Genomic DNA, 72,089 nt, shown 5'->3' with positions numbered 1-72,089 from the left:
CATTCTTTTTATCTGTAAAATGAGATGATACTTGCTTTACATATCTTTCAGGATTATTGGGAATGTGAAATGCAGCAATGTAAATAGGGCTACTTGTGGACAGGAAGGTCCTGCTTAAATGTCACAATCTCAGCTCTTTTTGGATTGTTCTTCTATGGGCCATGATATGCTGCTTTTCCTTTTTTTTTTTTTTTAAGGATTCTCTTTACTTTCTATCGCCCAGGCTGGAGTGCAATGGTGTGATCTCGGCTCACCGCAACCTTTGCCTCCCGGGTTCAAGAGATTCTTCTGCCTCGGCTTCCTGAGTACCTAGGACTACAGGCGTGTGCCACCACACCCAGCTAATTTTTGTATTTTCACCATGTTAGCCAGGCTGGTCTTGAACTCCTGACCTCGTGATCTGCCTGCCTCGGCCTCCCAAAGTGCTAGGATTACAGGTGTGAGCCACCATGCTCGGCCTGTTTTTCTTTCTTATACAACACTTACCACATTATATTATGATTAATAATGCATGCTTTTCTTTTTTAGTCTTTGAGTTTCTGGCAGGTTGTGGGAGAGATGAAGTGTTTATTCCTCTAGTCATGTGACAGCTGACGCAGTACTTGGCACATGCTAGGTATTCAATAAACGCTTGTCGAAGATGTTCCATAACAAGTGGGATTTAAGTTGGATATTGAAATTCAGGTGGAGGAAAACCAAGCATAGTAGGTATTCATATTAGTCAGGAGAGGCTAATATATGTTTCAGGAACAAGAAACCCCAATATTTTGGTTTGTTTACCATCAATTAAAAATAATAATAAAGCTTTTTCTCCCTTTTGACAAAGTTCAATGCAGGTCTAGCTGACTCGCCAGGGCAGCTGTTCTATACATGTTGGCTCAGTTTGAATGTCAGGTTAGAGCTCATGCCACCCACTTATAGACATGTGCTTCCATTGTTGTGTGGCAGGGAGAAGTGTGCTGGAGAGTTGCTCAACTGCAATTCTGTAAAAGTGCCAGTAATTACTTTTACTCAGATTTAGTCTCTTTTATTTTTTACCTAAATCAAGTCAAATGGCTGAGTCTAATTGAAAGGTGGTGAGGACATACAATGTCTCATTTGCCTAAAAGGAGCAGAGAATCATGTATTAGTAAACAGCACAATGCTGGTCACAGTGTGGGTGTAGATTTCTACTGTCTAACAACAAATCTGTTGGCTTTACTTTATAATTATATGTCCTCGTATATAAATCAGACCACACCATTTCTCTACTAATGTTCTCAAACATTTTCCAAATGCACTAAAATATTTAATATTATCTCAATTTGACAGTTAACAAAGTTCAATCTGCTCTGGCTCTAGCCCCCTTTTTTTAACTTCGATTCTTGCCTTGTAAACTTCACTTGCTTTCTTCAAGTTCCGTGAACATTCCAAGTTTATTTCTACACAAAGCTTTTTCACTTTCAATTCTATAAGAAACATTCTAATCTCAATCTACACACAGTTAATCCTTCACATGTCTCAGGTTCCCATTCATGAAACACCTGGTTAGCCAAGCCATTCATAAAAGCGAAAAGCATCGCCCACACGCACCAGCCTCATTCCATCCCGTCACTTGAACTCATTCCCTTCACAGCATTTTTGCTAATATTTAATAGTATCCTATGCATTTATATGTTTGCTTATCTTTCTCATTCTTTCTCCTCTTTCTCCTCAGCATTTTAAGATATGAGCTCCACAAAGAAGCAGCTATACCTATTTTGTTCTGCTTTTGTCCTAGCACCTAGAACAGTACCTGGCATCTAATAATATTTAACCAGTATTTTTTTAAATGGAACAATTGTTTGCAATAACAAGAAGATATACTAGAGAATTTCAAAACTACAAAATATCAGGGTGCTTCACGGGGGTACAAACTCTTTCTGTCAAGGGCCAGGTAGTAAATAATTTTCAGCTTTGTGGGCCAGATGGTTTCTTCTGCAACTACTCAACTCTGCACCAATTCTGTCATTGTAACACAAAAGCACCCATAAACAATATGTCAACATAACGATGTAAATGTGTTAAAACAAATTTTATTTACAATAACAGGCAGCAGTGGGATTTGGCCTGGGGATGAAGCAAAGTGACCCCCTGCTGCAGAGCAAGGTGAGTGAGTCACTTACGCCCTTGACAACACATTCTTAGAAGTCATGCTAGTTGGAGGCAAGTTCTGTTTCTTCCACCAACATCTTCAAGCCTTAGAATCATTTCCTATCAAATGGGGCTAAAAATAGAATACACCATATCTCAGAATTAAGTGAGGCTGTGCAAAAGGTGCTTAATTCTGTGCCTGAAATATAGCAACAGACAATAAATCCATCTAAAAATAAATTCTTATGAAGAAGTTATTACAATAAATTCAATGACAAGAAATGATGGCAATGGAAATAAAAATGGAGAAGCAGATGTAATTAAGAGATTTGAGAAGTAAAATGGGCAGTTCCTGGTGACTAAAGCATGTATTAATGATAGTGATATCCTTGGACCATTAGTTGTTCAGCTTTGAATACCCTCCCCAATTTCTCTGCTTATTCTCTTTTTTCTGTGTTTCTTCCCCTCTCTTCTCTCCTTTTCATTCTTTAAGAACAAGCTCCAATTCACACTTTTGAGCTGCCTTTCAAGTTCCTCAAAAAAATTGATCATTTCATTAAACATTAGTTAAAGCTTGGGCTCTTTTTGTTTCTACTCTTTAGTATAGTTAGTTGCTCACACTTTTGTCTTTCTCAGTGCATTGTAACATCTCTGAGAGCAGGCATTACCTTGTTTTGTTGCTTATCTGTGTCTTTTGTCTTTTTTTGTCACTATATTCTACATCACACTTGTCATATGATGTATGCATATTTTATACATTATTATGGAATGATCAAATGAAGCAGAGATCGAATGATTTTTTGAAACACAGAAGTTCAACTTCCACTTGCTAGAGTCCGCCATCAATAAAATATCCACAGACCAACACTGGGTCATACACAATGGTTCCATAATTTGACCTGTGTTTTGTCCCTAACATCTACTTGCAAGGATGCAGCATCCTCGTGGCTGTTCACATGCCATTGCACTGGGATATGTCTCTCTTCACTCTCCGTTCCCCACCCAACAAAAACCCCATCTCCTGCCTTATGTGAGAATTGGAACCATAAAAATAAAACAAAGATGTCTTCTTATGTATGATAATTAATGGGAACAAAATGTCTTGGATGAAATATTACTGGCAAAACGAGGCATAACCAGATGTTGTGCAATGCAAGACCCAACATAAAGTAATGAAGAACTCCACTGAGTCAGACGTGTCTACTTGAAAAATGTTTATTTTGAAAATCAAATGAAAAAGTAAAAAATATATAGTTGCAAAGGCTGCTTTTCAGGAACGCAGTGGGTTCTTTCCCCAGTGCTCTAAAAAGTTTAGACATTGTAGCCAAAACGTTGTAAAATATGATTTTGTTTTCTGCCTTTTTTCCCCAGGGAGAAGGGAATTTTAAAGAAGAGATTGCATCAATAAAGATTCTTTTAGCATTATTTTTATCATTATAAAAATTACACATACTTGTTTTAGATTATTTGAAAACTTCAGAGCTGTAAAGATGAAAATAAAAATTGCTCATTATTTTAATTAGCAAAATTAACCATCCTTAACATTTTTATATGTCTTTTAGTTATTTTGTATGCCTATGTTTATAATGAAACAGTTTTGAATTTTTTAACATATTAAAATAATGGGATTTTTGTCTTTAATTCACGTTTCTTTTTAGCCATCCACCTCCAAAGCTGAACCATGAGTTTTACTGTCCTAGGGAAAAACAAGTTTGAGTCTGCTATGAAAAAAGTAATTAGCAGTTTCAATGGGGTCCATAAAACAAATTGTCTTAAAAACCTGACATTTGGTTTGGACTTGCCATGGATTCTAGAAAGTATAGTTCATAGGAAAGAAAGAGATTTTTCAAATTTCTCTAGGTACTAATTATTTATGATCTAGTCCTGGTAAAGTAGATCAAATGCTTCCCATATATTCCAGGAGAACTCAGGATATGAATTGGAGTCATGGTCAGATCATCTCTTCTGGGTCTACTGGCTATGAGAAGAAGGGAGAAGGAGATAGAACTAGAAAGCTAAAAACAAACATTCTAGTCATTCTCCACCCCTGCCTCAGGGCCAACCATAAGGTATTGGGAAAAGAGGGATTTGAAACATCTAAAGAGGTATGAAGGAACCACAGAATATTAGCCTAAGTAGCACACTTATCTTGAGTTATATGGGAAGGCTAAACAAGAGCAAGGATTTTTGTCTCAGAGAACATCTAACATAGCACGGAATATGAAGCGGTGGCAGTGGGCATTTAGGTAATGAAGCTGAATCAGATCCCATCATCCTTGACTTTGCCTTATATAATATTTATGGAATCGAGAAGTTTGATCTGTTCTTTTGAAAAGGTATAGAGGAGCTAGAGAGAGAAGGGGATAGATGAGCATCCATCCAGAGTAAGAACAAGATGATTGTCATGGCTGGTGAACTTATAACTGAAGCAATGGTTGGGACCACAAGCATTAATGATATGACCAGCAGGTTCCCCTGAAAAGCAAAAAACAGCAGTTGGACTTCATGGGGTTCCTTCTAGGAGACCAGTTATTCCACAGGATGGACCAGTGAAGGTCAGAAGGTCATGTGTACAAAGACATGAAGCCTCTCATCCTCCTACTTCTCCTTATTTACCAGCACTATCTTGGATAAGAGCACATATGGGAGTGAAAGAGCTTTCATGTCCAACAGACAACTGAGATACTGACTTCCTCCAAGTTTGAAGTAATTTATCTTTATTAATTTCCAGTGTGGTACTAGGCCTTAGGTAAGATACGGGGCTAATATCCAGAATCTACAAAGAACTTAAACAAATTTACAAGAAAAAATCAAACAACCCCATCAAAATGTGGGCGAAGAACATGAACAGACACTTCTCAAAAGAAGACATTTATGTAGCCAACAGACACATGAAAAAATGCTCATTATCACTGGCCATCAGAGAAATGCAAATCAAAACCACAATGAGATACCATCTCACACCAGTTAGAATGGCGATCATTAAAAAGTCAGGAAACAATAGGTACTGGAGAGGATGTGGAGAAGCAGGAACACTTTTACACTGTTGGTGGGACTGTAAACTAGTTCAACCATTGTGGAAGACAGTGTGGCGGTTCCTCAAGGATCTAGAACTAGAAATACCATTTGACCCAGCCATCCCATTACTGGGTATATACCCAAAGGATTATAAATCATGCTGCTATAAAGACACATGCACACATACGTTTATTGTGGCACTATTCACAATAGCAAAGACTTCGAAGCAACCCAAATGTCCATCAATGATAGACTGGATTCAGAAAATGTGGCACATATACACCATGGAATACTATGCAGCCATAAAAAAGGATGGGTTCATGTCCTTTGTAGGGACATGGATGAAGCTGGAAACCATCATTCTGAGCAAACTATCACAAGGACAGAAAACCAAACACCACATGTTCTCACTCATAGGTGGGAATTAAACAATGAGAACACTTGGACACAGGATAGGGAACATCACACACCGGGGCCTGTCGTGGGGTGGGGGGAGTGGGGAGGGATAGCATTAGGAGATATATCTAATGTAAATGACGAGTTAATGGGTACAGCACACAAACATGGCAGATGTATGCATATGTTATAAACCTGCACATTGTGCATATGTACCCTAGAACTTAAAGTATAATAATAAAAAAAACCATTAAGGAGGGAATGGAAAGAGGCTGATTAACGGGTTCAAAGTTATAGTTATTTAGGAGGAATAGGTGCTGATGTCCTTATTGCACAGTAGGGTGATTATAGTTAACAATAATGTATTGAATATTTCAAAACAGCTAGAAGAAAGGATTTTGAGTGTTTTCACTAAAAAAAGATAAATGTTGAGGTGATGGATATGCTAATTATACTGATTTGATCATTACATGCATATATTGAAACATCACATTGTACCCATAAATATGTAGAATTTTTGTGTCAGTTAAAATTTTTAATTAAATTTTTTTCAGAGAAAAAAAGTAATAGAAAAAAACCACCTGTGTTTGTATATTGCAAAGTGAATAAATTAATTATGCTATATGCATATGAAATATATATATGCATATAGCAGAATTATATATCTGTGCAATTTATAAAATCAAAGACATTGGATACTGATTTTTTCTGTATCACTATATCATCAGCATTTTCTATCTTGTAGTTACATATGGGCATCAAAATAGCATTTTAATAGCTTTATTATACTCAATAACATAATTATATTTTGATTTGCTAATTAAATGTCCTATACCCTAGGTTATATTTATGTTTTGTCATAATAAATAACGTTGTTACAAACATCCTAGTGTATAAATATTTTTCTAGTTTTTGATCTTTTTATTAGGAATAGAGTCCTATGAAGAGGGTAAGGATGACTCCTTGATAAGAGTATAAACAACTTAAATGGCTATTGAAATATGTCACCAAATTGTTTCCTAGAGAATGTTAAGGATGAGCATGGTGGCTCACGCCTGTAATCCCAACATTTTGGGAGGCCTAGGTGAGAGAACTGCTTGAGTCCACAAGTTCAAGGCTGGAGAGTGATTGACATTTTACACCCCAATGATAAAATATTACCAATATAATCTCCCAAATTAAAAATTATAAATGTCTTATTTTTCTACAGCTGGCACATAATAAGCTCTCTTGAATATTGGTTAAATTATTTTAAAAAGCAAGCAATCTCATCACTACTTTAGTTTGCATGACTTTATTATCAGCAAATTTACATATTTTTGTTCTTTATTGGCCATTATCTTTTTTCTTTTTCTTATGAACTCTGAAATTTTATTATTCTCTCTCATGTATTCAGCTGAGTCTCTTCCTTCTCAAGCTCATTTCCATTTATGAGTCAGGTAAAACTTTTCTTGTCATCTCTTTTCTTTTTTTCTTATCATCTTTTTTTCTTGTCATCTTTTTTTCTTGTCATCTCTTTTCTACAAGTTCAAAATCCTCTTGGACTGATTATGAATTTTCACATTATATTATTTTTCCTACATTATATTTTGGCTTCACTAGACAATCGGGCAATGTGCTGACTTTGGATTCAGAAAATCTTAGCTGAATCTTGGTTCTGGTGCTTTCCAGCTGTGTGACTAGGCAAAACACACATCGTCTTCATGGCTTGGTTGACCCACCTATAACATAGATAGTGGCAATGGTCCAAATTTTTGTGTTATACATTCAGAAAATATCTGCTGAGTGTATACCGTGGGTGAGGCTTTATTTCCAGTAACAGAGATAAATGGTCATTCACCTAACGCAGAGCGTGTATATAAAAAGGTTTGCATGTTGTAGGTACACAGATGATGCTTAGTAATTGCCAGATGTGCAGAACAAAATAGAGTTATTCATATAATCTTTTAGAAACCATATGTTTTACATATCACACACATCATAGCACTTATACACCATCGTAGCACTTCTGACCACGTTAACAAGATGTGTCATCTTCTTGTTTTTATAGTGACACAGATATGCTCTGCCGAAGCTCCAAACACTCTCTTACTGTAAGACTCCCCAATGTATGAGTCATTTGGCTTCTGAGTCCACTTTCAGGGAAGGAGAATAATTAACAGATCCAGATAAAGATCCAACCTCTGACCTTGACTTTATTAACTTTGTGTGCTGACTAATCACGCTGATTAAGAACAGAAATTCAACCCACTCAGCTGATGTGTCCCTGGAATGTCTATTTCCAGGCACCCTGATATCTATTTCCTAGAATCTCCCAGCCTCTGAGGAGAATAATTTGGAAATCCCAGTCAAGCTTAATGCATTTCTATTTAGGGATCTAATGCCTGGAAAAAAAATAATATCTTTATCATTTATTTAATACATAAGTGGTTCTTTTTCTTGTCTGGTCCGTCAAAGCTTGGAAAGTAAAGGTCATCCATTAATCACTTTGCCCTTCAGTGAAGTGCAGCCATCCAGTCTGTGAGGGTTGCAGTTTGATCAGCCAGGCATGCGGCCTGACTCAGTAAAAACTTGGAACTGAAGTCCTGTTAAGGGCATTGTAATTGGTCTTTGTTGCAGCTACAGATGTTGGGACAGAAGCAAAAAGAGACCACTTTTTCCTTAGATGCAGGGATCTAATTAAAGTAGGAATAGCCTTGAAGGGAGACATATAGGTTGATGACGGAAGTGACAAATCCCAGGATGAGACCCCTTTGGGGCTTCTCATTTAGTGCTGACATACCTGAGGTTCTAATAAACGGATCCTGTCTTACCTCAATCTTAATATATCCAAAAAAGAACTTTCTCAAACCCAAATTTTCTTGCTTCTGCTTGCCATCAACTACAGTATTCTCCAGGCTACAAACTGTGAAGGCTGTGTGGTCTCTGATGTACATTTCTCTTTGATATTCAGTAGTCAGCACATACCCAATCACAACACCGCTGCTTTCTCTGCACCCTCCTGATGGTGTCCAGCACAAGTACTTACTCAATTTTTGTTGAGATTATTTCTAGCAGCCTTGCTAACTGGTCCTTCAGGCCACAATCATTCCACATATGCTTCCTTTTATAAATAAATATCCTCAAATATCCTTGCCCTTCTACCATACTTTCACTTGAGAAATAAGACAGTATTTCTAACATTTACAGCATTATTGTTATTTGGCTCCCAAGGGCAAACAAAGTGTGGCACCAACTCTCCTATGTCTTATCTCCAACTATTCCTCAATATTTTCCTTTTCCTACAATCAGCTGTGTCCCCTCTCTCCCAGCCCCTCGCCAATTAGCATTTGAATATGTTCCTCCCACCGGAAGTTCAAATTCCTGTTTCCACATTAATTCAAAAGACACATTTAATTGACTCCTTCAGGCCATGTTAGGCATGTGAGATAGATCATTTATCCCTCACCTTGTTGTGGGAGGGTCACAGGTGTTATATCTGGAGCGCTAATGATGTGATAAATGCATGTACACAGCCCAAATCCCAACCCACAAGGCTTCAGTGCTCATTTCCCCAGCTGCTGGGATTAGTGACAGCTGAGAGTTCTCAGCCTTGTCTTTCTCCAGGACAGCCCTGGTTGAGGAGAACAACCTCATCCAAGGTCATGGGCGAAGCCCACATCCAATGACTAGTTGACATGGGTGTAAAATGTAAAATTTAGCCTCCTTTTCTCTCTTCATGACAACTCCGAGTGGCTACCTCAGCTTAAGAACATTATCCCAACTGCTCCTTTATTGTGACTTATAATTCATCTGTTTCCTCTGCCCAATCTAGCTTACTTCCTTCCCCATAGGTATTGATTTTGGTGGCAGTCCCTAATATAAACTCCACAGGTGCAAATATGTCTCTGAGTCTGTGTCTTGGGAACCCATTCTGCAGCATCTACTTTGATATAATTCCTACCTATTTTTGCAGTTTAAGTAGATTGTACTAGTCTTGAAATAAGAAAATCATAAAGGTAGTCAGGCTTTGGTAGTCAGGGGTGGGAGGGTAATAATAAATACTGCATAACACATATTTAATAAATTCATAATATCTGTCATTTGTGATACATAGGGTATAATAAGCACATCTCAATTAACTTACATTTCACTGGATATTGACAATTACAACTACTGTGTCTCTTAATTCCCTTACAGTTCATATACATAAACGCATGGCATACAGAATTTCTAGGTGCCCAATATTATATTGAAGCATTTTTTTCCTTATTTTAAATAAAATAAATGTTTTAATGATTTTGAAATAAGTTCAAATTTACAAAAGTTACAAAAACAGTATAAGGATTTCCCACATAATGTTTACTCAGATTCTCTTAATGTTAAAATTTTCCATGCCTTCTGTTGCTTTATTATTTCTTCTCTCTCTCTCTCTCTCTCTCTCTATACATACATATAAATAGATAATAGACTGAGAGGCAGAAGAAAGAGAGATAAAAGAGAGAGATGTTAGTTTTTTTTCTAAATAATTTTAGAAGATATTCTTATACAATTTTTTGTATCCCTAAACCATTCTGTGTACATTTTCAAAAAACAATTATAATCTATAGCTAACCGTGGAAAAATTATGAAAATCAAAAAATTAACATTGATAAAGTATGATCTAATCTATAAAATTTATGTACGTTTTTGTCAATTGCCCCATTAATGTCTTTTACATGGCAACTAAACTAATAAAAATATTTCTGGTCCAGAACCCATTCCAAGAACACATATTACATTTAATTGTCATGACTAAATATCCTTTAATTTGGAGCAGCTCTTTAGTCTTCCTTTGTCTTTCTTGACCTTGGCATCTTTGAAGAGTATGATTTTGTATTTCTTTTTCCAGAGTTTCCCTGAATTTGGGCTTGTTCGATGTTTTCTCATGATGAGTTAAACTTATAATATTTGGCAAGAATCTCATAGCAGTAATGTCATGCCCTTCTCAGTTTATCAAATCAAAAAGACACAAGAAATCTATTTGCTTCATTACTAGTGATGTTAACTTTGATTTCTTGGTTAAGGTGGTGTCTGCCTGGTTTCTTTACTGAAAAGTAACTATTTTTCTCTTTTTGGACAAGTAGTTAATTTGGAGTCCCTTACCAGAAACAATTTATTACTATGGAGGCTGCCAAATGGTAATGTTCTAACTCAATTATTTCTTTTACATGAATTGTTTGATTATTGTGTTGTAGGAAAGAGTTTTACCTTTTCCCCCATTAATTTTTTATTCACTTATTTATATCACCATAGGCTCATGAATTCTCATTTTATTCTTTGGGTTATATTTCTTTTAATATTACTATTAATTTTGATGGTTATATTACCTCATATTTCACAAGTGGAAGTCCCAACAAGCTCCAAGGGGACTCCAGAGTCCCTCTGACATGCCCCATCTTTTAAAAATATTTGTTTACTTTTAGTAATTCTTTTTTTCCTGAGACTGCAAGATATTTTAAGTACTATTCCTACTCCAGCTCTGAAATCAGCCATTTTTCAAAGGAGTTCTGGCTCCTTTTAGTGGATAATGGTATTTAGAAATCAAGATCTGGCTATCAGATGTTATTGGTATCCCATTGTTTCTTGTCTGTTTCAGCAGACAGAGCTAGTATGTATTGACAGAACTTATGTATTGTTTACATATACACACACAAGCCACACACATACATATCTATTTCTAATTTTATCTATTTATATATTAAAGCTATGAATTTACACTAATATCTGGATTATAACTCAGGACCGTAGTCCTCATTCTAGTCTTCCCCTTTCCGTATTTTGACTCCCACATTAGTTGTCTTGGGATGCCGTAACAAAATACCATGGACTGGTGGCTTAAACAACTGAAATTTACTTTTCACAGTTCTGGAGGCTGAGAAGTCCAAGATCAAAGTGCTGGCTACTTTGGTTTCTGCTGAGTGTTCTCTCCCTGGCTTGAAATGGCAGCCTATGGCAGGAAAAGAGAAAGAAAGATTTTTCTCTCTTCCTCTACAGCCACCATTCTTATTGGGTTAGGAACCCAAACTTATGACCTCAAAGAGGACTCACTTTCTCACTGGAGCGTGTTATCCATAGTAAATTTACTTATTTGCTCAATCATTGAATACAGATTAAGCAGTTTTAACATTGCCAACAGATACCACTATGACAACAAAACTACTAACTAGAGTTCAATATTTGTTATTTGTTTTTGTCTTTGGACTATGTTTATAATCAAACTAATTTGTTCAAGAATTTTTTGAATAAGCTTTTATCTCTTCTTTGAGTTAGGTTCTTTTGTTTTTATTTTGTTTCCTTGTCAGTGCAGTTAAATTTACTTGGTTTTGTTTGTATTCCCTTTTGCTCCATCCTTGTTGATTTCTTTTTCTAATTGAGAGTATGAAATAGGATGTCATTCTAAAAGTTGAAATTAAACTCAAAGAAATATCACTCCTCTTCTCACCCCTTCTTGTTCCCATTGCTCCAGCCTTGTTACCCCATACTTTTTGCCCCCACGTAACAATCCAATCTTATTTCTTTTTTATTTCTCCTTCTTCTTTTCCTTTTTTTCCTGTAGGATGGGAGATAACATAAGTGTTTTTTCTTATTTTCCCATTTTTCTTATCCAAAAGGTAGCATTTTATAGCTATATGTTTGCACTTTGTTTTTTGTCCATTTAACCATGTATCCTGGAAATCACTTGATATGGTTCACAGATATAGTCTTCATTATAGTTTTTGCACAATGGTACTTTATTGGGCAGACATTCCACTGTTTTTCAACAACTTACCTCTATCCTGGCATTTAGACCATTTCCATTATTTTCCAATTATATCAATGCTGAAATCCATTGTTTGAAATGTATGCTTTACAGTTAGATCTCTGATCCATTGGAGTCCATTCTTATGTTTGGTGTGAAGAACAGGGACCTAACTCTATCTTTTTTTTCAAATGTTTAAGCAGTTATTGTATCACTATTTATTTAAAAACAAAAACACAAAATTCTCTTTATTCCAGTTATTTGAAATTCCCTCTTCATCATAAAGTTCTCATATTTCTATTATATTTCACTGGTATGTTTATCAGTCAGTCCTGGTATCACAGCTTTAGTTATAGAAACTTTATAGTCTGTTTTAATTTCTGGAATGGCTATACCCCATTGCATTTTTTTTCCATCGTTTGTCTGGATATTCTGGTATGCTTCCATATAAACTTAAGTACCAAATTCTATGACTTCATAAGAAAGATTATTGGTATTTTTATTAAAGTTGCATTGCATTCGTAAGTTATGTCAGGGATAACTGAACATATATAATGGTGCATTATTCTATTTAGGAGCAAGAGCTGTCTTTCCATCAATTCAAGCATACTTTCAAAAATGTGTTATGGTTTATATTACATATGTGTTGTACATTTTTTTCTTGTTTATTTGGAAGAATTTTATCCTGTTTTTGTCATTTAATGATGTTTTCTCTATGATTATATCCCCTAAGTGGTTTTTGATTATATGACAGCTGTTAATTTCTGCATGTTAAATTTTATGTTCTACTAATCTACTGAATTATTTTATCATTTGAGCTATTTTTATTATTGATTAGGAACTCTAGCTATACTATTATGTCAAGTGCAAAAGAACATAATTTGACTTAGGCCTTTCTTTGTCATATTTAATGCTTTTTGGTTAGAATTTTCTTATGGTGTAAGAGGATCCCCACTCTTGATGTCTTATTATTTCCATCTTCTTATACCTTTCTTATTCCCTTTAGTTTTAATCATTCTATATCATTTAGTTTGGGTGTGCTCCTTGTATATATTGTATAATTATGTGCGTATAGTTAAGCAAAGTCCATTTATGATTATTAATATGACTGGCATGTTTAGTCTCAACTGCATAATATTTTATGTTGCAATTTCAATTTGTATTATATGAAATTTGCTCTATGTCATGTGTTTTCTTTGCTCTTTTTAAAAAATGTGTTTATATTTCGGAAGGTCTGTAGTTTTGTTCTTGTAGTCACATTTTCTGTTATATTTAAATTATATTTTTATTATTTTAAATTTCCTTAGTCCACTATTTCCTTACTTAAACTTTTATTGTCCAGTATCAGCTGTTCTTGGTGTCTTTAAGTTTTACCAAGGACTTTACACCAATCAATAAGTTTATTCTTATTTTCCCTTTTCTACCTTTTGTCTTTCCTTTTCTATAACACATAATATAGAACATATTTTTCCACCCTTATTCCCACTATTGTTTTAGACTTTCATCTACAGTTTTATGCATATTCACTGTTAACCATTTTTCTAAAGTTTCCCTGACTATCTTTTGGTTGAATGAAGTGCTTCCTCTAGTCCAGAACCAGGTTTTTTTTTTTTTTTCTACAAAGAGACAGATAGTAAATATTCTAGGCTTTGCGAGTCATATGTTGTAGCTATGGTGAAGCAAAAGCAGCCACAGGCAATACATAAACTCAGTAGAAGTGTGTTCCAATAAAATTTTGCTTACAAAACCATACCGACATAGTTTACTAACTGCTGCTCTAGTAGTTGCTTGAGAATGAACCAAGGACACAAAATCATCTGAGCTCTTGCATGTTTGAAAGCTATTTGTATGTAGTCTTGAAGAGTTAAATGCAGTTTGGCTAGATACAATGTTACTGTTTGATACTTTTTTTCCTGAAATTTTTTGAAATTGCTGCTGAAGGATGGCCATTCCAAGATGATATTTTCTGATCACCTGAATACCTTTATCTCCCTCCCTGGTAGTACACTCTGCTTTACCAGGACATTGTGGTGACATTTCACATAAATGGTGGACTTCATATTTCTGGCAGTGGTTTCAGGTCACTCTTACTTAGTCTTGCCAATAGTTTTCCTCTTCTCTCCTGTCTGCAGTCTTTCTCAGATAGTGTTTGTACTCTGCAAAAGCTTGTGGCAGCAACACAAGCAAGAGCCTGCTGAATTTGATGAGTGTTTTGTTTTTATTTTTAAGGTAATCTGAAGTTTGGCTCTTCACTAGTCTTCTAGTTATTCATTTCTCTAGAGAGTCCTTAGAGGCCTTTGTAGCACATGCACCATGTTTTATAATGACTAAAATATTGCATTGAACTACCTCATTTTATGGTATTGTAGTGTACGTCTTTATACTTATTCCTAATTTTTCAAGGATAAAAATGGTAAAAAAAAAAAAAAAAAAAATTAAGAATACATTCTGAATTCTCTTTCCAGAGGCTTCCCCCTTGTCTTGGGATCATGGATGAGTGAGGAAAGTTTTCCAAGATTCAAAATAGGATGTGACTTTGTGATTCTGTAACTAGTGGTAACAGTATCACTTCAGTGTAGGAGATGTCTAAGGGTAATGGCAGAATAGAGCATGAGGGAGGCAGTCCTGAAGATGCCAGGACTCCATCTGAGTGTTCCTGCACCCAAGTGCAGCATGGATGGCAATGGCATAAAAGAAGCAGATACACAGGACTTCAAAGGCTCACCTAGACTGACTATGAGTGATAGTATTTATATAAAATCAAGATGAGTTGGCCCTCTTTAAATACAAATAGTTCTATGCTTTAAAAAGACCTCAACCCTTAGCCATTTTAGAAATAGGGAGGTATAGAAAGTGCTAATAGTGAATGAAAATGAATTCCTCCAACCAAGAATGAGAAAGCAATAAATAAGATTTAAGTTTTAAAAATACTAAACTTAAGAAATTTTATTAACAAGAAATATCATGCAAGCAAAGTCAAATTTCGGGGTTTGGAAAGACTGCTTTACAAATGGGAAGATGGTATATCCTGAGTGGCCTGGAATAGTACACTTGACCTTTGAACAGCATAGTTTGAACTTCAGAGGTACATTTATATGTACACTTATATGCAGATATTTTGCCTTTGCCATCCCAGAGACAGCAAAGCAACCCCTCCCCTTGCTTCTCTTCCTTAGTCTTCTCAATGTGAAGACAATAAGGATGAAGACCTGTATGATGATCCACTTCCATTTAATAAATAGTAAATATATTTTCTCTTCCTTAAGCTTTTCTTATAACATTTTCTTTTTTTAGCTTAATTTATTGTAAGAATACAATAAATACATATAACATGAAATGGATGTTAAATGTTTATGTTATGGGTAAGGCTTCTGTTAAACAGTAGGATATTAACAGTTAAGTTTTGAGAGAGTTAAAATTTATATGCAGATATTTCCACTGCATGGAGGTTAGCGCACCTAACCCCCACATTGTGCAAAGATAAACTGTACTGGTTTTTACTTGCTGTTCCAGAGTAATTGTTGGTAGCATTCTTTTTTATTTTCATATTTCCACTATTTGGAAGATCAGGTATATGGTCACCTTATTCATAATTGAATGTTGCCATAAGATTTCAGTGTCCAAGTCTCTGGTTTTTGCAAATATACCTATATGATAGACCATTTGATAGTATGCCATACTCTACAAATGAAGCTTCCCCAATACATTAAAAGAAAACAACAAATAGTTGGAACATTGAGTCGTCTCATTGTGCACAGTGGTAGCAAAATGCTCCATACAATAGAACCTGTGCCATCTCATTAAATACCCTGTTCACATTGGGAGAAACAATTTAGTTGCAGCACAAGATTATCTGTCACATTAAATTATGTTGCTAATTTGTATTCTATTAGTTTTTTAGAGCTTCTTAGTACTTTATTTGTAAATTTATTTTGGTTTTATAGTTGCATAGAAGTTATATGCATAAAGAGTTTTATGCTTGTAGCTAATTAAGTAAAATTATAATAAAATGAGTCAACAGGAGTGTATGTCTCTGGCTGAACATGTCTTTTAAAAGGTTATATATTATTCGTTTAAGAAATTGAATTGAAATCTATATAACACAAAATTAACCATTTCAAAATGTACAATTTAATGGTGTGTAGGATAGTCACAACATTGTGCAACCATCACCACTATCTGATTTCAAAACCTTTTCATGTCACTCAAGGAAATGTCTTACCCATTAATCAGTTAGTCCTCATTCTTCTCTCCCCTTAGTTGCTGGCAACCATTAATCTGCTTTCTGTCTCTATGAATTTACTTATTCTGGATACATTATATAAATAAACTTATACAATACATGGTCTTTTGTGTCTGGCTTCTTTCAGTTAGCATAATGTTTCTGAGGCTCATCCACATTGTAGCACATATCAGCACTCCCCATTCCTTTTTATTGATGAATAATATTCTATTTTAAGGCTATACAGGCTGAGCATTCCTTATCCATAAATTCAAAATCCGAAATGCTCCAAAATCTGAAACTCTTTGAGTGCTGGCAGGAAAATGAAGATGACATTGTTAACATTACAGACAAAGTGCCCATAGAAGACATGGTGAAAATGTGTGACAGGATTATTGAAGGACTAGATAAGCATGCATTCATAACAGAAAAAGAAATTATGTCAGTTTATAAAATCAGACAGACTTCTAAGACAAAAATGATTGTTAACGAGGCAGATGACTCTGGAAGAAACATTTTAAAATGTCATCCAGCGGAATGTCTCCTTATCCCTAGAAGACCCACTTCCTGGGCCCCCAACTGCTTCTGATGTATCTTCTCACCTAAAACAAATATAGTACAGAGTAAATGTTTAATCAAAATGCATTATAGGTGGAGACTGAAAGTCTGCCCTTGTTGGTTGTTGCTATTGTTTAATAGCTGATACAGGTGTTCTAGTGGTACTACTTTGCTGCTTGGTTATCCTGAACACATTAATTTTTCACAGTATTAATGGTTTGACCTATTTTTTTACTATTAACTACTTATGAGTGAATAAGTAAAAGACAATCATTGCTTATTGGGAGCAACCAAATGAGTCAGAGATGATAGTGATGCCAAACAACTACAGATTATCTTCATGGGGGTTTGCTTTCTAATGGTGCAATGCACACAAATTCTCTTCAATGCAAAGAATTATTAAAAAATATGTAAGGCAGGCAAGTCCCAAAATTTGGGCTTAGCCCAGGAGGGTTTTTGGCTTCACCCAGGAAAGAGTTCAAGGACAAGCTGGTGGTGTGATTTTTATTAAAATGACAGTGAATAGCAGCAGCAGAGATACTGTTCCTTGCAGAGCAGGGCTAACCCATAGGCTGTGTGTCCACAGTAGCAACTTAGAGACAGTTTGTAATCGTATTTCATATTTAATTTTAATTATATGCAAACTAAGGGGCAGGTTATTTAGAATTTTATTTTAAAAAGGTGGTATTTTTGCATTGTTGTCCTGGAAAGGGGTGGTAATATTTGGGTATTGCCATGACAGTAGTAAATTCACATGGCATTGGTGGCCATGTCTTATGGAGAGGTGCTTTGCAGCTACCCTGTTTTAGTTAGTCTTTAATCTGGTCTGTAGTTGAAATCTCCACCTCTAGAGTTGAGTCCTGCCTCCCACCTCAAAAATGTACAAAATTTTCTTCAGGGTATGTGTAAAAGACATACAGGAAACAAAAAATTTCATGTTTAAACTTGTGTCTCATCCCCAAGATATCTCATTATGTATGTGCAAATACTCCAAATTTCAAAAAAAAAATCTGAAGTTGAAAATACTTCTCCTCCCAAGCATTTTGAATAATGAATACTCAACAGATATCCCATATTGTTTGTTCATGTATCCATTTATGAACATTTTGGTTGTTTCAAATTTTTTGGTTATATTCTAATCAGTTCTGCTATGAACATTCACGTAGAAATATTTGATTTACTCTCTTTGTAAAAGAAAGTCTATGATATAATTTGACACAGATTGAAATGTTTGAGAACTATCATATTTGTCATTAATGTGAATGATTAATTTTGTTCTTAGCATGAAAGTAAAATATAATGCTCAGATTCATCTATTAATCTATTCATCTTCTCTTAGAAAGAGACAATATTTTGCACTTACGAATCTTAGGTTGCTGTGGAAAAAATAGAATACTTTAAACACTCTGACCATGGGACCATTCTTTCATGTTTAATATATATCCTTTTCTCCCTTTAGTCAGTTTTCTAAAGCCTGTTAAGCTTGTTTGAAACTTTTCAAATATCGTTTCCAGGTGAAGGATACAGACAATGTTCAAATTAAGGATGGTGCTCCTTTCTTTTCCATGGAAAACAGAGTATATGTCAAGGAAATAGAGCATATTTTTTCTGACTTTTGTCTACTTGACCCATCAAGACATTTTCTGAGATCTCTTTGATGTTCAAAAAGTTTTAAAAGATTACATACTCTAGAAGGCCTTTTTCGCACTTCAGAGAAGCATTGAAGTTTTAATTTGGTTGCGAACAGCATCACCTTTACCTTCTTCTATTGGGATTCCCTCTGACTACACAGGCTTGTATGAAAATTTCAGTGCTAAGGACCAATAATTCTTTATGAATTTTGACATTATGATGCATCCTTAAGCTTAAACGAAATTAACCATGTAAAGAATTAAGGCAATCAATAAAACACAGCAAAATTGGTATTTAAACAAGTGGAAAAAAATGTTAAGATTTCCGGCCTCAGTGGCTTTGTCTGGTAATCAGTCATTATAAATAATGTAACAGTTGTTCAATCTCCCTGGCTCATGTTAACACAAGATTAGAGTTATCAAATCACACTATGATTAATAAAACTATGAAAGCATTATAAAAACACAGCTCTCTGTAGTCAAGTAGAGATGAGGGAGGCAATATATTTTCCCTTATTTCTTCTTTTTTGGTTGTCCCAAGAGGAACTTTAAGAACATAATTTGCATGTAGCAAGTGTTTCATAAATACATTTCTAATTGAAATGTTTTTACTGTATTCCATCTCTCTCTATTCATGTGTGATTTAAATTTCACGATATAAACTAGAATACAAATACTGAGAGTATATGAAGAAAAAAATTCTATAAGTAGAATGAAGATTTTGAAAATCTCCCCACCCTTTCCCGTTTGAAATGTTCTACTCTTACTATATCTATTGAAAGAAGAGGGTGGAAGAGAATTAACTTGGTAGTTATTCATTCTGAGTTCTAACTTATGGCCTGTATTTTACAAGCTGCTTGACAAAGCATTTCTCCTCCTGTGTCTCCATTACATCTTCTACCAAATGGGAGAAATAACGCGTAATTCACGGGGCCATTGTGCGGCTTAAGTGTTATCCTATCGCCAAAATTACTGAGCACATCATATGATGTAACATTAGTCTTAATAAATATTGTTTGCTTTTTATTTTCTGACCACTTGCATTGGGGTAGGGATGAGGGAATATCAAATAATTTCTCTTCATTCTCCTGTTCTTCAAATACTAAAAACTAAAGCCCAGGGAAAAATGTAAATGTAAATGTTTACATCCTACGGGAAAATATTTTAAGAGTGCTAAATTCTGCTCACAGAAAATTCTGCCCATGGAAACTTACTTCTCTGGTACAATTCCTCATATTGTAGTTGTGGATCTTCATCTCCTCTCATTCACTCTAAAATTAAGTGAGTATTGAGTAATTCAAATTTTTTTTTGATAGTTTGCCAAGTGACTCATCAATTTTAAATAATGAGACTCAGAAAATATGATTAAGTATAGAGTTTATTTGAGCACAAAGCTTGAGGATGACCACTAGGAAAACAGCAACTCCAAATGTATGGGGTCAGTGTTCCAAAGTGAAGGTTTCTTTTATACAGGCAGAGAAAGAGAAATTTTAGCAGGATTACAACATTTTCCTATATGAGACCAGTGTATAGGTTACAGAGATCTGATTGGTTACTGAATGCAACATTCCAAGGAAGATATTATTACTCTGTGAGGAGGAGGAGTGGTCTGAGAGGGTCTTACCTCTGTCCCCATTTGGTCTTCCTAATTATTTATAGGGAGAAAAAATGGCAGAAGTTGCATCTGCATGCAACATAGCTCAGACAGCATAGCCACATTCCTCTTACGGCTCAGAATAATTTAAAGTTCCAATAGCTTTGATTCTGAATTATTTAATTCTATACCCATAACCAGGATCAGCAATTAAACTTATGTAGTTTATTGACATGTACCTTAGGATGAATAAAGAAGTTTTTTAGCTGTCTAGACCCTGCTGAAATAAGAGTAGGCAAGATTGTTTCATTTTACACCATTCTGAAATTGTATTATACTTTCTTGTGAAGCTAGCTTTCTGTCATCATAAAGTATATATATATGATTATCATATTTTCATAAGGAAAAGGAAACACAATTTTCTCTCTAAGCTTCATAGTTCTTAGTTGGGACAGACCCCTGCAACAAAAGAAATTAACAAAAGAAAAACAAACAGACATTTAATAACATGTATACCTCATGTATACATGGGAATATCTACAGAAAAATGAGAAAAGCTGGCTTTGAATAAGCTTAAATGTCAACATTTGATGAAACAAAGACAGATTAGGCAGGTTGGTTATAGAGCTATCCAGAGAAAGTAGAGTAAACAAGAATAAGATTTATTATACAGATTTAAATTGATGCCTTCTCCATTCTTAGTAGTTTGTAGTGATGTAGAATATCCTTCTTTTCCTGAAAGAGAGAGAAAGAGAGAGAGAGAGAGAAGCTTACAAATGGAGATTATTCCTTTATAAACATAAATTTTCCTTATAAAAAAAAGGTACATTTTACTCTGTTTTCAGAGCTTCTTCCATGGCTGGTGTTTCTCAATCAGCTCAAAATAATCCTTATGCTTACAAAGCATATGTTGGAATAGGACATTCTGGTCTTTCACAGTAACCATCACCAAAACCGTAATACAGTAGGCACCCCCTTATGTTTGGGGTATATGTTTCACGACCTGGGTGGATGTCAAAACCACGGATAGTAGCTAACCCTATATGCATAATGTTTGCTTCTGTCCATATGTACCTATGATAAAGTTTAACTTATATATTAGATACAGTAAGATTAACAACAAAAATAATAAAACAAAACAATTATAACACTATACTATAATAGGAGTTTTGTAAATGTGGTCTCTCTTACTCTCCCTCAAAATATATTATTGTACTGTACCCACTCATCTCTTTGTGATGATGTGGGATGATAAAATCCCTACATAATGAGATGAAATGATGTGAATGAAGTAGGTATTGTGACGTAACATTGGGTTTGTATTGACCTTGAATGCAGGCCCTGTGATATTGTGACAGTCGATCTGATAACTGAGATGGCTACTGAGTAACTAAGACTGGTAGTGTATACAGCAGGGGTGTGCTGGTCAAAGGGATGATCCTTGTCTTGCTGGGGGTAGAGCTGTGCAGCATGAGATTTTATCATGCTACTCAGACAACACGCAATCAAAAATTTATAAGTTGTTTATTTCTGAAAATTTCCATTGGATATTTTCTGACTGTGGTTAACTATATGTAACTGAAACCACAGAGAGCAAAACTGTGAATAAGAGGAGACAACCATAGTACAAACTACTTGTTGAACGTTTTATCCTCAGGTATTTGATTTTGTGTATTCGTCAAGAATAGACCCCACTCCCAAGGGTGGATGATCATTTTCTAAGCTCACCAAAGATGATACAGAAATTAGGAAGTAAATTTTCAATTTCTATGAGGCTAAATCTGTGATGTAAACTGAACGCTGAGATGGGGTATCACTTTCTTCTCACTATGTAAGTATGCTACACAATATGCTGAATTTTACTTGGAAGATTTTTTTGGAGGATATGGAATCAGAACATTTTGAGTATTCTAAGACAAGTCTTCTCTGGCCACAGGGATAATAGTCTCTGGGTCTGGGATGTAGGGCACCTTTCCTCTGGATGGTGCTTTACATGGTCTTTGACCACTTTGGATTCTTTTGGATTCTCTGTCTATTCTCTGTTTCCTTCTACATTGAGTACAATATATTAGATTATTAGGTATCTACCTAATAAATTACAGTTTACTTTCTCGAGGTAACAACACAGATAGAATGGAGATATGCATCTATCCAAACTAATCATATATTTAGAGTTTCCTGATTTATACTCAGGTATACATAATAAAATATAATGTGTATAAATATTATCAATTCAGCTTTCATAAAGCAAACATATTTTAAGTGCTCTTCAATACTGAAGAGAGAAACATTTTCCTTGTCTCAGTTATTTCCCTTTAACACAACTAAAACTGCTCAATTGAGTTGTATACACATAAAAGACATCATGTCTTGTAACTCAATATCCCCACATGTAAATTTTAAAACCGTGTATTATGTGCATTTTAGATGGTAACATTCTTTAGAGAAAATTAGATATCTGGGAAAAAATATATAAAGTGAAGTATTAATTCCTCTGTTATAAATTCAGCTTCTGTTTAAAACAAAAGTTTATGCTCACTCTATTTCAGACTTCTTTAGGAATTAGGCCTTTTACACAGCTCTAGGTCCCTTCGTTTCCAGGTTAAACTTTAAATACATAAATATAAATTAAATCTTCCTCTCTTAAAAACTCTCTGTCACTTTGAGCACTTAGTTATGCAAATATTTTTGAGTGACCGCTATGCAAACTCACTGTTAGCGAGATTAAAAAATAAATAAGTAATAATTTCTATCACTACCATGCTTTTAATTTATTTCTTTTTTTTTATACTTTAAGTTTTAGGGTACATGTGCATAATGTGCAGGTTAGTTACATATGTATACGTGTGCCATGTTGGTGTGCTGCACCCATTAACTCGTCATTTAACATTGGGGTATACCTCCTAATGCTATCCCTCCCCCCTCCCCCAACCCCACAACAGGCCCCAGTATGTGATGTTCCCCTTCCTGTGTCCATGTGTTCTCATTGTTCAATCCCCACCTATGAGTGAGAACATGCAGTGTTTGGTTTTTTGTCCTTGCAATAGTTTGCTGAGAATGATGGTTTCCAGCTTCATCCATGTCCCTACAAAGGACATGAACTCATCATTTTTTATGGCTGCATAGTATTCCATGGGTATATGTGCCACATTTTCTTAATCCAGTCTATCGTTGTTGGACATTTGGCTTGGTTCCAAGTCTTTGCTATTGTGAATAGTGCCACAATAAACATACGTGTGCATATGTCTTTATATCCGCATGATATATAATCCTTTGGGTATATACTCCGTAATGGGGTGGCTGGGTCAAATGGTATTTCTAGTTCTAGATCCCTGAGGAATCACCACACTGACTTCCACAATTGTTGAACTAGTTTACAGTCCCACCAACAATGTAAAAGTGTTCCTATTTCTCCACATCCTCTCCAGCACCTGTTGTTTCCTGACTTTTTAATGATCACCATTCTAACTGGTATGAGATGGTATCTCATTGTGGTTTTGATTTGCATTTCTCTGATGGCCAGTGATGATGAGCATTTTTTCATGTGTCTTTTGGCTGCATAAATGTCTTCTTTTGAGAAGTGTCTGTTCATATCCTTCATCCACTTTTTGATGGGGTTGTTTTTTTCTTGTAAATTTGTTTGAGTTCATTGTAGATTCTGGATATCAGCCCTTTGTCAGATGAGTAGATTGCAAAAATTTTCTCCCATTCTGTAGGTTGCCTGTTCACTCTGATGGTAGTTTCTTTTGCTGTGCAGAAGCTCTTTAGTTTAATTAGATCCCATTTGTCAATTTTGGCTTTTGTTGTCATTGCTTTTAGTGTTTTAGACATGAAGTCCTTGCCCACGCCTATGTCCTGAATGGTATTGCCAAGGTTTTCTTCTAGGGTTTTTATGGTTGTAGGTCTAACATTTAAGTCTTTAATCCATCTTGAATTAATTTTTGTATAAGGTGTGAGGAAGGGATCCAGTTTCACCTTTCTACATATGGCTAGCCAGTTTTCCCAGCACCATTCATTAAATAGGGAATCGTTTCCCCATTTCATGTTTTTGTCAGGTTTGTCAAAGACCAAATGGTTGTAGATACGTGGCATTATTTCTGAGGGCTCTGTTCTGTTTCATAGATCTATATCTCTGTTTTGGTACCAGTACCATGCTGTTTTGGTTATTGTAGCCTTGTAGTATAGTTTGAAGTTAGGTAGTGTGATGCCTCCAGCTTTGTTCTTTTGGCTTTTGACTTGGCAATGTGGGCTCTTTTTTCGTTCCATATGAACTTTAAAGTAGTTTTTCCAATTCCGTGAGGAAAGTCATTGGTAGCTTGATGGGGATGGCATTGAATCTATAAATTACCCTGGGCAATATGACCATTTTCACGATATTGATTCTTCCTATCCATGGGCATGGAATGTTCTTCCATTTGTTTTGTGTCCTCTTTTGTTTCGTTGAACAGTGGTTTGTAGTTCTCCTTGAAGAGGTCCTTCACATCCCTTGTAAGTTGGATTCCTAGGTATTTTATTCTCTTTGAAGCAATTGTGAATGGGAGTTCACTCATGATTTGGCTCTCTGTCTGTTACTGGTGTATAAGAATGCTTGTGATTTTTGCACATTGATTTTGTATCCTGAGACTTTGCTGAGGTTGCCTATCAGCTTAAGGAGATTTTGGGCTGAGACAATGGGGTTTTCTAGATATACAATCATGTCATCTGCAAACAGGGACAATTTGGCTTCCTCTGTTCCTAATTGAATACCCTTTATTTCTTTCTCCTGCCTGATTGCCCTGGCCAGAACTTCCAACATTATGTTGAATAGGAGTGGTGAGAGAGGGCATCCCTGTCTTCTGCCAGTTTTCAAAGGGAATGCTTCCAGTTTTTGCCCATTCAGTATGGTATTGGCTGTGGGTTTGTAATAGATAGCTCTTATTGTTTTGAAATATGTCCCATCAATACCTAATTTGTTGAGAGTTTTTAGCATGAAGTGTTGTTGAATTTTGTCAAAGGCCTTTCCTGCATCTATTGAGATAATCATATGGTTTTTGTCATTGGTTCTGTTTATATGCTGGATTACGTTTATTGATTTGCGTATGTTGAACCAGCCTTGCATCCCAGGAATGAAGCCCACTTGATCATGGTGGATAAGCTTTTTGATGTGTTGCTGGATTTGATTTGCCAGTATTTTATTGAGGATTTTTGCATCGATGTTCATCAGGCATATTGGTCTAAAATTCTCTCTTTTTGTTGTGTCTCCACCAGGCTTTGGTATCAGGATGATGCTGGCCTCATAAATTTATTATTTCTAATCAAATATTTGTTTGTTCTCATCTCGGATCCTAAAAGGCAGAGACTGGATTATTAAATCTTTACTTTTTCTTTTTACTTTCTCTCTCTTGTTTCCTCTTTTGTGCGTTTTTCATTTCTTGCCCTCTCTTTTTATTTTTTTTGCTCTCTCTTCATTCTCTTTTCCCTCGTTCTCTCTACTTTTTCCTCTTGCTTTACCTAATAAAAATTGTTTAAGATTAAGCAGCAAAAGAAAAGAATGTGACAGATGAGTAGAGTTCAGGAATACAAATTGTACAAATATAGATCAATGGCAGAAAGGAATATGACTACTAGCATGAATTTGTAGGACTTGCTAACATGCTGAAGCTTATTTTCTCTCCACACCTGCACCCAGATACTCTGTCTTCCAAACTGCTACTAGGAATAAGCCCCCGTTTGCTCCCAAGGCTAATCTCTTCACTTATCCACTAAACCCCATCTCTTTTCTCCGAATTTATTGCTTCCATTGTTTACTCCTTTTTCTTCATCATCTATCATCATTTTCTCTGCAATGCATCTATTCCATTATTTAAAAAATAAAACCGATCTTTTGCACTGGAATCTCATCCAGCTATTTCTCCAGTATTTGCTCTAAACTCTCAATTTGCTTTCACCCTGTATCTAATTTGTCAGCAAATTGTTATTTTTGTCATAATGATATATTTGAAATTTTACTACTTATCCCTTATTCCACCTCTATCACACTACAATCAGCTATCCTGTTAAAATTTCCTGTCAAGTTAAAAATCAGATTTTACCTGGACTATTGGAATAGCCTGCTACCAAATCTCCTACTTCCTTATTATCTATTATCAACAGAGTAGAAAACATTATGCTTTGAAACTCAAATCAAACCATGTCCCTGTTCTGAAGAAAACCCATATGGCTCTCTAACCCATGCAGAATAAAAACCAATCCTTGCAGCATCCAAGGTGACTCTGCCTACTGCTCCTTTCTTCTTCTGCTTCTTCCCATCTTGCTCAACAAACCTTATAACACTCTTTCAGCTGTTCTTCAAACACTCCAGATGCACTTCTCCACCAGGGTGTTTGTACTTGTTTTTCCCTGTCATATCTTCCTGGCTCTCTCTCTCTCACTTCCACAAGGCCTTTGCTCCAAGATCACCCCCATCTGAAATTGCAAACCCATAGACCAACCTGTCATCTGAACTTCTTGATTTTTCTCAATTGCTCCTCTTATTATTAGCATCACTATTTGACATGGTATATATTTAACCTAGCTTTTTCCTCTTTTTTCTCCTACTAGAGTGTAAGATCTGTGAAAACTGGTATTTTTGTCTGTTGGTTTATTTTTGTTGTTGTTGTTTCATGGTTTAGTTTCTTCTGTAATCATTGCCCTCCAGAGTTCAAAACATTTGGTAAGCACTCAATAAATATTTTTTGAATAAAAATTATTTTAAATATTATTTTTAAATGTTATTGTTTTATTTGGGGAGAGAAGATCCCCAAAGGGAAAAAAAACTCATCGTGGTTATACAGTAACAGAAAGTTGACTTTATTTTTTTAGTTGAGCTGATAATGTTTAAACACAGCAGGCTAGACAACTCAGAGATGTGCATTCTCTAATGAACCTCTTTAGTCTGAAATACATCCTACATGATATTTTGCATTTTAAGTTATTTTATACAAGATTGTTTTAAGTTTTATTTTCTTACTCTGTAAGAGGAGGAACTCTACCCTTTGATTCTTCTCTGTTTTTCTTGCCTAATAGAGTGCTGCAGCCATGGTAGATTCTTATTAAATGTGTGCTGAGTAACAAATGACTTGATTAATATAAAATGCCTAATACTTTCCCCTGATTCTTGACAAGCCATATCACCTAACTGGTTTAATTTATGAAATCTTTGAGACCCATACCTGATGGAAATTGGATGCTAATAGCTAAAAGAATGACAGATGCATAACAATTTGAAATACATACAAAATCTTTCTTCATCACTGCTTACAACCAACTCTCTACTCCATTAAGATTTAGGTTTGACTGAAATTTCTAGTGTGGCATTTGAGAGAGAATGTCCAATGTTCACTATACTCAATTCTCAATAATAATTGAGACAATACTCAATAATTGAAACTACACTCAATGATTTCAACCATATAATCTTTGATAGTTTCTCCTATGCTCCCTGGATCTTCCACTGTGTGTAAAAGAGAGATTGAAACCCTAAGGATCTTGTGAAACACATTAATTTATAACTAAAACTAAAAAAAAAAAAAAAACTCAGTTTCAAATATAAACTAGTGCCAAATACAAACGGACAAATGTAAGCTTGTGAATAGATAGCAGAATGTAGAGAGAAAATAATTTACTTCCAAATCTAAGAGAAAAATACACAAAGGAAATTGTTTATCTTTGTGAAACATAAAATTCCCAGGATCACATTAATTCCTCAATACTTGCCAGTCTCATCACTGAGCCTTCATTTGCCATAAAGTGTGTGAAAATAGCATTATCCTGATTGTGTTTGTGTTTAGTCTTATGAATAGAAACTGTGCGTTTACATATAATAAAAGGCTGATACAACTAATTTCTTAAGCCCCCAAAAATATATTTACATTAGGGTTTTATATCTCTGCCTGCTTCTTAAAGATTATTAAAATAATGACTCTGATAAAATCTAAAGCAAGATTCTGTTTGGAAATGAAATTCTATCACAAATGTTGTATTATAATAATTAGATTACTGTTACAGTTTTGTTTTACTGAGTATATGCTTCCATTTAACATAATGTTACAGATAGAAAATTCACAAGAAAAAAGTCTAAAGGTAAATGATGTAATTGTGAAAGCAGAATTAATTTTATAATACAGCTAAAACAAAATTTAATAGTGATTGAAAAGATAAAAATGGAAACATGGTAAAGCTAATAAAAGGTAGCATGCATAGTTGTGTAGGTAATTTTCTTAGGTAGCATTAAAATGAAATGCAAAGCAAATGAAATAAAAAATCTATTCATGTGCCTTATGGAATCATAAATTCCAATGACATTACAATGAAAACAACATGATTTGCCCAGTCAAAGCCAATTATGTTAACGGAAAGAGAATGAGAGAGAAAGCTATGGACATCATAAACACTGTCAGTCCAAATCTTCATCTCTTTGCCAGTTAAGTCAAGTTAATCTACTCTTTTACGTAATTCTTCATAAAAGTGTTTGAGGCTAACTGTGAGTCTGAAACCATAAAATGATCCGTGATCAGACAGTCTTTTAGGGGTTTTTCTTTTATATTTTTATTTGTCTGTTAGTTTTTATTACCATGCACAGTTTTAGTATAGACACGCTATTGTATCTGACAATTACTAAGTTATTTTCTCCAACTTAGCCTCAACTATACTGATAGTAAATATGATTTAACCCTACCACTAGATTTATTACTTAATAAATATTCTAAAACCCATATTAAATGGGAATAATAATCATAGCATCAAGGGCATTGAGCTAGAAATTATGAGACCTACATTCTAATTGTATGTAGTTTAACAATAATAGGCTGTGTGACCTTGTTCAAGTAGCTTCAATTTTCTTGGCTATCGCAGAAATAATTTCAACCATATAATCTTCAAGAACACTACCAGTTGCAGCATCCCATGATGCTATATGTAAATAGTGTTTACAGTGATCAAAAATACTTCATGATTCACTTTGATCCTCAAAACTTCATTTATAGACAAAGAGTGGATTAAATGACTGTTTAAGGTAGAAGACACATGGTTAATATGGTTGGTTAAAAAAGAGATAACATTGTAGTCAGAAAATACCTATTGAATGTCTCCAGTGCCTGCCAAAGGGAATGCGGTGATGAACAAGGGAGATATGGTATTTTCATCACAGAGCTTTCAGTTTAGTGTTAAGATTATCTTTTCTCTAGAGCTGCCCTTTCCAGACAGCAAGATGCTAAGAGATGCCCACCAGTCTTCCATCACACAATCTCAAAAAGCTAACTTAAAATAAATAATAAATATAAATTGTAAAATGTTAAATTATCATAACAAAATATCTTAAACATCCTGTAAAGAAAGAAACCTATTTAACTTTAATTAGCCTAGAGTTTCACAAGCAGATTTAATTGTAAACTACCCACCTGCTCCCCTCCCTCTTCTCACCCAGTAACTGCTAACACCCAGTGAAGCTTTCCCACAGCACAGTTTTGGAAACACTGGTTTGAACTAAGGTCTTCAGTAGCTAAGGGTTGTTGACATAAAGAACACTAGGAGATCTCAGAGCTAGCTTTGAGTCAGTGTTGAGCAGAGCTAATGAGCTATTTTATGCATATGCTGTTCTTTCAGAAAGAAATATTGTGCAGAGAATCATTTTGAAATCCCTACCAAAACTAGAGTTCTCTCTCTCCTTCTTCTCTCCTTTCTATGCTATTCAAAGAGGAAAATAAACCTGAAGGAATATTTCTACCCAGGGAGTAAAAAGCGTTGTTTACTTTTCTGCAAAGCTCTCAGTCTCTGACAGAGAAACAGTAGTCTAATTAGACACATCTTTTCATTCATATGCTGTTCTTAAACTACATATCCTTTTCTCTCATAAATTTTCTTTAAAAAGCAAACATGCTATTTTTTGAAAAAAAGAAAAATTCTGTGGTTCTTTGACATGTCCACCATTGTTTTAAGTGGAAACATCTTTCAGTCCAGAAGGAAAACATTATTCCTAAACTGGCATAATGAAAAGAAAAAGAAAAAATAATGGCCAGAAGGTTGCAAATATGGTAATCCTGTACACACAAGCAATACAATTAAATACAATTAAAAAATAAATAACCCTTAACATCCCTTCATACTTAAATAACCATTGTTTACTGAAGGCTGTAGCAATTTAGTGACTAGAAACAAACTAAAATGTTGTTTGCATGTTTCTATTCACTAACGTGGGGCTGCCCTGTTTGTCTTGTAGTTCCTCATCTTACGACTGCTGAAAATAAAAATAATGAAGAAATTCAACGAAATAGACTGTTTTGGCAATGTTTCTTGGATTTCATAATACTTTCAGGTCCCTCCTGTTTGGATTGTGTGAGTGCACGTGTATGTTGATGGGAGTAGGTAATCAGAAGTAAAAAACAGAATTGTAGAGAAGTAAAAGTTAAAAAATATAAGCTGAAGTTTTAGGATATATCATGAATTAAGTATTAGTAGGCAGAATAAAAAGGAAAAATTAGACTCTGGTCTACGATTTGCTAGTATTCAGCTAATTAAATTCAGCCACTATTTTACCATGCAGAATCATATTTGCTTCACTTATAAATTGAATTAGTGGCAACATTGAAGTATAACTTGTCAAAAAGTTAAAAACATTACTCATGTAAATATATAATCAGATATCAATTTCATTTAACTCATTAATTGAATAAGGTAATCAGTAAAAGGTGAATTTGGAAACCGTACACATATCTAGATAAGCAGTAATGCCAAAATAAATTTGCTAATAGAAGCAAACTAATTAACATCCTATAGGGAAATAAAATGTATTATTTGAGGTAATCTTTAGGATGAAAATCAATTATATCTTTACTGGACAAAATTAATATGCATTATTGAGTAAAAGAATTATTTGCCTGTCAATTATAGTCTATACAACTTCTACCCCTACAGAGTTGGCGACATTCAATTTTTTCAACATTTTTATGCTTTCTAGCTGAAAAATGACAAGCTTGGAACTCGTGATCACTAAACTTTCAAAACCTGTAACTTAAAACATGCTATATGATCTTTGAAAAGAATGAGATAAAGAAAATGACATAATAGAAGTTTAGAACTGAAGGTGTAAAATATAGTATCAGGAATGTAACTATTTCCCTTAACATCACAATATCATTACTATTCACGATTGACATCGTATGCAAGATGTTGTATCTGAGTTCTCAGGAAGAGAAAGAACAAGAGAGAAAAAATGTTGCCTGAATCAAGAAAACAAAAAAAGTGGCCAGAAATTCTCATTGCACTTTTGGTCTCATCTTCCTAGTCATTACTGTATAACTTAGTCACGCATTGCTGCAAGGTGGCTGAAACTTGTTTCTTACAGGTATCCATTTCCTCTTTAAGAAAACTGGGATTACGCTAATGAGAAAAAGGTTGTAGTACCTATACCTTCAGCCACATAATCCAGAATTCAGATGAGAGAACATAATCTTCAAATATGAAAGATCATAGGATTATAGGGGAGGGAAACTCTTTTTACTCTCTGAGAGTTTGATAATGGAGTCTATGAAATAAACTGACAGTAGACAGATTAATAGGAAAAAAAGGTATACCCATTTATTACATACACAGGAGCCTCACATGAAAGAAAAGTGAGTATACGAAACTCAGTGAGATCTAGAAGCTTACATGTCCTCTTCATTAGGCAGAGTGGAAGGGAGAGATAGGCAATTTAGACTACAGTAAATGATTTTTGAGAAAGATGAATGAGCCCTCAAAAGAAGAGGTGACAGCCTGTAACAAATTCTGTCTAGGCATGATGTCACCTCCAGTTTCTTCTCCTCTTGAGTTAACCTTTCCTAACCATCTGAGTTGATGAGTTTCCTGGGGAGGGTTTTCCCGACAATTGTGCTCCTTTTGGGCAATCTGTCTTTAGGCAGATTAAGGAAGTTCAGAGAAAGTCCCTTCCTGCATTTGCTGTTCCCCAAGTGCCTTCAGTTTCCATTAGTCAGCATGCCCAAGCAGCATATTTTGTGTTGGCATTTCCTGTTCTCCTTTAGTAGAAATATTTTTCATGGTAATATTTGGAGATTCTATCATTCATTGATCAAAAAATTGGTAGGTTGTTAATGTCTTTTTAAAAATTTATTACTAACGGTTTTTTTCTTTTTAGATTTCTTATGGTTGCTGCCATGTGTAAGTCATGGGAGCTCCTGGAAAAGGAGGAGTATAGGAAAGACTTACTAGTCATTAAATTCCAGCAATTTTTTTTTTCTTTTTGAGACAAAGTCTCTCTCTTGTTGCCTAGGCTGGAGTGCAATGACTCGATCTCGGCTCACTGCAACCTCCGCCTCCTGGGTTCAAGCGATTCTCCTGCCTCAGCCTCCGGAGTAGCTGGGATTACAGGTACTTGCCATCACGCTTGGCTAATTTTTGTATTTTTAGTAGAGATGGGGTTTCACCATGTTGGCCAGGCTGGTCTCAAACTCCTGAACTCAGGTGATCTGCCCACCTCAGCCTCCCAAAGTGCTGGGATTACAGGCATGAGCCACCACACCCGGACAAATTCCAGCAATTTTGTGGGCATTTTATATACTTTGTCGTATTGTGTTTTTACAATAAACGTATAAAGTAAAAAGTAGAATAAAATATGAGACTCAGAAGATGGTATTATTTGCCTTTCAAAGTCTATCTGACTTTGTGACAGGATCCTTACACCATCCTTCCATATCAAATATTGGTGCTGATTGATTAAAAAAAAAAAAAGTAGAGAGGAAACTTGTGCTGATGTTCTTTACTTCCAAGAATAATGGTTGATATTTTGTCACTCTTCGGCATGTTAAGACCTTCATTGTGGACAATTTTACAAAAGGTGGAGAAGAGAAGTGTCAGGATAGGCACAACTAGCTAAAGTACTGATTAGAAACAAGCTTCCGGAAATTTATGTGTTTCAGCTGTTCATATAAGCTTAAGCATCTCAATAGTTCAGAACATTGGAATACATGCTTGCTCTACCATTGATACTCTAGTGAGACAATAGCATTTTAAGCTGTGCTGTAATTGATTTGTATTTGAGCAAGTACATTACTCTGTCAAATCAGTAGTCTCAATAGTTTATTCCTATAACTTAGTATTGTAATGAGTAGAAAATGGTGCCTATTCAGCATAATTCTCTTATCTTATCCTCTTGGAAGCCATAAGCCTGTTATGTAGAAATACAACACAAAGCAACTGCCAAAAAATCTGGGTGCATGTGTGTGTGTCTGTGTGTGTGTGAGAGAGAGTGTGTGCATGTGTGTGTGGGCATGGGAGTGATACATTGTGTACATAACCCACATATGTTTGTGCAGCTGTGATGTTTGAGTAACATACCACTTGGCATGTGGAATGTGTACAGAAGAGGGTGAGTACCTTTCTTTAGAATACTAATTACTGATAGAACATGATTATCATTTCCTGGAAGCCATGTTGAAGTTGAGAGTGCCAGATTTAAAACAAAAAAAGCAAACAAGCAAGCAAAAACAGATTATCTGTTTCCTCTCATTGCACTGCTACCAAGCAGACCTTAAAATTCCAGTAAAACATTGTAAGATGATTTGAGTAGAATGCTGTAAAAATGCTGACACATAACAAAGGGATGGAGTTATTATAATAATTAAATTAGTTAATACTTTCAAGGAATTTAGCACCTGGTGTTTGATAAACTACATGAAATTATTCAGTTTATTGTATTTCATGATAATTGCTTTTTTAATTAGGACTCTCAGACCTTTCTATGTATTGGACTATGGGCTTAGCCAGAACCCTTGAGAGACAACTTCTAACTTCATGCTCTTGAGTTTCATAGTCATGATAAACTATGTGTTCCCTTTAGTCATCTTCACTATAAAACTGTTTCTTTTTGTGAAATCTCATTCTTAGACCTAAAGAAAATGGAGCTTAGTACTCTCAAGAGCTCTGCAGCATTCAATATTTTACTTAGCTTGAAAGAGTCTGCCATATTTTCATGGATATTTGTAGAAGACACAAAACTCCTAGGTCAGAGACGAAAGACAGTTTATTACTTATAGCACTAATTACAGAGTACCAGCAATTTTCAGCCAAATCACAAAGATTGAATTTTCACAAGTGACACAAATAGGAACAGGAGATACCAGAACACAAAATGAGTTAAATTACCAAAAATGATTATTAAGTTTAGAGAATCACCATTCTTTAAAATGGATGGTAAGTATGACTGTGCTATACTCCAACAGGAAGCATTGTCTTTATTATAAAAACTCGCAGCAAACTAAGAAAAAAAAAGAAACTTTCTTCACCTGATAAGTGAAAAATTACAGAAAATTTTACTCAATGTGATATTTAATAATTAAAAACTAAATGTCTTTCCCCTAGAATCAGAGGTTCTGGAATATGTACTGGACATTCTAGCTAAGCAACAAAGCAAAACAAAGGAATTAAAGCTGTCCTAATTGTAAAGGAAGAAGTGAAACTGTCTTTATTGACACATGACGTGATTTCCTATATACAAAGCTACAAGAAGTATTAAGTGTTTTTAGCAAGACTATAGGATTATAGATTAATATAAAAATAATTGTAATCCTGTTTATTAGCAACAAACAATTGCAAATTAAAATTTTGAAAAAATATATGTACAATAAAAAAGAACTATATTCATTAACCTGACAGAAGATGTACAAGACCAGTACACTGTAAGCTGTAAAATATTACTGAGATAAAGAAGACAAATCAATGGAGAGACATACCTCTTAACAGATAAAAATTTTCAATATTGTAGGAAGCAAATTGTTTATAAGTTGATATAAGGAAACAATGCAATTCCTCAGAATTCCAGCTAACATTTTGTGGAATTTAACAAACTTATTCTGGAGTTCATATAGAAATGCAAAGCAGTAAGAATAGCCAAAAGAAAATTAAAGAAGAAGAACAAAGTGAGGGAGGGATATTACCAGATTTCAAGGTTCATAATAAAGAAACAATAATCAATATAAAATGATATTAAACATTAAGACAGAAGAATAAGCCAATGGAACAGATCAGAAAATCCAGAAATAGACACATGCATATATAGGCAGCTGATATTTGACAAAGACAAGTTCAATGGAGAAAGGATAGTCTTCCCAGCAAACGGTATAATACCAAATGAATATTCAAATGCAAAAATATTTTTCAAGTGTGTTTTGATCCATACCTCACACTATGTACATAAATTAACTTAAGATCTATCATAGAAGAAAATTTTAAATCTAAAACTACAACATTTCTAGAAGAAAACATAGGAGATAATCTACGGTACTGGCATAAGCAAAGACTTTTCAGATACAACACTAAAAGCAGAATACATAGAAGAAATAAATTGATAAATTAGACCATCAAAATTAAGAAACAATCTGTTAGGACAGTGTTAAGAGCATTAAAAGGTAAGCTGCAAACTAGGAGAAAGAACTTGCAAAACATTGATTTGATAATGGGTTTGTATTCAGATTATATAAAGAATTCTCAAAACTCAAAAATAGGCCAGGTGCTGTGGGCTGGCCAGGAGTAGTGGCTCATGTCTGTAATCCCAGCAATTTGTGAGGCCTAGGCGGGAGGATCACTTGAGGTCAGGAGTTTGAGACCAGCTTAGCCAACATGGCAAAACCCATCTCTACCAAAGTACAAAAAGTTAGCCGGGTGTGATGGCATGAGCCTGTAACCCCAGCTACTCGAGAGGCTGAGGCAGGAGAATAATTTGAACCCAGGAGGGAGAGGTTGCAGTGAGCCGAGATTGCGCCACTGCACTCCAGCCTGGGTGACAGAGTGAAACTCCATCTCAAAAAAAAATCAAATATTCAAATAAAAAATGGACAAAATAGTTAGTTGAACAGTCACTTCACCAAAAATATATGGGAGACAAATAAGCATATAAAAAGATATTCAACATCATTAGTCATTAGGAAAGCATAGTTAAATCCACAATAAAATACCACTACACATTGATCACAATTACTAAAATTAAAAAGACTGACCATACCAAATTTTGACAGAATTTGGAAAAACTGGAATTCTCCTACGTGGATAGGAGGAATGTGAAATGGTGCAGCCACTTCGGAAAAAAACACCTTAGAAGATTGATAAATTTAAACATACAACGACTATATTAACTGGATATCCAACTCCTAGGTATTTATCCAAGAGAAGAGAACACATATGTCCATAATAAAACTTGCATAGGGATGTTCATTGTTGCCTTATTTGCAATAATCAAAAAATGCAAAAATTTCTATTGATATGTAAATGGATAAATTTTGGTAGGCCTGTACAATGGAATACTACTGAGCAATAGAAAGCAATGAACTACTGATACACGCAACAACATGAGTGAATCACAAAAAGTCATGAGTGAAGAAGCCAAACATAAAAGAATCCAAACTATATGATTACCTTTATATAAAATTCTCAAAACTGCAAACTAAGTTACAGGGACTGAATGCACATTAGTGGTTGTCTGGAGACAGGGTGGGAGGAGTGAGAGAAAGGGATTACAAGGAACAGCAGGAAACTTCCGGAGGTGATAGATATATTCAGTATCTTGATCATGGTTACATTTTCATGGATGTATACACAGGCCAAACTTAGCCAATTGCATATTTTAAATATGTGCAGTTTGTTGTATGTTAATTATACCTTAATAAGGTCATTTAAAATAAACAAGAAGACTTTTTTTCTGTTTTCTGCCTTTTTATTTCACTGTAGTTACTCCCCTTGGCAGTATTTAACATAGATCCAGGTAGCAAAAAATCTCGACAATGTCATTTGCCCAGTTTCAGCCTTAGTATCACAGAGGAGATTAGAAGTTTAGATTTGCTGCCAAAAACAATATGTAAAAATGGACACACACGAATCATCTCTTTGCTTAATCACACGATTTGTATATATTTGAATTGCCACATAAAAAATACTTTCATGTTGCCACTTAACAAAATGGATCTCTGGGCCAGGCGCGGTGGCTCACACCTATAATCCCAGCACTTTGGGGGGCCAAGATGGGTGGATCACCTAAAGTCGGGAGTTCGAGACCAGCCTGGCCAACATGGCAAAACCCCATCTCTACTAAAAATACAAAAATTAGCCGCGTGTGGTGGCGGGTGCCTATAATCCCAGCTACTCAGGAGGCTGAGGCAGGACAGTCACTTGAACTGGGAGGCCGGATGTCGCAGTGAGCCGAGATCACACCACTGCACTCCAGCCTGGGCGAAAAGAGCGAAACTCTGTCGAAAAAAAAAAAAAAGGAACTCCAACAGAGATGCCCTCATCCTGCCTACAAAAATAAAAGACACAAGTCTTAGCAGTTATAGTGTACATTACTGTGCAATGTTAATTTCCATCTTGCTTTAGTCATTAGACCACCTGAATATTCTGGTAGGAAAATAGACATTTAACCAGTAGGAGTACCAGTGCAGGATCTTAATATTATTAGGTTTTTTGGAGGCCTTCCTAGATTCATGCCTATAGTAATTCTATTTTATGATTCCTACCTTATGTCTCCAATGTGGTTAACTCTTCTTCAAAACCTGGTTATATTTTTGTTTGCATTCTGTCTGAAATGGTTTCAAAATGGCAATTATGTACATTGTTATGGAAGCCTGCTCATGTCTTGAGATGAGGCTGTGATAGCTTTTATCATTTTGTTCATTTTATCAAAATAAAACAAACACTAAAGCTGTCTTACAAATTCTATTTTATATAGAATAATTGAAGAAATTCTAGTTGATTAACTTAGGGAAGAATTTGAAAAGCATCTCGTATGTGTGCAGGGCTATCAGGTAAACATGGGCTTAAATTTACTCTGGACTACCCCAAAGCTTGAACTGAGAATGGCAAGGAGAAGCTCTTTCTAGTGCCAGGCATCCCAACGTATGCAGCTTCTTTTCGAAGTAATGATCTACCCATCACTAAAATTGTTTCAGGAGAGGCCAAATGATTTTCAGTCAGATAGAAAAGATTCTTACATGAAGGGAAGGTTGAAGTGTTGGATATATGTTCTATGAAGTTGCATCTAACTTTTGAAGCTATTTGCACAAGTCAGTTAAAGTAAGTGGTTTTTATTTTATGTTGTTGTATAAATACAATTGATTCTTAGCTAAATGCCTAATTTTTATTTTCACCATTCAAGGCAGGATGCATGCTGTCTCTTGATTTAGACTTCTTCCCATCCCAAACTGATGTGTCTTAGACTCTGAACCACAAGGCTTGTTTTCTGTTAAAACAATCTCATAAATGAATTCAAGCTAAATCAATACTGGGAAATCACGGATTAATTTGTTCACCTTATGCCAACATTCTATAAAGTCTTAGATTCTTAGCGACCTATTGATATAGTCAATGTGAGAATTTTGGCTCTTTAACATGACCAGTTTTAGGTATATTCCTTTGAGTTCCGTTGCTGTTAATTCTGAATTCATACCATTAAATAGGTAGAGACTATTTTACTCTGGATATATAACCTTAAAATTCATCTTGTCTTTGGCTCCCCTGTGCCTCAAATAAATGGTAGGAAATTAGGCTAAGTAGGAGCAATGCATCTGAAAAAGCTGATGTTTGATAGAAATATACATATGCATGTATATGTGTATATGTCTAATGACATATTTTTGCTGGTTTTGGTGAAAAAAATCAATGTGGCAAGAGAAATGTTTAAGCATAAATAACATCCTTGACCTGAATGACTACGACAAAGCTATCAGAAACAAAATAGAAACACGGAAATTATTTTCAAATATCATCTTAATTTCTTCCCTTTTAGCTCTGTTTCTTTATTTCTCTCAGTTAAATGAAAAGAACATTTCACTGTTTTATGTTCACTTTAGAAGTACTTTCATCCTTCTGATTCTCATGAATCCTATGCCATTTTTAGCTTTACAGCATAGAATAATTAATAACTATTTTTAATGTAATGTTTTTATGATTTTTAAGGTTCACTAGTGGATATGCATAAGGGTAAGGGAAGAAAATAAGTTTATTTGAGGAAGAATCTCTATATTTAGTGATTTTTGTAATTCCAGTTAACTACAGGGTCTCACTCTGTCATCCAGGCTGAAGTGTTGTGGCACAATTATGGTCCACTGCAACCTCCACCTCCTGGGCTCAAGCAATCCTCTCACTTCAGCCTCCCAAGTTGTTGGGACTACAGGCACATGCCACCACACCCGACCAATTTTTGTACTTCTTGTCAAGAAGGAGTTTTGCCATATTGCCCAGACTGGTCTTGAACTTCTGAGCTCAAGTGATCTGCCCACCTTAGCCTCCCAAAGTTTTAGCATTATAGGAGTGAGCCACGGTGCCAGCCTGTATGCTGACATTTTAAGTGAAAAACACAATTGCTTATTGGTTTTGCTAAATTCCTTTTGTTTCACTTAGGAGAACATTGTTACAATAATGATATCTCCATGAGCAAAGCTCAGTTGAATAGGCCTGAATGGAATGGATTTGTCATAATTATAGAATTTCAAGTGAATATTTATTCATGTTTTATAAATGTTTCCCCCAAATACACAGACACTGACGTAAAAGCAAGTGATTTAATTCTGGCCTGTAGATCATGAAAACAACTGGTTGAACTTTCTTATTCCACTATTTCCAAAATAGCAGTTTATTAGAAAATATTTAACATTATGTTTTCATTCTAGTTAGAGTGTGGAGATGTAAGTCAAATAGTGGGTTTAATAAATGAGATTAAAAGTTATGAATGAGAAAAGTCCAAATATTAAATAAGCAGTCCCTAAGGGTTGTAAATGTTAGTAATATTTCCCTTGTCATCATTTCTGCATCTCTGCCTTTTCCTGTCTGGTTCCTCAGAAATCCTTTCCCTCAACACTATGCTACCCAAAGTCACATCATCATGAGACAACTCAATCACATTCAGGCCAAAAGCTTTAAGACTGAGGTGTTTGTCTTTCCATGTATCAGTATGAAAGAAACAGAGAGAGAGAGAAAAATGATAACTCACATAAGCATATGTCACGTACTTCCCCATAGTTATACCTTAGAATGAAGTGGGAATGAGGAACCAGTACTTAAGTAGATATAGTGCTTGAATATGAGGCAAGAGATAAATTCTCTTGTTCTGTTTTCTGGTGTGTAAAATGAGAGATACATCCTATCCTAGTGAAAAGAGAAAACTGCCTCAGCCTCCCGAGTAGCTGGGATTACAGGCGCCTGCCACCATGCCTGGCTAATTTTTTGTATTTTTAGTAGAGATGGGGTTTCACCGTATTAGCCAGGATGGTCTCGATTTCCTGACTTCGTGTGGCAAGCACCTCTCCCCGCTCTTGCTATCTCTCTCTCCGTGTGACATGCCTGCTCCCCCTTTGCCTTTCACCATGAACAAAAGCTCCCTGAGGTCTCCTTAGAAGCTGAGCAAATGCCAGTGCCATGCTTTCTCTACAGCCTGCAGAACTCTGAGCCAACTAAACCTCTTTTCTTTATCAATTACCGAGTCTCAGGTATTCTGTTGGCTTGCAAACTATAGTTGCCTGGCAAACTATAGTTATTAGTATTTATTATAATAACTGATTTTATATAGATATATAATATAGATATATAACTCACTTTATATAGATATATAACATATATCTATTATATCTCTCTATATTAAATCTCTATATATTATATCTCTATATATTATATATCTATATAAAGTTTTATGTATATATCATATATAATAGTTATACATATATAACTTACATAACATATATAGCTATATAATAACTTTATATATAACTTCTGTTTAATAACTATTATATATAAGTTATACATACAGAACTATTACACAAATGTGTAACTATTATATATAATACTTTGTATATTTATATAATTATTGTATATAATAGTTATGCATATATTTTGTATTTTTGGAAACAGAGTAGGTATTTAGTATTTTTTTAAAAACTTATTACGGCCGGGCACGGTGGGTCACGCCTGTAATCCCAGCACTTTGGGAGGCCAAGGCGGGTGGATCACGAGGTCAGGAGATCGAGACCATCCTGGCTAACATGGTGAAACCCCATCTCTACTAAGAAATACAAAAAAATTAGCCGGGCGTGGTGGCGGGCGCCCGTAGTCTCAGCTACTAGGGAGGCTGAGGCAGGAGAATGGCGTGAACCCAGGAGGCGGAGCTTGCAGTGAGCTGAGATCACGCCACTGCACTCCAGCCTGGGTGACAGAGCGAGACTCTGTCTCAAAAAAAAAAAAAAAAACTTATTACATTGTTTTTTAGTAATAGACAAAGATTTAATGAATAATTAAAGAAATACTGGTGTGCTTGTCAATAAAAAAGTAAAATATGATTCAAGACTTCTGAAGGGTTATTCTCAACCTCATTCATTTTTCTTTTTCCCACCACATCCTCCATTGTTAAGGTGGCATTTATTATTTTACAAATTTTCTTTGATTCATCATATATAAATATTCTACTGTTGTAAAGAATTTTAAACTATGTATAAGTTGTTTCAAACTGCAAGTTTGTTTCTGCAACTCGATTTTTCTATTCAACAGAAAAATAGAAAACACTTTTTAAAATTTTATTGCCTAATACTCTATTTTATGAAATTCATCTCAATTTGAATATTGGAAGTCCTCAGAACTTGGCTTTTGTGATAACACATGTAGTACTCCAAAAATATTACAGGAAGATACCTAGTACCAATGTAAAAAATGTTGATATTTTAGGTTCTATAATAAATATAATTTGCCTTTTAAATTGTAAAGGCAATAATTAAGCTAGCTATATTCAAACTGAATCTATGATATTACAGACAAGACACTAATCAAGTTTTATTTACATGGATTTTAGAGGTTTCAAAAATTATCTAAATTTCATATTAACACATAATTGTGAAATAAATTCTAAGGTCAAATAAATTAGAAAAATAATATTTAATTATATATCAATGTCTTTTAAAATCTTTTAACTGATCTCTTTAATTATTAATCTATAAATATACTATGTCAAATATAATAGTGAAAATTGAAACCCTAATATCATTGTTCAATAGATTCTTCCAATTCAAACGATTTGATAAAATACATGAATTAGCTTTCATAGCCTGAGCTCCTTCTAGGGTATGTGGGGCTCTGGGCAAATATTTTGGTGTGTGTATGGGATTCCTATGTATATACATAATTTGATTTAAAAGGGACTTATAAAATTCATGGGCCCATGTAAGGTATAGTGATTTATTGATTGTTATTTAGAATAATAAAAAAGGAAAGCTTATATTATTCATTATTGACCAGTCAACGATGACTCTTCACAGTGTCCAGGAACCACCTATATCTATAATTTATTGTCAAATGCACTGTTCCTAGCTAATTTCATATCTCACTGCAATAAGAGGCAGGGCATCAATGCTGTTATTAATCACAATGCCATAACTCTGGATGTTTTTGCCTCTGCATTTCTCTAGTACCATTTATTTAATGCTGGTTACCTCATGGCTCATGATACTGCACCATCCACTGAGCCACCCATGAGCACTGGTTTCTAATGACTGTCTCAGATATTGTGACTGTTCTTTGTCGATAATGACTTCAAATGCAAGTTTTACCCAGGGTATGCAGAAAAATATAAATGATGCACCCCTGTCTTCCACACATTGCTACTAGCAGGGAGGAAAGATGAGAAGTCCATGGTCAGAGTGAAAGCAGTTACATTTGTGTAAGGAATGTCTATTCCATTTATAACATCTGGGAGAGTACATTAGTACATCAATTAGGGATAAAAAAGTGCAAGAATCAAAAGACCTGTTCAGATTGGAGTAGAGTTTGCCAAAGCTCTTGGAGAGAAAGGCATGGCCATCCCTGGAGGACTCCCTGAACCAGAACATGACATTAGCAGAAGAGTAGAATGACCACCTATATGTCAGAAGTAGAGGACACACAGTATAAATAATATCTGCCACAAAAATTGCTGCCTTCGAGGGCTGTAGACTAGATGTGCTATCACAGATTAATGAAAGCTGATGCATGGGTCCATACTACATGAAGAGTGGACCATGATTTCAGAGCCTTGAAATTTTCTTATTATGGAGAGGTTTTATTGCATAACATATATGAGTGACACAAAATCGTCTTCTTCGCACCATTTTGGTGGATGGATATCACATGATCTTTTAAAGAAAATACTGCACTGGCCATCTGGGAGGTTCCAGACTTTCCTCTTAGAACTAAGACCTGGCCACAGGTCCTGGGATGACTCTGTGGATATAAGTTTCTGACACGGATAAGTTTCTGATAGGGACATCTGGTGGAAGCCAAGAATGAGATCTCAAAAGGTCTGAATCCGGGCTTACTGGCCCTGTTCCTATAACACTGTCAGCTCAGGCCACTCCTGGCCATCAAAGTGGGACTTCAAAAATTTAAGGAAGGCATTCCCCATGTATGAGCTCCTAAAACTTGAATCCTGGGGTAGGTCTTTTCTTGTCAAGGCCTAATGGCAGTGCTGTTCATAGCAATATGGAGAGGAAAAATCTGCAAGCTGAAGGGGTTTTGTATCAATGAGGGGTAGTAAATTACTGAAAATTAAGATAAAATAAAGATTTTCTTAAACAAATTCTTTAAACTTGAGAAACATTAACTGTGGAACAACAAAAGGAAATCCAAGAAAATGATATATGTTCAAATATTTTAAAAATACTAATATTTAAAGATCAATAATAATGCTAAATTTAGATCAGCAAACATAATTGTGGTTCCAGGACAAATATTTTTAAAGCATTATAAGATTGCAGAGGTGAAGAGGAATTAAGTACCACTAGTGTAACCCCTTTCAGGCATAGCAAAAAACCACTGAACCCTTTGGTGATGCTAAGAGTATGTTTATAAGTCTGTTTCCCAGTCCAGCTCATATTGTGTTTTATATAACCTTATCAGAAGTGAATTGATTTTAATAACTGAGTATCCCATCTTGTATACATTGCTTCAGTGTTTATTTTGCTGCTCAAATTCCTACTTTTAGGTATAGAGTCTTAACACTATGGTTTACTTTTTCCTTTTCAAACTTTGCTCTCAGTAAAAAATCTAAAGTCTATGTTTTAAATATGAGTTTGAATTATGCCAACATTTCATAGACATTTACGTGTTCACTGTTGTCTCTACTGGTGGAATTAAAGCGTTTATTTAATGGAACAAGGATTTCCATGTGTGAAGAAGCAGGTAAACCAGAGATTGTGGGGGAAGAGGCATCTTGTGACTGCTGAAATCATACCAGGTAGACAGCCTAACATCCTGCTCAGGGATTATGTCTACAGATCATTTTGTAAAATAGTTAAGATGTTTATAATTGGGCTTTAACAGAGGTTTCCAACGTCTGTCTGTTTCAAGACCTTATTAACACAATAGTAAAACTAATAAAAATGTATAAATCCACAGTATTAAAGAAAACAGAAGAAGCAGAAAAGGATCCACAATGATTAGAGATTTCAACATCACTTTTGAAAATTAAAAACAGATGGGGTAGGAGGGTGATAACTGATGAAGCAGGGCTGAGAGACGCTTAGGCCTTGTGTGCCAGCAGAGCAGGATGTCGATGGTAAGGCAGCCAATGTGCCCTCAAAAACACAGCAGAGACTGGGGCCTTAGAGCAAGTAGAGGTCTGAACTGAGGCATAGAACTAAAAAAGGTCGGTAAGGTAGAAACTACTATTACCACTCCAAACATGGAGGATAGCAGTAGGAAGACTTTGTCTTCTGGGAAATAAACATGAGAAATATTCTCATGTAAATATTTCCAGGAAAAAAAGATATCTGAAGTTTTATATTCGGGAATCTCCAGTATAATTGTTGGCTTACTTACTGGTCACTCTTAAGCAAAGACTCCCATCGGTACAAACAAAACTGCCAATCTATGTTAGAGGCATTGCTTTTAAATATCAATTAATAATCACCTATGTCTGCCCAGTTGAGGAAATTTTCCAATATAAGCAATAGAAGATAAAATAAAAAGAAAACATAGAAATAATGGAAATAAGGCAAGAAGGCAATAATCAATTATATTTTTATCTGACAAGTTTATGCCATATATATGTGCCAATTAGATAGATGATAGATAGATAGATAGATAGATAGATAGATAGATAGATAGATATGTCTGTGTGTGTGTATATATATATATATATATATATATATATATATATATATACACATTTATGTGTGGGGTGTGCGTCCGTGTTCCCCAAAACAATTCCCAGTTTTAATGATTCACTAGGATAACTCATGGGACTCTGAATATAGTCTTCCTCATGGTTATGACTTATTAGAGTGAAAGGATACACAACAAAATCAGCAAGGGAAAGTACACAAAGTCCGGATGAAACCAGATGCAGGCTTGCAAGAGACTCTCCCAGTGGAATCATACAGGATGTACTTAATTCCCCAACCAAGAAGTTGTAAAAGCATGTAATAAATGCTACTCATCATTTCTGGGTATGGTGGGGGCCTTTCTGAAATCCAGTTTCCTAGATTCCAGTCAAGGGCCAATCTGGCAAAAAAAGAGCTTTCTAAACATAGCAGTCTGTTACATTAACACTTTTCTACAAAACATATAGAAAATAAAAAACAAATAAATTTTCAAAGAAATAAATTAAAAAATTCTTAAAGCACATTCATTTATTCCACAAATATTGGCTGAAGGCTTTCTAGGCTTACCACTATCTTAGGCATGTGGAATAAAAGCCCATTGACATCATGGTTATTACATTTTAGTACAGTCAAGAAATGAATAAAACAAACTACTGAATTGTCGAAAATATGAGAAGATGAAAGTGCTATGAAAAAAATGTAAAGCAAGGCACAGAAAAGCTGAGGCGTATTGTGTTAAATAAAGTAGTTAGAATTAACCTCCCTGAGAAGGCGAAATTTGATTGAAGTCTTAAATTTTAACAAAGTTGAAGACAGAGATTAAACACTGGATTTAGAACCATGGAGAATCCTGATGACCTCATGGGAGCATTTTCAGAGGAGTGTAGGAGGCAAAAACTTCACTGAATTTAAAAGAGTGTGTAGTTTCAGTTCTGATTAAGATAGAGTAAGCACAGATACCCTGTTTATCCCACTGAATGTAGCTAGGAAACCTGGACATGCACAAAGCAGCCAATCTGCTCTTACTGCTGAAAAGTAAATAGTAGCAGGCAGGTTGGTGTTCTAGTAGTGAGTTTACTTTTTTCCTTCATTATCCTCCAGCCTATACTCAGTACATAATAAATACATTTTGATTGAGTAAATGAATGAATGATTGAAATAAATAACTACCACTTATGATTATATAACCAATGTGCAATTAATGCTTTTGTTTAAATTTCTTCCATTAAAAGATGATTTTTCTCTTCTATTTTTCACATTAAAATCAATTCATCTATTGAAAATATCTGTCTTGTAAATACCAGAATGAAGTTCAAAATACCCACATTCATTCTTTCAGGCATTTTCCATCATATATCATGAGTTCTACCAAGGTTCACAGCCTCTGAAACTTTTTTTTTTTTTTGAGACAGAGTCTCGCTCTGTCACCCAGGTGGGAGTGCAGTGACATAATCTTGACTCACTGCAACCTCCCCCTCCCAGGTTCAAGTGATTATCCTGCCTCATCCTCCCCAGTAAGTGGGATTACGGGCACAAGCCACCATGCCTGGCTAATTTTGTATTTTTAGTAAAGATGGGGTTTCACCATGTTGGCCAGGCTGGTCTTGAACTCCTGACCTCAAATGATCCACCCACCTCGGCCTCCCAAAGTGCTGGGATTACAGGCATGCACCATCGTGGGCCCTCTGAACCTTTTAATAGGAATTATTTTAATTTTAATTTGCTCTCATTTCATCCACTTATTTTTTCTTTGTATTAAATTCGTTCCACACTGCTATAAAGAACTACTTGAGACTGGGTAATTTATGAAGAAAAGAGCTTTAATCGACTCACAGTTCTGCAGGCTATACAGGAAGCATGGCTTGGAGGCCTCATGAAACTTACAATAATGGCAGAAGGGCAAAGGAGAAGCCAGCACATCTTGACTTGGAAGCAGGAGAGAGAGAAAGCACACAAAGGCAGAAGAGCTACACACTTTCAAACTACCAGATCTTGTGAGAACTCTATCACAAGACAGCACTAGGGGGATGGTGCTAAATCATTAGAAACCACCCCCATGATTCAATCACTTTGCTCCAGGCTCCACCTTCAACACTCAAGATCACAATTCAATGTGAGATTTGGGTGGGAACACAGAGCCAAACCATATGATTGTTTTATTCCTTTCTAATTTCAGTGAAAATGTTGTAGTTTCTCTCAAATCACAGTCTTTTCAACAGGACATGAAAGAAAAGCAAAAGCAGATAAAAGTTTGAAAGAGAGAGAAATCTGTTCTCATCTTCTTTTTATGTGGGGTCCTTGTGAGGCATTAATAGTAGGGATCCTCTCAAAGCTGAAGAGTAGCTATCTCCTTAAACCCCAGTGCAGAAGTCACAACACAACAGAAATCCTCTGCAGGGGAACATAAATCCAGGTTCTCTGTTTCATGTGGCACCTAATAAATGGAATATACTACATATATATTGTTTCTAACTCCTCCAATAACTCTGATGAGTAATTTTTCACAGTTTATAGATGAAGAACTAAAACTCAGAGGGATTAAGTAGTTCATTTAGAGTCATGCACCTAGAAAGTAACAGAGCTAAAATTTGAATCCAGACCTTTTTGATCATTCAGTTATTTCATTCTGACTAATCATCTACAATATTCAAGCAATATCACTCTCATTGTTTTTCCCTCAAGGTTCTCTGAAATGGCATGCCAGAAGATAAAAACTGGGGATACTTTAATTTTATTGAATGTTTTACTGTGCCATACTCTGGTTTCCCCAGGCCAGGACAATGCCTTTTCAATAGAGAGGTTAAGAGAGACAGTAGTGTCTCTCTATGATATCAAAATACCAGGAAAGAGCAGAAATAGTGTAAAATGAGAAACAAACAAACAAACAATTGTATGCCTATTATGTATACTTTACATTCATTATTTGACTTGATATCCAAGAAAGTTGTGATGTGGTTATTTTAATTTATTGCTAGGGAAACAGCTTATCAAATTGAGTAAATACATCTTTATTTATGTCAAAATATTCCCAAATCTAGCCAAGACTAAATCCAGGCTAACACCTGTGCAAGATAAGAACAGGGCATGGACTTATTTATTTTCCTTTTGTTTATGGTTCAACTCCAGTGCTAAATGTTAAATTTTCAAGTATGGCTGATGGCTTGGTCACAGGTTATCACAACATCACTGTTTTAGTGGTTTTAGCTTTCGTTTGTGAAAATCAATACTTTGAATAATCAAGCATAGTTTCATTATAAATAACTTTCTATGGCCTATAATCAATAAATAATATTTTAGCTACAGAAACAATTAGCTTTCAATAATAAAGTATAAATATAAATATAACTGATGACTTTCCTAATTATTCTTCCCTGCTGATATATTAACTGATGTTGTAGCTAGAGACAGAATATCTATTCATGATTCTTATCCAGTTGTCTGTATTTGATTAATGTACTCGAATCGCGCCAGATATTTTCGGTCTTACAGACAGCTCTGCCACATCTATCTAAATGTAATCACTTATCCATTTGTAAAAAGTTTAGATGACTTGTAAAAACTTTATTGTCTACATAAGCCAAAGAATTTTTGTGTTAGTTATGCAAAACCATTAAATAATTGCATCATTTCTAGTATATTCCAAATCAAACCATACTGAAAAACCTCTGCCATATGCCTGTTTTCACAGGGCAAGGTTTTTAGTTAGTTTTTTTTTCTTTTTAAACATCTGTGTTTGTTTATTGGAAGTATAAATATTTAAAGACAGGGGAAGAAACCTCAAACTATAAGTGAAATCAGCTTTCTCAGCCCCCTGTTGCTTGAAATAAACTTCATGGAACTTTTTAGTGTGAACATGTAAGAACACTGGGCTGAAGTCAACAAAAGAATGAGTAATCTTTTGAGTGTGTTGTTTATTTCAAAAATTAATGAAGAAGCAGTTCTCTTCAGAAGGAAATAATATTAAGGTTTTATTGGGTAACTAATGTTCTATGGTCCATGCTGTTAACTTTAAACTCTGCCCTAGCGTTTTTTAACCAGAGTTTCCAGGAACAAGCTTCATACTTTTCAAAAGTAAATAAATCATAAAAACTATTTAAAAACATTTCTGAAATAAGTTTTTGGTTAATTTGTTATAAACAAGGATTTCTTCAAAATTATTTGGTACCAAATTATCACTTATGTTTTTCTTCATATTTGTACTATTTTTCCATTCTAATGATTATTGTTTCATCATATTAATTGGTGAATTCATAGCAAGATTTGGGTGGGAATTTCAATAAATCTTGTTTTGTAGGGCTGCCAGCCAAGTTTTGTGACTTTGAACAAATAACTGCATTCTAACTAGATAGAGAATAATGCTGTTGAAAGTGGTGCTTTCTCTGTGATAAGTCCATGTGTAAGTGATATCGTGTGTGTGTGTGTGTGTGTGTGTTTGTGTGTGTGTGCAGTGGCATACACAGGTCAGCCAGATAATTTGAATGTGGAGATCAGACTTTTTGATACTCTATGTCTTATTTATCTTGCTTACTTTAAATCAGAATCTTTATATGCCAAAATAGACAGAACAAAGATTTAGCGTTTTTCTAGTGTATATAATCATGTTGATGGATGTCATAGATGTTTCAAATCTGCAGAGGGAAGTCAACTACAGTTAACAAAGGAGAGAAAAAAAGTTTCCTTCAGGCAGGAGATATCAAAACAAAGCATTTTCTGCCTTTGGTACTCAGAGGAGACTTTGTTTTACTCTGTACCATCTTCGATGTACTCATTTGTTATGAATTTGCATTTTGTACTTATGTTCATATACCTTAAGAAGGTAATTCAACCTTAATATTTTCTATTTGAGAAAATGGGGCTTGAAATTTTCAATATTTGTCTGTGTAAAGCCATGAAGAGGATTACTGGCTAAGTTGTCTATATTGCGCACGTGTTTTTATTTACTTGTTCTTTTGATCATCAAATGGGTGTACTCAGGTGATGCAATAATCTGTACAAAGAAAACTCACGACACAAGTTTACCTATATAAACAAACTTGCACATTTACCTTTGAACTTAGAAGTTAAAAAAAAAAACAAAGTTTGTAATGTTAATAAATATATAGAAGAAAGCATCTCTAAATTAATGGTTGAATCTGAGGTTGTTTGAAAATTACACGTGTTTATTTTCATACACAAAATAACAATTTAAAATGTTAAGTAGGCCAAGGTAGCTGGCACCAGAAGACCAACTTGAATTTCAAATCTATCCGTCACTGACAAAAGTGACTTAGAGTAAGTTACTTCTGCTGTCTGTGCCTCTGTTGCCACCTATGTAAACTGAAGTGTTTGCAGGGGTTAATTTGTAGGTTTCCCTCCAGATCTGCAGGTTTATGCTATATATTTAAATTGTGTGTTTGGTAGAATTATGCTTGCTGGCTTCCTCTGTCAAACCACATTAGTCCATGTGAAGCTGGTATCTGCAAAGGCAGCGTCAGCAGCAGTTGATCTGTCCCATTACAATTATAATTAATGTTGCATCTGTGATTCCCCGAAGTCCCATGACCAGGATGTGTTCAGTCACTAATCAGTCCACTTTGGATCTGATGAACATTTAGGATGATATTTCTATATCATCCATCCTGAAGGACTTCAAAGATGTAGATTTCCTAAAAGAAAAATTTTGACCGTAACTGCACTATAGCCATGATACACTTTACAAATTTACTTGAATATATATATTCATTGAAGCTGAATGATTTTTTAGGTCACATGTTATATATGAAAATGTATAAAAAGAAACCCAACTTTTATTATGGTAAACACTTGGGTGAATTACCACACAAACTCAGGGTCTGGGATGCATCACCTATCACCTTTCTAAGAGGTTCTTTTTAGTAATCGGGATTCATCCTTTTAATAGAATGGCCACAGTGAAAAGCAATCACTTTTGTTAAGCTATTTCAAATATATTCAAATCAGGATTAGACTAATTGCCTTAACACTTGTGTTATACTCCAAACAGATACCAAATCACTACTGAAATACTGCAAAGGGTACAATGTCTCTTCGCCCTAGAAGTCTTATCTATTACATGGGCATGTGAAACCTGACATACTTACCTAAAATTTTGGTGAGGATTAAATAACAATATTAATATTCTTAGGGAAATTTTGAAGTGGCGCATGATGGCACATGACTATCCCTAAGAAACAACTTGTTCTTTGGGAGGCCGAGGCAGACAGATCACCTGAGGTCAGGAGTTCAAGACCAGCCTGGCCAACATGGCGACACCCCCTTCTCCACTAAAAATACAAAAATTAGCCGGGTGTGGTAGCAGGTGCCTGTAATCCCAGCTACTTGGGAGGCTGAGGCAGGAGAACAGCTTGAACCCAGGAGGTGGAGGTTGCAGTGAGCCAAGATCTCGCCATTGCACTCCAGCCTGGGTGACAAGAGCGAAACTCCGTCTCAGAAGAAGAAAAAAAAAAGAACCAACTTGTTAAACTCCCTTCTTTCATTTTGGGAATTAGTCTTTCCTCTTTCAGCAATTTCCATTATTCTTTGGGTGTAAAAGCTGAATAAAAACTAGGACCCTGTGTATTACTACAACAACAACATAACTGGCAATATGCCTATTAGCATGTTTTGGGGTGGACAAAAAATAACTGATTTTCACAATAACAACAAAACAAAAAAAAAACACAAACAAAACTTTTGCAAACTGTTTGTACAATTTTTCATTGCAGAAAACCAAATCCAGGCTGACTTATATATTTTTGAGGTAAATATAGGCATCTGGGCAACTTCCAATTAATTCCAGGCCTTTTTATTTACATGAATGGAAGAAGAGTCTTTTCCCTTTGCAATGATTTTGCTCTGCTGTGGAACATTTGTTCCTCTCCATCCATAGTACTATCACCCAAACTATTTGCTAATAATTGCAGCTACAGGCTCAGATTTGTTTAATTCTTCATTTTCCAAATCATTAAAAATAGGTTCCTTTCCTGAAGGTTTTCCAACAAACAGAAACTCAGTTCTCTTTAATTAAATCCAGTGGCTTGAAACACCAAAGAGAAGAAGTAAACTCAGGGGATTCCAATGGAAGGGACTGCTTAGATCAAAGGAAGTGTTCATGTGGTACCAAGTTCAGAATTTGAATTAGAAAAATCCCTGGAGAAAACAAAAAGTGTAGTGTCCCACAGACTTTCATGCTAAATTTGGCTACATCATTTATTAGATACATGACTTAGTGCAAGTCATGCTTCACCTCTCTAAGCCAAAACGTTCTCGCCTGTAATATAATGATAGTACACAACTTCTGGGTTGTTCTTAAAATTAAATATAATAGGTGGGATGAGAAAACAGCTAACCTTTGGTCAGTGTTTATCATATGCTCCACCTTCTTCTAGGCTCTTAAATATGCCTCTCAATCCTTACATAAGCCCTTGAAATAGACGTTACTGTATGTATTTTGCAAATGAAGATGGTAAAATATAAGAAAGTTGAAAATAATTATCACATGTCCAAGGATACATAGCTAATAACTGGAACTGAAAACCACAATCTAAATAGGAATCTGCTATACTCCAGAATGCATGCTTGTCACTTGAACCCATGATTTCTTGTGTATTAATAGTACTTCCAATAAATGTTACTCTTATTTATTTAGACATTGCTAGAATAAACTAGACAGAAAAGAGCTTCAGAAAGTCCCATCTCTGCCAACAAGTATAAATACCTCAAAGCAAGAGTACCTAGATCATATATTAATTTCATAAGACATTATATTACATTGAAGTGAAAGTAAAAAAATGACTTTGAGGTCAACACTTCTGATTTCACACCCAGATTCCATGTTGGTATGTGTCTATTTGCACAAGTTATTTAAATTCTCTAAGTCTCAGTTTTCTCCTCTGTATAATGGGAATTCTACAAGCTTTATAACAGATTTGTTGTAAAAATTAAGTGATAGTAGTTGGGTCAAGAAGGCAGGCTAAGCTGATATTTCTATTTCACCTGCCATCTAAATTCCCATCAAATGGCAAAAGAAACACATTTTACATAACGAAAGAGTAGCAAGGGAAGAAAAAAGAGTACCATCAGAAAATCACACATTTTAAGGAATTCCTGAAAATCAGACAGCAGACTGCACTAGCTATACAGAGACATAAGACATAAGAAAATATAATTTCCCCAAAATCATGCATAAGACTACTGGGGATAAGACAAAAAAGGAATCGGCCAGGCGCAGTGGCACCTGTAATCCCAGCACTTTGGGAGGCCGAGGCGGGTGGATCACAGAGTCAGAAGTTTGAGACCACCCTGGCTAACATAGTGAAACCCCGTCTCTATTAAAAATACAGAAAATGAAAAAAATAAAAAAATTAGCCAGGCATGGTGGTGGGTGCCTGTAGTCCCAGCCACTTAGGAGGCTGAGGCAGGAGATTTGCTTGAACCAGGGAGGCGGAGGTTGCAGTGAGCCGAGATCGCGCCACTGCACTCCAGCCTGGGTGACAGAGAGTGAGACTCTGTCGCAAAGAAGAAAAAAAAGGAATATTGGAGAAACAAGAAGGATTGTAATTATGAACAACAAATGTACATAAGAAAAAATATAAATGGCCAATCATGTGTAAAAAAGTATATTTATCTTCTCTAATAGAAAAAAGTTAATTAATATTAAAATAAAATATATTATTTTGTAACTATCTGTATTAATTTTCTATGGCTGCCATAAAAACTAACCAAAAACTCACTGGCTTAAAATAACACATTGATTATCTTACAGTTTTACAAGTTAGAAGTAGAACTGGTCCTACTGGGCTAATACAATCCCACTGGGCTGAAATCAAGCTGTCAGCAGGGCTGTGTTCCCTTCTGGAGGTTCTGGGGAGAATCTGTTTTCTTGCCTTTTTCAGCTTCTGGAGGCTGCCTGCTGTGCTTCTGTGATTCAACTTACATTATTCTAGGTTGTTTCCCCTCTGAGGACCCAGTAGGTGGAGTGTTTTGGAATAGGTAGGCCATATAATACATCTCAGCATACTACAACTACTTACGAGATTGTCTCAAAGACTTAATATAACATTCATCATTTTAGATATTTACTTCATGTTCTATTGAAAATGGTGTCTTAATATGTTTTCTGATTTTTTGTGACTGATTTAATCTAACTTTTAATGCACATTGAATACACTCTTGAATTTCCTTATTAGAAGAGACAAAATACCCACAGATATTTCTCAGTTTATCTTTCCAAATGAATAATTAAGAAGACTGAGTAAGGTGAGTAAATTTACCCAAACCAAATGTATGATGAGTGCAGAGAAAGATAAAACACAATATTTTTTTACTCCTTCTCCTATGTCCTTTCTGTTATTCAATTTTATAGGCTTATGTTCAAAATACTACCTTTACACAGTCAAATTTTTGTAATCTTTTTTCCAATATAATTGACTGATCAACTCACATTCCATTAGCTTCTTAATTTTTTTATTATTATGAATTTGGTTAACATTAGAGCACATATATGTAATAATGTAAAAATCAGTCTCAGTAAAGAAAATCATGCTTCACTCTTCTCTATTTTAACAATAATTTTTAATTGATAAAGATGGGTGAATACTGGTCAACCTGCTTAATTTTGATATAAAAGTAAGAATTTCAAATAAATTGAAGTGGATTTCTTGTCAGCTTGATGAGAAAATTATCATGGAACTTACCCTTTACTAATAAAAATTATCATCTGAAGGAAGAAATTAAGTTGTTTTGCAATGACACAAAGTTTGTGTGTGTGTGTGTGTATACACACACACTAAAATTTGAGCTACAAAAGTGTGTCTTGCTAACATAATGGCAAACTTCTAGATTCTTTCCAGATTTTAGTAGATGAGAGGATTGCACATATCATATAAATAATAGGATTCTAACATTTAAAATATTTATATTATATAAAGACCTGAAAGATATTAATAGTAATTCCAATCATTGATTACACAATGGGCAACTGAAAACCTAAAATATAAATTAAAAACACTAAATGCTTTCTGAGAAGGAATCTATGGGTATGTTCAAGAAAAAAAAAAAGAAAGAAAAAAAAAAAGCTGGATAGGAAGCTGAAAGTACAAAGCAAAACGAAAGACTATCAAAGGCCGAGGGATAGGCAGAGAGAAATTTCGCTGCATCAGCCAGTGAAATTTCACTGCATCAGCCAGTGAAAGAAATCCTCCTCCTATAGGAAACATCAGACAGTATTTCAGCCTTGTTTAATTCAGTTGAAGTGTAGTTTAGAAAGGAGTAAGGACTACAAGGTCTACAGATTGGAGGAACAAAGATCTGAGCCACTTACAGTAAAGAGAAAATATGGTGCTCGGTTGAAGTTGCTACATGAAGATTTCTAAGTGGCTACCAGATATTGATGGCTAGTGTATGTTAATGAGAGCATTAAAAAATAAATTAATTTTGTATCTTAGTGACTATGAAGAATCATGTGCCTTTTAGGAGACAGAAGCCAACAAATGCAAAAGAATCACTAGAAATTTAGCAAGACTGAACAAAGAAGCAAAGCCACTCAATGGAGATTATTTTGACAAACTAGCAATGGAACAAAGGGGCCACAATTGCTGGTTTGTTAAAAGGGTTACATAGATCAAATAGTTGTCAGTGTCTAGATGCAGTCTAACCACTTAATGATTAATATCAGTGTAATATTTTATTTCCTACTAATTAAACTTCTTAATATAATTTGTTGTAAGAATGTTCATCTAATATCTCAGCCACTGCTAGAAAGTGCAGAGGGAAAAAGGAAATATGCCTTCTGGCAAAAGTCCATGAGACTAATTATCCAAGGAAATTCATGTCACAAATGCAACTAATTGAGGTGTTATCTGCATAGGTAAAAACAAAGCTCTTAATTGGCTTTTGTTCAATTTTCATTCAGAAGTTACTAAATACAAGGTTGTGTATTTGAGGTGGTTTAGTTCTAAGAAGATTTTATTTAAGGTTAGGGCAAGAATGCACACCAAAGAGATCAGCAGGAAAGGAGCACTGATTCCCATAAAATATTGGCCTGTAAAAGTGTTTAGGTGCTAAATCCTCCTTTCAATCAGCCCCAAAAGGTAGACTTTCTTTTCTTTGAGATTGTGGTCCTGTGGCTATGACACCATTAGCCATAGTTGCCAAATGGTCTTCCTATGCCTTATGAGCCCTTCATCATAGCAGACCAGGATGCTGGTTTCAACAGATGCTGGCTTCTCTTAACTCTTTCTCTGTAGAAGAGACATACATTTAAAAAGAGTATTTATCTCCCCATTTTTCAAAGAACACAAAGTTATTAAAACAATATGGAACTGGGCGCAGTGGCTCATGCCTGTAATCCCAGCAATTTGGGAGCTTGAGGTGGGTGGAGAAGCCCCATCTCTACTAAAAATACAAAAATTAGCCAGGCATGGTGGCACACACCTGTAATCCCACGTACTTGGGAGGCTGAGGCAGGACAATCACTTGAACCCAGAAGGCGGAGGTTGCAGTGAGCCAAGATTATACCACTGCACCCCAGCCTGGGTGACAGAATTAGACTCTGTCTCAAAAAATATAAATAAATAAATAAGTAAAATAAATACAAATAAAATAAAACAACATGGAACTATTGAAGACAGAATAAGTATGTTCAGCACTGACACCACAGAGAGGGTTGTGTTTTGCCCATCCATTTTGCACTTGTATTTACACAAGTTCCTTTTCTTTGATGGCCTTCTGAGGGCCCTCCCGCATTAGAGCTTTCTGTAACTATGATCTAATACATAATTGATATTTGTTAGCTACTTATCATATGCTAGACACTCTAAAGTGTGTTATCTTATTTAATCATTAGGAGAAACTTTGTAATATATTATCCCATTTTTGTAAGTGAAGAAACTAAAGCTGAAAGATAAACAGCTTCCTAAAAAATCACAGAACTATTAAGGGGCAGATAATACCCTCGATTCAGGTTTTAGGACCCCAAGTCTGAAAGGGATGCTTTGTTATAGAAAACATTTGCTACATCTCAAAGCTTTGTTTCTTCGATAATAAGAAAGGCACACTAAAAATAGATGTTAAAAGTACCTACATATATTTGTTTGTTCTAACATTGCTATGAAGATACCACCCCTACCCTAGACTAGGTAATTTTTAAACAAAAAAGGTTAAATTGACTCACAGTTCCACATGGCTGAGAGACCTCAGGAAACTTACAATCGTGGCAGAAGGGGAAGAAGCACATCTTACATGGCGGTAGGCAAGAGAGAGCAAGCAAGAGCAGGGAAAACTGATTTATAAAACCATAAGATCTCACGAGAACTCACTGTTAGGAGAACAGCATGGGGGGAAGTTGCCCCCATGATACAATCATCTCCCACCTGGTTCCTCTTTCAAAGTACGGGGATTGTGGGGATTACAATTTGAGATGAGATTTGGGTGGGAACACACAGCCAAACCATAAGACTACATTATAGCTTTGGTAGCATTATTAAACTAGATATTTTATGTAAAAATGTGTAAAGTATTTCATGTACAAATAGTAAATATTCAATAAATGTGAACTATTATCTTTATAATTACAACATGAAAGTAATTTACCTTCTGCTCCTCTTTATGATTTAGTAAATTCCAGTTTATACCAAGTACTGATCAAGATGATCGATAGATTCCATCTTTAAGAAGTGCACAGATCTGATGAAAATATCCATGAAAGAAAAAAGAATATTAGAAATGTATATGCTACAGTGGACAGAGATGTACTAAGCTTGATGCATTATAAATGAATATTAGTACTTCAGTCCTGTCTGTAGAAGAAGGTTGACTGAAGAGGATTTTGTAAAGGAGTAAAGGAATCTTTCTTTGTTTTTTTTCTTTTTTTTGAGATACAGTCTTGTTCTGTCACCCAGGCTGGAGTGCAGTGGTGCAATCTTGGCTCACTGCAACCTCCACCTCCCAGGTTCAAGCGATTCTCCAGCCTCAGCCTCCCAAGTAGCTGGGATTACAGGCATGCGCCATCACGCCCAGCTAATTTTTGTATTTTTTTAGTAGAGACGGGGTTTCACTATGTTGGCCAGGCTGGCCTCGAACTCCTGACCTTGTGATCCACTTGCCTCAGCTTCCCAAAGTCCTGGGATTACAGGCGTGAGCCACCGTGCCCAACAGGAATCTTCATATTCACTGAAAATTAGATAATTTTTCCTCTAGTAAATTATCTATACTACTTTCTTGATTTTTCACTTCTGTTATTTCCAATGGGAAGTCTGCTGTCATTATCTGTTCCTCTCTGAATGTGTGGTTTTCCCCTCTCTGACTACTTTTAAGGTATTTTTCTTTATCATTTGTTTTAAGCAATTTGATTAGGATGTGCCTTGGTATAGATTTTTTCCACATTTTTGTGCTCGAGTTTTGTTGAGCTCCTTGACTTTGTATGTTTAGACTGCTTATTAAATTTAAAAACTATTCCCTTATTTCCTAATTTTTTTCTCTTATTTTTACAGCCTTCTTTGGAAACTTCATTTATACATATATTAGGCCACCTGATGCTATATTACTGCTCACTAATACTTTGGGGTTTCCTTGGTTGTCACTCGAGGTTTTATTATTGTTTTGCAGTTTCTATTGCTATGCCTTCAAGTTAAATTTTTTTTCTTCAAACTCTAATTTGTTGTGTTTTTTAACTTAGACAAGTAGTTTTCCTCTTTAGAAGTCAATTTGTATCTTCATTTCTTCTCTCACTTTTTTAATATGCTTAATCTTTTCTTTCTTAAACATGTGGAATTCAGCTTATGATAACTATTGTTAAACCCTTGTCTACTAATTCTATTATCTAAATTATTTATAAACTTATTTCCATTGATTGATTTTTCATCTTTCTTCATGCTGATAATTTATGAATGGATGTCGGGCATTGTGACTTTCATTTTTTTGTGTTCTGGATTTTTTGACATTACTTTGAATATTCTTGAGCATTGTTCTAAGGGGCAATTATGTTATTTAGAAATGTTTTGATCTTTGTAATGCTTCCTTTTGTGCTTTGTGAGGCTGATTCAGGACAATGTTTCTTCAGGACTCATTTTGTTCCACTATTAAGTCAACACTATTCTGAGTACTCTATCCAATACTTGATGAATTATGAAGTTTTTCTACTCTGGTTTGTGAGAACATAAACCATTACTGGTCTTATGAAAATGCCAAAGATTGTTCTTTTTGCTCCTTTTGGGTGCCTCCCACACCCCTGAGCCTGAAGTAGTTTGCATACACAAATACACTGATCAATACTCAGTTGGAAACTTGAGGAGACCCTCTTCCGATCTCTAAAATCCCTCTATGTGTGGCTGTCTTCTGTCTGGCACTCTGCACTGTTAACTCAGTCTACCTTAACCCTTCTGGATTTCTGTCTCCTCAACTCAGATTCCACTTAGATACCTCCTGTATGTGCTTAATCCTGGAATGGTCCCTATACAGTAAGTTGGAGCAACATAAGACTCAACTCTTGGTTCACTTTTCTCAGAAATCTCTGTCCTGTACTACAGGAGTTTCAATATTTAAAAATTATTGTTTATATATATTTTTGTATTGTTTGTTAATTTTATCATTGAGTGGATAAATCTAGTTCCTATTGCTTGTGAAATCTCCTGAATATATTAATTTTCAGATGCCTTTTAGTCATCCAAGTGAAGATGTCAGTAAGCATTTTGATATTTGACTCGGGAGTCTAAGGGAGTCATCTACTTGATAACATCAATAATGAGTACAAATACAAGTACAAAAACAGAGTCTTAGGTCACTCTGCAATTTAGAGTTCAGGAAAATGACAAGAAGCTTTAAGAGATAAAGAGAAAGAAGCCAGAAAGTAACAGGGAAACTAGGCCCATAGAAGGTCCTTTGAGTCAAGTGGAATAAATTTTTTAGGGAGAACAAAGTATGAAAATGACTGGCCGGGCGCTGCGCTGTGGCTCACGCCTGTAATCCCAGCACTTTGGGAGGGCAAGGCAGGCAGATCGTGAGGTCAGGAGTTGGAGACCAGCCTGACCAACATGGTGAAACCCCATCTCTACTAAAAATACAAAAAATTAGCCTGGTGTGGTGGCACGTGCCTATAATCCCAGCTATTTGGAAGGCTGAGGTAGGAGAATCGCTTGAACCCAGGAGGCAGAGGTTTCAGTGAGCTGAAATCGCTCCATTGCACTCCAGCCTGGGCAACAGAGTGAGACTCCATCTCAAAAAAAAAAAAAAAGAAAAAGAAAATGACCAAAAAATTACTATTGGATCTAGCAACATACATGTAGTTGGTAATGTTAAGTGTAGTTTTTGTAGGGTATTAGGAGCTGGGGGGATGTCTCATCAGAGTGGATCCAAGTTACACGAAAGAGAACCAGTATACACAACTCTTTTAAGAAGGTCGAGGTATACACAACTCTTTTAAAAGTTTGAGGTAAAGAGAAAGAAAGACAAAAAGAAATAAAGAGGGAAGGTGAGATGAATACAGTTTTTTTTTTTAAGATGGGAAAAATAATGGCTTGTTTGTATAGTGATGAGAATGATTCACTAAAGAGGGAAAATTTACTGTTTCCAGAGAGGTTGGAGATGGGAGAATTATTGAAGCAATGTCTTTAGTAGGTCAGAAGGGATGGGATCTAACACCAATAGAGAGGTGGCCCTAGGTGGGATCATGGATAGTCCATCCATAATGCTAATAGAGCATACTGAATACGGCAGTAGATGGGATAAGTAAATGAGGTAGGATTTTCCAGAAATTTCTCTGATTGCTTGAATTATCTCAGTGAAATACAGTTATCAGATTTGATTGGCAATAATGGAAGAGATGTTAGAAATTTGAAAGATGAACTTTTATGAAGTATCTAGCCAGAGGAATGGGAGAGAGGGGGATTTGGAAATAATAGTTTGATTATTGGGCTCAGATAATGTCCCATTTGAGTTTAGTGATCATGAATTTTGAGTGAGACCAGTCATCTGGCTGTCTCTTCTCCCATTTAGCTGTGCAGATACGTATTCAGAGCACTTGGAAAATTATATTCATAGCTTTGTCGAGCTAGTATAATGAAGTAAGAAAGTGCCAAGAGAGTTGAACAAGTAGCAAAATAATGTTTGTAAAGATTGACCATGGAGTTAAAGCTAGATAAGGAGGTATGTAAGAACAAGAGAAAAATAAGACAAAAATTTTAACAGAGTTGGATACACATAGTCCAGGCATTCTTCTATGTGTTTCACATATATTAACTTTCACTTAGTAGAAGGGTCAGTGGATGGAAAACAATGACCTGTTCAGAAGATTTTTGGAATTGGTTTACTAAAGACAGTGAGTTGAGAAAAGAAAAGGAGCCTGCCTAATTAGCCTCTTGGAGAGTGTTTCTCAAACTATAACGTTAGAATCACCTGCAGGACTTTATAAAACTCAGATTTCTAGATTGCCCTACTGCAGAGTTTCTGATTCAATAGACCTAATAAGTTTCTAGGTGATGTTTCATGATGCTGGTTACAGTTTAAGAACCACTGTTGTATATCTGTGAGAACTCTATACTCTAGTTTACTCCCAGTTGAGAAGGCATAAGAAAATTTAATTCACATTGGAATGTGAATGATTGAAAACAACAGAAACTATTAGTTTTATAGAAATTAACCTACAAATATACATATGAGAATATATGTATGTGCATGTCACTGCCATAATTCCACTATAAAAAAATGAAGTTTGAGTTATTAAATAACGAAATTTTAAGCCTGGTACCAACCTTAGATCAAAAAAATCCTCTCCCTGTGGAAGTGAATTTAAGAAAAAATCCTTCTACCATAACGATCTATTTCAGCTGCTCATTGGCACCTGTTTTTTCACTATATGGATTAATACGTTCACCTTAATTTTTTAAAATTTATCTCTAAACAAGAATTGGGAAATTTTTGCCAGTCATTGAAAATTTTTTAAAAATAAGTAGTCTGGGAAAAAGACTAAGTATTAATTAAATGAATTAATAAAATAGAGGATGGTATAGTGAATCTAACTGGATGAAAGAGGAGACATGGGGAAACAAAACAGGAATTTCTAGAAAGGGGCAATAGTACAGCTTCGGAAATTTGAGTCACTTGCTCATAATTCCACTGATGGAGCTACATGACTGATATGTCATGTATATTCTATTCAGTTCCGTCAAATAAGGTATATGGTATAGGATTAGGCATGTAACAGGACATTCATTATTAATTATGGAAAATCCTTGTAGCCAATTGAACTAATTAATGAGTGGCAAACTATGGACCCTGGGCCAAATATGACAACAATATGAATGTCATTAAGGTTAATTGGAACACAGCCATGACCATTATTTTACGTTTTGTCTATGGCTGTGTTCATTCTACAACCACAAAGTTTGGTAGTTGAAACAGAGATATGGCCTGCAAAGCTGAAAATATTTACTGTCACTTTACGGAAAAAGTTTGCTGTCCCACTGGAAAAGATTCTGGACAGCATAAAGCCGGTATTTTAGATTCCGGTCTTTTTATCCATATCAAAAAAAATCACTCTTATTCTAATGTTTAAATCAATCTAAAGTCCAATGAAGCCAGGAAAAACACGAAATAAGAACACATCTCATCTACTTTTGCATACAACTACATCTCAAAATCAAGTTCATACAACCTCTTCGAGCATATATTCTAGATGATATGTATATATCACTTTTCTTCCACTCTGCATACCCAAATTTTTATTTTAGTTAACATATTATAATTTCTTATAACCCACCTATAAATAAGATATTTATTCTTTAAATATAGCAATGGAACATTTTATTTTCTCATTTGTTTAACTCAGTCTCTTCCTCATTGAGTATAGGAAATTATAGCATGGAGGAAAAAGGAATACATGCTTATTTACTGCCTATTATGAACTAGGCACTGTATTAGCTAATTTATAAACCAATCTAACTTAACTCCCTAATAATCATTCAAGGAAATTTCTGTCTCTGAGTATTTAAGCGAGGTTAAGATATAAGAGTTTAACCAGAACCGTGAGACACAAAGCCTACATTTTATCAACTAAATCTGTTAATGTATTTTATATTAACTGACTTAAGAGAAGATGTGCCATGAAAAGATTCCTAAAGATTCCTGTTTTTATTTACTAGGATGTCAAAGATCAGGATCCGTCTGTAATACATGATCAAGATTAGTACTGAATGCAATGGATATGCAACTGATAAAAGCAATTTGAAACATTATAGGAAGGCCCTGTGATGCAAAAGTAAGTCAACTACCTGTTTGTTTATTCAATCATAAATATAGTTACTGAGCACTTATTCTGAGCCAGACACTGTGCTATATGCTGAGAATTAAATGATGAACTTAATAGACATCATCCCTGCCCTCACAGAATTTTTGTGTTAAAGGTCTGAGAGTCCCTGTAAAGGCCTGTGGGTGTCTTTTATAGTTCTGTCATTTCATAAGTTGTAAAGTCCTTTCAAATGGCTTTATTTAATGCTTATCTCATCTGTGTAAAATAGGCCAAGTTACTTCAACCATCTAATAATATATTGAGCCCCACATGTAACAGATTTATGTAGCCCATTCATAGCTTCTGTGTGAAAGTATTGGGATAAAAACCTGAGTCTATGACTCCAGAGGGAATTCTTCTTTCACTCTACCACCACAAACTCTTTTGTAAATGAAAATAATCCTACAGTCCCCAAGAAACAATGTAATACATATTATTTAAAGTTGTTTTCACTGGTAAATTTTGGCACCCAAGTGAACTCTCTGTTTTAATTAAAATCTAAATAACAGAATGCTAGGACTAGAAAGGATCCTAGAGATTATTTCAGTCTAAATTAGTCATTTTACAAATGAAGAAACTGAGATCCAGGGAAATTATGTGAATTACAGCCAGTCAGTGAAAGAACCATTGAGCCTCCTGATTGTGTTCAGCCCTCTTTTCAGTGTCCTGTGAGGACTTTTCGTAGCATTAGTATTCCTGCTATTATATCTTCCCTTTACTGTGTTTAATGGGGTTGTATGATCAGCTTTTATATTTTAATAATCCAGATCCATTTGCCTGGATGAAAAATTTTGTTCTCATCTTTTCTTTTATTCATCAAAATGCCAAAGAAAGCACATACTGAAGTATTACATATCCTAAAATGTTATTGCTCACATTTATGTTCTCTTGTTCCAAGAGGGAAAAAACACTATTAAATTATAACAAATCTGTTTGTAATGTATTCTGCAGCTTTACGATGGCCTGAAATGTGAGGTTGATGATAGGCATCTCCAAATAAACTCACATCATTTCCTCTGCTTTCTGTGTATTTGGACAGTTGGTCAGTGCTTTCGCTCATCTGTAAATACTATGTGGCCTGTGTTATACAGCATGATTTGTTTCAAAATCTAAAAGGACACAAATCAATAACACCACCCACCATTTTTAATGCAAGGCTTTAAAAAGTACTGAAGTACATTGTATGGATTTGCCTTATTAGCACCATAATTTGGTATATGTGTAGTGTACATTTATATACACATAAGTTGTCATTCCCCTTTTCTCATATTCTCAAATATTTCAAAAATATTACCACTTTTATTCATTTTTATACCAGTTAAACAAAATCTTTATAGTTTTGTTATTGTAGAAAAATCTTAACCTGGCCGGGCACGGTGGCTCAAGCCTGTAATCCCAGCACTTTGGGAGGCCGAGGCGGGCAGATCACGAGGTCAGGAGATCGAGACCATCCTGGCTAACACGGTGAAACCCCGTCTCTACTAAAAATACAAAAAATTAGCCGGGCGTGGTGGCGGGCGCCTGTAGTCCCAGCTACTCGGGAGGCTGAGGCAGGAGAATGGCGTGAACCTGTGAGGCGGAGCTTGCAGTGAGCCGAGATCACGCCACTGCACTCCAGCCTGGGGGACAGAGCAAGACTCCATCTCAAAAAAAAAAAAAAAAAAAAAGAAAAATTTTAACCCTAATTTCACTATATTGACAAAAATAAATAGCTGGAGACATCTTCAAGGAATATATTCAGAGTCAGATGTTATGGATTCAAATCCCAGCTTCATTAGTTACAATTAATTCACTTTCAGTAAATAAACTATCCTTTCTTTACCTCAGTTCCATCATCTAAAGTGATAGAGTTAATACTAATAATTGCTTCTTAGGATAGTTGTGAAGATTAAATGAGATGACCCATATACTATTCTTGGCTCTAACCCTAATACACAGCAAGTATTCAGTATTCATTAACTATAATAATTATGGTGATGTCAGTGATTATGCTGATGGCGAGGATTATAATTGTATTGCTCTGTTTCCAAATGTCCAAGTCAAAGACAAAATACCCAGAATAGGTTTCATAGTGCCTACTGAATGTCCAGCAAGGAACTTAGGTAGATTTTCAATGACTACCAAAGGTCATCAATTATGAATCCATCATGTTAGTCAAGACTAACATTACCAGTCGAGGACCTGAAGAAGCAAAAATTAATACAGTGTATTTGGAAAAGTCACCATAGGTGTGGATTTGTTAGTATGGAATGTTAGCCGTGTACAAAATTATACAGATCCATCCCTGTTTTGACAGGCAAGCCAAGTGGGAGTACACCAAAGAGAACTCCTGAATCATGGGAGGAAGAATATTGAATGGAGTCCAGGGAGAAAGGTGGGAGATGGAGATGGGGAGTTAAAATAGTACTTTACACAGCAAGTAAGGTATGTACTTTACAAAGCAAGTAAGGTACGGGCACTGGAGGTGACTATGAAACAGAACCGCAGTTAAATAATCACAGGAGATTAGAGTGAAAAACAGAAAATAGGAAAAGGAGTATAGAGTGATCTGGCTCAGTACTGGAGGAACGGCACTTGAGGGAGTTCCCTGCTTGCATTTTAAAGGGTCCAAAGTAGGAATAACATAAGATGGGCAGGGTAGGAATTGTTGGCTGAGGTCTGTATAAATTAACTGTTTACCTACAACTGTAGAGCTAGTTAGTTGTTCATCTGGCTTTAAAATCCGTATCAGCTCACTTGCAATCTTAAGCTTGTTCACTAATTCACATAGAAATGCTGAACCAAACTAAGTTACTAAAGAACAGAAAGTGCTTTCATAAAGGTATATTATTTTATTAACATAACTCCCATAGGTCTGAGGATTTTACACTCTTTCAACAAATTGTACCAATTTAATTTAAAAACAGTTGTTACATAGGAATTTCAAAACTTAACTTTAGGAGATATTAATATGTATTGGTTGTTAGTCTTTTAGAAGTATTAATATAGTTTGGATATTTGTGTCTGCTCAAATCTCATGTTGAAATGTGATCCCCAGTGTTGGAGGTGAGTCCTGTTGGGAGGTGTTTGGATCATGGGGGCGGATCCCTCATGAATGGCTTGGGCCATCCCCTTGGTGATAAGTGGACTCTTGCTCTGACTTCATATGAGATCTGGTCATTTAAAAGTGTGTGGCACTTTGCCCCACACTCTCTCTCTCTCTTACTTCTACTCCTGCCATGTGAAATGCCCCCTCTCGCTTTACCTGCCCTGATTAAATGCTTCTGGAGGCCTCCCCAGAAGCAGATGTTGGCACTATGTTACCTGTACAGCCTGTAGAACTATGAACCAATTAAAACTCTTTTCTTGTAAATTACTCAGTCTCAAGTATTTCTTTATAGCAATGCAAGAACTGCCTAACCCAGAAAATCAGTACCAAGGAGTGGGGTATTGATATAAAGATGCCTGAAATTGTGGAAGCAACTTTGGGACTGGATAACCGGCAGAGAGGTTAGAAAAGTTCGAAGGACTCAGAAGAAGACAAGAAGATGAGGGAAAATTTGGAACTCATTACAGACCGGTTAAATGGTTGTAAGCAAAATGCTGATAGTGATGTGGACAAGGAATTCCAGGCCAAGGAGGTTTCAGATGGAAATGAGGAACTTATTGGGAAATGGAGCAGAGGTTACACATGTTATGCCTCAGCAAAAAACTTGGCTGCATTCTGTTTATGTCCTAGAAATCTGTGGAAGTTTGAACTTCAAAATGTTGATTTAGGGTATCTATTAGAATAAATTTCTAAGCAGCAAAGCATTCAAGATGTGACTAGACTGCTTCTAACAGCCTACATTCAGATGCAGGAAGAAATAAAGGACCTAATGTTGGAAATTGTGTTTAAAAAGGAAGCAGAGCCTAAAAGTTTGGAAAATTTGTAGTCTGGCCATATGCCAGAGAAAGAAAAAGCTTTTTGCAGGGAGGAGTTCAAGGAGATTTGCTAGAAAAATTTGCCTAACTAAAAGGGTGCCAAGTGCTGACAGCCAAGACGTTGGGGAAAAGGCCTTGAAGGCATTTCAGAGATCTCCCAGGCAACCCCTTCCATCACAGGCCCAGAGGCCTAGGAGGGAAGAATGGTTTTGTGGGCCAGGTACAGGGCCTGCACCTCCACTGCTCTGCACAGCTTCAGTACACTGCTCCTTGATTCCTGTCCACTCTGGCTCCAGCCTTGGCTCAAAGGAACCCTGATATAGCTCAGACTGCAGCTTCATAGGGTGTAAGCTGTAAGCCTTGGTGACATCCACATGGTGTTAGCCTGTGAGTACACAGAATACAAGAGTGAAAGAGGCTTGGAATTCTCTACCTAGATTTCAGAGGATGTATGAGAAAGCATGGGTGTCTAAGCAAAAGCCTGCTGCCAGGTCAGAGCCCTCACAGAGGACGTACACTAGATCAGTGTCAAGGTGAAATGTGGGTTTAGATTCTGCACATGGAGTCCCACCAGCCCACTGCCTAGTGAAACTGGTAAAGGAATCACTCAACAACCTGTGAGAGTAGACATAGAAGCTGCACTCTGCAAAGCCACAGAGGCAGAGCTGCCCAAATTCTTGGAAGACCACCACTTGTACCAGTGTGCCCTGGATGTGGGACATGGAATCAAAGAAGATGATTTTGGAGCTTTAAGATTTAATTACCTCCCTGCTAGGTTTCAAACTTGCATGGGCCCTGTAGTACCTTTCCTTTGGCCAATTTCTTCTTTATGGAATGGCAATGTTTACCCAATTCCTATACCTCTATTGCATCTTGGAACTAAATAACTGGTTTTTAATTTTGCAGACTCATTGATGGAAGGGATTTGCCTTGTCTCAGATGAGACTGGATTTTTGAGTTAATGCAGAAATGAGTTAAGACTCTGAGGGACTCTTGGAAAGGCGTGATTATATTTTGTAATGTGCGAAGAACATGAGCGTCAGGAGGGGCCAGGGTGGAATGGTATAGTTTGGATATTTGTCCCCAACAAAACCTTGTTTTGAATTGTAATCCCCGATAATGGAGGTAGGGCCTGGTGGGAGGTGTTTGGATCATGGAGGTGGATTCCTCACGGCTCGGTGCTGTCTTTATAATAGAGAGTTCTTGCAAGATCTGGTCATTTAAAAGCGTATGGCTCCGGCCGGGCGTGGTGGCTTACGCTTGTAATACCAGCACTTTGGGAGGCTGAGGCGGGCGGATCACGAGGTGAGAAGATCGAGACCACGGTGAAACCCCATCTCTATTAAAAAAAAATACAAAAAAATTAGCCGAGCATGGTGGCGGGCGCCTGTAGTCCCAGCTACTCGGAGAGGCTGAGGCAGGAGAATGGCGTGAACCTGGGAGGCGGAGCTTGCAGTGAGCCGAGATTGCGCCACTGCACTCCAGCCTGGGCGACAGAGCGAGACTCCATCTCAAAAAAAAAAGAAAAGTGTATGGCTCCTCCCTACCCCACTCTCTCTTTTTCTTGCTCATGTTCTAGCCATGTGATGTGCCTTCTCTGCCTTCATCTTTTGCCATGATTGCAAGCTGCCTGAGGCCTCCCCAGAAGGCAAGTAGATGTTAGTATCATGCCTCCTTGAAAAGCCTACAGAACTATGAGCCAATTAAACCTCTTTTCTTTGTAAAATTCCCAGTCTCAGGTGTTTCACTATAGCAATGCAAGAATGGACTAACACAAGTACACACATAGTTGAGTACATTTTTCAACTTCTGTACTTTTAACTTTCTAAGTCAACAGTAGCAATTTTGAAACCTCATTTGTCTGTAAATATATTCAATAGTAATATTAACATCCACTGCATAATGTATTATAAGTCAGATCACATCAAACTTCCACTCATGGTCGTTTAGTAGTTTCACAGTTCTGAGTAAAAGCCAATGTCCTCAGGAGGGCTGCAATCTCCTCCATGAGCTGATCCTTATTCTCTCTGACTTCATCTTCACCACTCTTATTTTTGCTTATGCTGTTCCAATCCCTCTGGACTGTTCCTTCTCTTGGGCCTTGTACATACTCCTTCCCCTGATTGCCATGTTCTTTCCTGCCCCCAAATATCCACATGGAAGACTCTCACTCCTGTTGGTCTTTACTCACAAGTCACCTTCTCAGAGAGGCATTTGCTGAACCCTCAAACACTTCAATGCACCATCCCAAACACTTCATATTTTTTCTTTTGACTTTATTTTTATATACTTAGGTATATCTAAAATGTAAAGTGTTTCACATATATATTTTATTGATTTTGTGTTAACTCCAACCAGAATATTCATTCTATGAGTCCATGCTTTTTTCTTCTGTTCTTTTCGGTGCTAGATTCTCTATAATCAAAACATTACTTAAATTTGAAAAGTAAACTCAAGAACATATAAATAAATATATGAATACATTTTAGTCCCTTTAAAATTAAATTTAAAATTACATGTCATCCCTGCAAGAGGGGCAACACAAAACAAATAAATTTCAAACGATATAAAATAGAATACAGAAAAACACTCTGCCTTTAAATTCCTTAACTCTGGACTTTTATACTTATTCTACTTAATTTTCATCAGTGCTAGTACAAACATTTCTCTCCTACAAAATGCTATGTTTAGTATCTTCCAGAAGAACTTTAAAATTTTTAACATCCCTATTGTCTTAGTCCATTCAGGCTGCTAAAAGAAAAACACCATAGACTGGATGGTTTTTAAACAACAGAGATTTATTTCTCACAGTACTGGAGACTGGGAAGTCCAAGATCAAGGTGCCAGGAGATTCGTGTCTAGTGAGGGCATGCTTCCTGGTACACAGATGGCCTTCTTTTCTCTCTGTGTCCTCCCATGGTGGACTGAATAAGGAATCTCTCTGGGGTTTCTTACAAGGGCACTAATATCATTCATTAGGGCTCCACCCTTATGACCTAATTGCCTCCCACAAGATCTTGTCTCTCAATACCATCAATTTGGGGGTCAGAATTCAACATACAAATTTTGGGATAGAGGAAGATTCAGACCATACACATATCATCATTTTCACTTTGTGAAAGTTCATACGTCCTTCTCTTCTCTATTTCAAAACCTACCTCTTTTTATAATATGTAGGTCCAGCCCAAATTCCTTCTTTTCTTTAAAATTTTAGTATATGTGCTACTAAAGCAAGCACCAATTTTTTTTTTTCTTTTCTAAGAACGTTTTTTTTCTGTCCTCCAGCTTCTGGAACAGTTAGTGGGTAACTCTCACTTTGTAATCCTACTTTATTTATCTGAGATGAGACATTTGTTTCTGGACCACTTAGTGCATAAAGTACTCACTTTGTAATCCTATTTTATTCATCTAAAATGAGACATTTCTTGGAGCATTGTCTTGTTCTGAAGTAACATTTTGTTCATATTTTAAATCACCATTATTTATCCCTTGATGTAGTTTTGAGTCTATTGAAGTCTCCTTGATGCTTTACAGTTGTTTGAAACCTTCTTCATGCCTAACATAGTGTCTAACACATGGTAAATGCTTAGGAGGTATCTGTTGATGGATTTATTCCCACTGTAGTTGTAGCAATGCAGTGCCTTTGGCTTAAAAGAATATTTAAGTACAATAGGATGAGTGAATTGTTGGAAAGTCTGACTGTAGCAATCAGAAGCTGTAGACTCTGCAAAGAAACATGTCACTGAAAAATAAATATCCAGTTTGCCCTCAATCCCATTAGTGTTTATAAAGGACAGAATGGATTCTTTTTACAGCAACAAAGACTGTGAAATGAGAAGCTTTACTATTAAGTCAAAAAGGCAAACTTTTACTCTTTCCCAATTTACATAGGGAAACTTAGCCTAATTCGAATGCTTTGTGAATAGAAAGAGCAGACAAAATTGTTGGGTAGAGTACTCTTTTTCTTATGTAACAGCCTTTAAAAAGGATACTCTATCCCAGAGTCAGGAAGGAACAGAATCCTTCAGAAAAGCAAATGAAACAAGCTCACAAATAATACTATGCACAGCTGGGTACTCACTCTCCTGAGCTGTTTGTCTCAATTTTATATCTTGTTTGTCATTTTGAAAGGCATTTTTCCTCTTAAAATCTTATCTGTTTCTGAAGATAGTAAGCTATATCCTAATATGGCAACAATTGCTGTAAATTTTTGTTATTTATTGAAATCATACTATTGTGTCTATTGTTCCCACTTCATTTTCAAGAATAAATTGCTTGAAATGTGGGGTTAGTGCATAAATATTCCACTGCAAATTAAATGGTTGTCAAAAATGTTTTTGGGAAATTGCAATGAAGAATAAACCAAAACACTGCATGATTTATCATTGAACCTGCTCAACTCTCTAGCAGTACGCTGAAAGTCAGAAAGGAGGAGCCCTTTCCCAAGCAACATTCTCTGTGTGTGTGTGTGCGTGCATGTGTGTGTGTGTGTGTGTGTGTCCAATC

This window comes from Symphalangus syndactylus, chromosome 1 (genome assembly GCF_028878055.3).
Source record: "Symphalangus syndactylus isolate Jambi chromosome 1, NHGRI_mSymSyn1-v2.1_pri, whole genome shotgun sequence".
Lineage (NCBI taxonomy): Eukaryota > Metazoa > Chordata > Mammalia > Primates > Hylobatidae > Symphalangus > Symphalangus syndactylus.
The sequence above is the reverse complement of the archived record's forward strand: the minus strand, read 5'-3'. Positions refer to the sequence as shown.